The sequence below is a fragment of the Opisthorchis viverrini genome, assembly GCF_000715545.1.
Source record: "Opisthorchis viverrini unplaced genomic scaffold opera_v5_33, whole genome shotgun sequence".
NCBI classification, from domain to species: Eukaryota; Metazoa; Platyhelminthes; class Trematoda; order Opisthorchiida; family Opisthorchiidae; genus Opisthorchis; species Opisthorchis viverrini.
Genome location: NW_008751689.1, coordinates 1,916,205 through 1,988,293, shown reverse-complemented (window position 1 = coordinate 1,988,293; position 72,089 = coordinate 1,916,205). Strand labels below are relative to the sequence as shown.

The 72,089-nt window shown below is 43.9% G+C and overlaps 2 protein-coding genes across 2 annotated transcripts in view; one reads left to right on the top strand and one right to left on the bottom strand.

Moving 5' to 3' along the window:
- Nucleotides 1–15,206: 15,206 nt before the first annotated feature.
- On the top strand, nt 15,207–50,606 carry T265_13058 (hypothetical protein; the record flags this gene model as incomplete). Its single annotated transcript, XM_009166953.1, has 10 exons — nt 15,207–15,462; nt 27,508–27,529; nt 30,967–31,015; nt 36,386–36,983; nt 40,169–41,177; nt 44,697–45,458; nt 47,394–47,635; nt 48,152–48,749; nt 49,387–50,036; nt 50,438–50,606. Coding segments are annotated over 10 exons (4,353 nt in total), but the record flags the coding sequence as incomplete, so codon positions are not given.
- Nucleotides 50,607–54,731: 4,125 nt separating this feature from the next.
- The window catches only part of T265_02639 (hypothetical protein), a gene marked incomplete at both ends in the record, with an annotated part of 114,660 nt that continues 97,302 nt past the window's right edge, over nt 54,732–72,089 (bottom strand). Inside the window, 5 exons of the mRNA XM_009166937.1 lie at nt 54,732–57,337; nt 59,997–61,673; nt 66,565–66,969; nt 68,231–68,729; nt 71,955–72,089. The exon at nt 71,955–72,089 is cut by the window's right edge and continues 310 nt beyond it. Coding sequence (XP_009165201.1) covers nt 56,104–57,337; nt 59,997–61,673; nt 66,565–66,969; nt 68,231–68,729; nt 71,955–72,089 — 3,950 coding nt within the window. The remainder of the gene's footprint in view (nt 57,338–59,996; nt 61,674–66,564; nt 66,970–68,230; nt 68,730–71,954) is intronic.

Sequence of the window (72,089 nt, the reverse complement as noted above, 5' to 3'; positions counted from 1 at the left end):
TCTTTAAGAGCTTCGGATTACTCGATGCGTTCGATTAACTCAAGGGTGTACACATGAGTTCACAGAATAAATGAGGCCAGTAATCAACCGTTCACTTTTTTCTCTATGGCAGTCTAAGGTGCAAGTGGCGTCATTTTTAATACCTCTGACCAGTTAATTTAAGGCCTGCAAACTCGACAAACAGTTACTGAAAGATAGGTTGAATGCGCGAGCAACTGGAAGTATGCAAAAATCTCTTTTTGTGAAAACAACACAAAGTGGCAATAACAGCTTTACATGAGGTGAACGATTTTTACAAATAAGTTAGTCCCAAATTTTAACGTCATAGATCGTTTTATGGATCATTTTTGATGACTACTAGCTGGAACGGTCTCGGAGATGATCCGATTGACAACTGATCTACATCCAGTTAAGGAGCAGCTCATCGTTCGACCCCACCGAGACCTGAAAAAGTTGGAATAGTGGCTTACAGACACCGCAGTAAGCAGTAGACCAGTAGTGAGCAAATGGAATTGGTAGAAAACGTCACAATTATTGCCAATCGACATGGAAGTTTCCTGAAAGGACGTAGATGAGCCATGATGAAATTGTACTGTAAAGAGGCCAGTCTATCCTGCTGACAAGTGCATTGAATATGAAAAGCCAAATAAGGATGTTCGGTGATCTTAAAAGTCGTTCCTCCCTTAAAGTACATGAGAATGAAGAAGATTCCGTCAGTGAATTTAAATTGATCACTTAGAGGTACGGATGAAACAGGGATAGTCATTGACGTGATTTATTTACTTTGGGTGGCTTAAATTGCTGGCCTGACTCCAGGATTAAAGAAGCGTTTTAGTGGTCAGAGAAAACATAATGGTTCTGTAGTGGTTTGAGGAGAAACCTCCGCATGAAACCCGTCATACGGTAACAGGGGATGTAAGTTATGTAGAAGATTTGCACGTTAAGATAAGGAATAACCATATGTTCCAGTTTATTTTTGACGGTTTAGATGAGAATGTGACCCTTCAAAACAACAGTGTATCGGTACACATTGCCTGCTTTACACATTTGTGGATAATATACCATAGTATTCGTTCATCAGGCTGATAGCTGTATGGGCTTTCCCTGAATTCTACCGAGAAAGCCTCGATAAATTATGTCATGCGCAAATTTAACCAGACAGTCGCGGATAGGAAAACAAAACCATTTAGAAATGACTAGTTTTACGTAAAGCCTTCCTCGAAGATCCTACAAAATTGAGCAAAATCGATATATTTCGGCAATCAAGTGCAGTAAACGTTTTATTTCCCCTTTACAGGACTTGTTTTCGGCCATAAGTTGCGCTCCACGCCGCCGTCCATGCACTTTCCCATCAATTTTAATCGTTCGCATGCATGCATAGAAATGTTGACTTAGGACCATTTTAAGTTTAGAAATCCTACCTTTTTATGGGAAATACACAGAAATTACTTTTAGCCTGAGTGGCTAAGCTATTTTATTCTTGTGGAGAAGGTTTTCTTCTGTAACGAAAAAGTCTTAGAAATACTGAGCCTCTAGTGCTTCCCAGAAAGGCGCTCCTCGAGGCAGAATTTCATGAAGAATCGTTGAAACGTATGTCAAATAACCAGTGGTCTTCAATACTGGCGCAATAATGAACAGTATTCAGAGAGGGAACGATCTATTCACTTCCAGTGGAGTGTCCAGGACTGATGAACAACGATTATACCAGGGAAATATGTTGCAGCCAGAGTTACTTTCTTCTGGGAATGGCAACTCTAGTTTTATCATCATTGGTTGGCGGTTGAGGCACCACTTATTTTGTTGTACAGCTATTCATCTGAGAGAAACAAGCTTGGACTTGGCGATTTTATGAACCATAGTTAGCTGGGGTTCGCTTCTTGGTTGTTGGTCTGTTCGCCCAATACTGACAGTTGGATTTCAGGAATAAGGGGGAAGATTTCTTGAAGTCGGCGACTCAAAGAATGTACAGGTTTTCTATATGCTTCGTTTTATGTTCAGTTTTTTGACACAGTCACTGAATCTGAATTGTATCGGTAGTTCAGATTGCCTGTTCTTAGTCTTTAGGGACCTGCCACATCCATGGGTATAAAATCCGACCAAGGTTATCTTAAGTAGACACAGACCCAAAATTTTATCCACGTGAGTACCCCAATAATTCAACAAGAAAGTCGAATAACTAACTACCGAGGAATGGTAGGCAGCTGCCTATTTCTCAGATCAGCAGACTCAAAGTACCACGTGACAAGTCCTACCTAGGAGGATCAGGGAAGGTTTTCCGTAAATCGGCTTAAGATGGTAAGACACCGTTCCTTCCTCTTCTTTGTTCTCATTCCCAGGTCGCCCAATCCACTCACCTCATCATGCCTCTTTTGAAAGTACATAACATGCCGCGAGTTGAATAGCACCGTACCATAAACAAGGCTCCCAACCCCTTCCAATCTGTTGGCTCTGGGTCCAAAACCTGATAGGCTGCTCCCAGCTTATGACAAGTCTTTGGCATTTTCTCAGTGACTGCTTACTTTTTTTCTGCCAATGCTACAACTCCGGGCTGGAGTAATACCATTTCCTAGTCAGAAGAGCCATTAGTAGAATTCCGTCCGCTTTAGTTTCCCGCACTTTATTCAGTCCCTAAGTCCAGGTTGCCCGTCAACAAGCCTTTCACAAGGCTCAGGATAGAATCGATGGCCAATTCCTAAACGAATAGTCAAAAGAAGTAGTGTTACTCGAGGTGAGTCCACATCGACAGCGATCAGGGATGGACTGCTTTGGGAATGGGTTACCCTAAAGCCTAATGTGACCCGTAGAAGATTGATCGTATTCGCACATTCGTTTTTCAGTTTAACCTCAGATAATTTAACGAAAAATTTTCCAGGGTCGGACGGTTATTTGGTAACTATAAGTTGGCGTTGTGTTGACTGTTTTTCACTATTTAACTGAGTCAAATGCTGGTAGGTGAATTCATGTGAAAAACCACGTGGATATTTCAACCACAGTTCATGATGATACCAAAAATATATAAGATTGATAACCCAGTTTTCGGATTTGAAATTAAACTTTCAAGTCCGAGTCGAATGCAATAACGGGTTTTTCACAACTGTAATGCCTCAGTCTACCGGTAGCCGAGTAGCATGCACGAACTTGAAAATAACTAATGTTCGAATCACGTGGGCCTTGGATCTCGAAACCACAATCTCTCAAGAAGGAACCCGTCTTCACTGATGAACAAGTGTGCACAACCGTGCCGTCTGTCCATCTGACGACGTGTGCTACTGTAGCTCGAGGCAGCCTAGTTAATGACAAAAGCGTGAAATTGCTTACAAATGACGCTTGACTGTGCGTACATTGTCTCCACTGCCTGAACGCGGTGTGCGTGTGCGTATTAGCGCACATCTATAAAGCGCGTCCAGACCTTTCTGTTTGTCCGTCTGGCTGTCCACGGGGCGGAAACGGTAAATCAAGCCCGATTAAAATTTCGCGTTGCCTGTGTTTAGTCTAAACAATGTTGTGGTATCCATCCACTCTACGTTAAACCGCATCGGACACGATGAAGCCAGACAATGAGTGACAAAATAACTCTAAACTGTCCATGAAGCAGGCGGATGGATTTTGTATGCACGAAGCAGTATGCTCTAAACTATCACGTTCCACATATTTCTAACTTCCACTGTGACAGTTGATTGGAGTTTATGGTTAACCGCTCGTTTGGTAACCAACTAACTTGTGCCTAACACGAATTACAGGAGGGCTATCAAGGTAATTCCACCTACAATGTCTGAACATCCAGCTTGTTTACTTGCATCGGATACGAATGTTGGTTGTACACATGCAAAATCAGAAAGGTATTTTCCACTTCGGTCGCTTGGCGCGGAATACATACACTGATTTCGCGAAGCCCATTTTCTACAGTACTGTATGAGCAAACCATGAGTTATACTTAAAGAAAGCCATGAGGTCCTTGACTAAAGTGAGGATGCCTGATACACGACAAGAATCCACGCTCGTGACTGGCCGAAATCACACTTATTGTGGAACGTCCCTCCTAATCACAGTGGCTTACACTTCCTGCACATCTCAGCTAGGCAATAAACATCCTCTGGAAAGAAGCGTTTTCTAGCTAACAACCACCAGAAGTGAGGCGGCACTTTCGTTGCGGACGATGGGCAACAGAAAAGAGGCACTTCAGGATGTTGCGAGGAAAGAGCGGGTCTTAATTTTCAGAGCTGATCGGTCTTCTTTTCTCATTTCCGTGGAAGGATATTTTTCTTCAGTTACTTCTACGCAGCGTGATTTGTCGTCTAGGACAGGGGTTTACATGGAAAGTCTGCATTCTCTGGAAGAATTCGGATAAGCTTGTCACCAGTGTGTCGTCTAGAAAGATTTTGGGGCACATTCAAAGGACAGTATGCTCATAATGATGAGGTCAACCATTTGTCCAATGCGCTTTACTTGAGTTCAGCTTTTATACTATGGGACATGCAGATGAATTACTGAGTCATTAACCAAGCGTCTTAATAATATGCGTGTATGTCAAGCGCACGCGGAAGTGTCTATTGGCTCGACAGAAAGTGCACTCTGATGCACTGAGCCTACCTAAAGAACGCTGCGCTGCCACTCAACCAAAAGTTGATCATGTCGGTTCACCTGGTGACGAAACGTCTGCAATAAAATTGCCATGCACAAAGAACAACTCAGGTATTACCTCAACTGTGTTAATTCAATCATATTGACTGACGCCCATATGACAAGCTTTCGGGATAGTAACTGTTACTAAAAGCCTTACCCGACGGACTCTGCGGATCTTACACAAGCTGCAGTCAAGGTTTTTTCAGCATGAGTGACCCGACCGTCCTCTCCTCACCTAATTGGCGGGTAGTCTGTCTTTAATAGCTCGAAAAGAAGAGTTTGTAATGCCTATGTTTTGCCTCTCCAAGAAAGTCTCAATTTGATGCTGCTGTGAGGGCGATACGATGCTTTTTCTCTATTTTGTCCGCAACTTTACAAGTTATCATTATTAATTTCAAGTTTGACACGTTACTACTGATAAACTACAGTGGACGCTCCTGTTTGTCTCCAAGAGAAATGTCTTCACTGCTAGCCAAACAAGACTCCTGGTCTTACTGATGTCAAAAATTTGGGAATAGACATTAAGCGGATTCAAGTATAGCACTCCGAAAAAATTGTCGTATCCACTTTCCAAAACACAATTAAACGACAAAACTAGCGGTGTTTGGAACCATCACTACTTTAGGGCAACAGACAACTCCGTAAGCGAAGGAGTGGTACACAGATGAACTTTCGTCCCCATCGGTTAAACCTCTAAAGAGGAAACACCGGTAGCATAGAAACAATGGTGCAGGAATGGAATTTAGCCTGTTGCACAACTTTCTTCAGGTTGTACCCCCAAATTGATAGTTCACGATGAAGAGATCACTGACGTAGTTTTATCAGTCGAAGGTCACTTCAGTTGAAACGCCTTTTGGCTCGACTCAGTCTTAGGAGCACACAGAGGATCATTCTCTGAATCTTAATCTTTTCTGTCCAGAGTTTGAAATTTTCTACGAATGGCGGCTCGATATAAACAAACAGAGCCCTCAAAAATCAATAAGTCCAGCACCGGAACAAACACTTTTGATTGTATATTGAGTACGCGTGTGTTTTCATTATGCGCTACTCAACTCCCTTATCTGCCGCATTCCCATATGTCCAGTGCGGGTTGTATATCCTAGAAACCTGGAAGACAGAAGTGTATAAGTTGAGAAACGGACTAAATTTGTGCTCCGGAAGCGAGAAAAAGAAGGGTGTCTGGCAGATGGAGGTTAACGTTCGAGTAGATATTTTCCATTCGCCGAATTAATCATAAAACTCATGGTGGGATAGTTTGAGACGTCCGGAAGTTGTAAATTCAGGAAAGAACTTTCAGTACAAAGAAGTCTCTAATGTTCTTTTGGCCGACTCTCAGGCCTACTTCCACCCTAATCATCATCATCATCATCATCATCATCATCATCATCATCGACAGCATGACATCAGTGTTCAACACCGATGCTTTATTGCCGTAGAAGCTTCCACCGTGGGAGAACGGATTCCTTCGAATAAATTTAGCACATAATTCTCGAAGACTGAGGTGAATTTGCTCTTATGTCTATCGAAATTGTGTTGACAAGGTCCTTGGAAGATTCCAGAGTGAAATTGACAAACGAACCACTGAAACATGCCCGCCGATATAATTCAAACCTGATTGTCAGAACAGGTCTGCTTGTATATTGCGTGCACTCTTACCGCCGTATTCATAGGATTACAAAGCCAAAACAGCTGTGCGGACCGTCAAGAGGAAAGATCCTTATACCTACATGAGGTACTCGCCCACCTTTCCAAAATGAAGACAAAATATTGAAGAATTTCCCTCTTGATGGACTTGTGCTGCCATCTTCTGTGAGGCTTGAATTCAAACTTTTTGAATCAGTCATTGAGCGAGACGCGGAATCTGGGTATGGGGCCATTGGAAGAACTTTGACATAGTGCTCCGGTTAGGAAAGCACACGAATTTTCAATCGCTAGTCTGTTCGTCAAGCAACCGAGCTATCTAAATCCCGTAAAATCACCAAAAAAGAATTTTGCTCAAGGGAAACAATGTCCCCGGAAGAAAAACTTCCAGGTTTTTCTAGCTTTTTCTCCGATACCCATTTGTGATAATTCCTCATCTACAGAAATATACACTCTCAAATGTGTGACGCTGGAAATCCCATCAAGTGTAATGATACGGAAAACCTGAAATTATTGTTGACCAGCGTTAGAGTTCCAAAACCAGAGTTCGAAGACGTTTATACCCAGCATTGGAAGCGGAACATTATCCTGAATAAAGGACATTCAAATTTTCATCCTCTGGAATGCCCTAATTTTCGAACACTCATGGCAATCATGCCTCTGTTTTGTTCACCAGAACCTAACAACCAAACCTCATATCAAAGTCTATTCATATTGCTGCACATATTGGGGTCAAAATGTACCGGTGTGCATGTGCTTACGCGCAGCACCCGTTGTCTTGTAGAACTATCATCTACTTGTACATCCGGCACTGCAATTTTGTGCACACACTACCCACAGGAAACTGACTCGTGAGTATTCATTTAACCAACCTGTAGACGCACGAAGGAATCACAAGCGGATGTAAAAGAGTAAACAGTGGGACGTATCCAAGACAAGAACATGACAGCAAAGATGCCGTGGTGCTAATTGTGGGTAGATTCCATTGTAGTCAAGTTAAACGTGCATGTGTGCGTACGAACACAAAGAATTTCCGTGATAAATGACCAGTAGCTGATCGTAATTGTTGGCGAATGGAAACGGGGGTTCCCACGCGCCCAGCGCTAAATCCGGAAGTTCATCCATGTTTGTTTTTCACCTGCTGACCAGAAACTCTACATCCGGTTGACTGTCATCATAGAAGCATCGGATTTGGCAGAGAATAGAATTTATTGGGTGTGAGCGAGTTGGAAGGATTCCCGTGCTTTTGTTTGACAGAAACTAAGTCATTTTCTAGGTGCACTAGGTCAGACACCTCAAAAGAGGCGAAAACAAGAGACATTTTGTGTGTCATGATGACTGAGGGATTCGTAACCTGAGCTCAGGCTGTCCACTGAAAACTTCACGAGCCTTGGCGCCCTTCGGAGAGATCACTAATGCGATCTCTGCGTAGAACAGTCACCTCAATAGGAGACCGATATCCCTCTATTTCAGACTCGTGATATTTCGTCCTTGGCTTATCAAAAGCATCTTTGTTCGCTACCGACACTGACCAAATTGATACACCCGACATCACTGGACTTTAGCTGCATCATTTATGTACGGTCCTAAGTCTTAAACAATGCAGTGAAACAAAAAATGGGGTTATTGTATCATTTGCCTATGAGTTATTACAACTATGCGATACGTACCCGTAAGACCATGACCAACCGGGTGATGTATTCGTGGCTTCAATAGTGTGAATGGTGGTGGGCTTCTTTTCTATCATCTTTTTGTCCACGCAATTGATGCCTTAGTCATTGAGATTCATCACAGAGCTCTGTATATTCAAGTATTGCTTTCGCTGGCCAACTATGCAGGCTGCCAACACTGCTCTAGTCTCATCGATTTACGCAAACGTTTTTCGGGACGGCAACTTGCGCGTACGCGTCCCATGAGGTCACACGACTAGCCTTAATAGTCCCTCGCAGGTCTAGCTGCATCGGCAGGTTGTCAGGCGACATGTTCGAGTGATTTAGTGCAGGTACCATGCAACTGGTAAAGTAGTAAGAACGATCCCTCAGAGCTTACTTAGAATAGTTGGCAGAAGTTACGGCAACAATGGTATGGTCACACAGCTGTGACAGAGCAGCACAAAAGTCCACCGGTGTGACTTCAATGGTCCGGCTGTCGTCAAAATAATCGGCATTAATCTTTAGGTCTTTGGGGTGAAGTAAGTCCGATTCGAAAGATGAACTGTTAGTATTGGGAGGCCGACCGCAGAATGACAAAATAGATTAGCCGAGTAGATTGGATGAGACAGACAGGCTGTGCAGGCGTGTATAGTGACTGACGTTACAACAAGGCTATACTGTTGGAGAACTACACTCAGTTGAGAATTGCCTTGGTGCCAGATAGAAACTTTCGCTTATGGTAGTCTTGAAGACTAGGCCTACTTAATGCATCCTAGAAGGGACGAAACTGATAGTGGACAATCGAGCAGCTTTCAACAAAATTATGAGTAGTATATTATGTTATCAGGAATTTGATGTTACGAATTTGCGTTTTTTTGTAGGATACGTTACTCCATTACTCACACATGCTAGCGTATCTTTCACGAACATGTTGCGTCACCTCCTATACCTCTACCTGTTGGTTGGATGCAAATGTGTAAGTTCAAAGCAGAGTCCCAATTTCTTGAAATTATATACTAAAACGTGGACATTATTAACTGTGTAAACATTTCCTTGACGGTTGGATTCCGAAATCCCAATTCGTGAACTCAGCCATTAGAACCATCTTTCCTCATCTTTTACGTATAGGCTAACCAGAAAGATCGCGTCAGAATAAAATGAGTACCTTTTAGATGAGAATGATGTGGATACTGGCACTTTAGTTACAAAGCTCTTTTGGGTGGCATACAGCGCACCATACTTATGGGGCCAGTCCAGAGTGTTTTTGCTTCATAGCATCTACAAGATCACGCAGTGAACCCTAACAGAAAAGGGCTTACTTCGAAATGTAACTGCGTTTTTGCCAGTGAGTTCACTAACTCTTGCTACGGTCCCTTGAGCTGACGCAATCAACATATTATGGCAGCGTAAACATTCATCATTGAAGAAGCAAGTATCCTTCGCTCCTTTCTTTGTTCTTAACTGAGGACTACCAACGTCCGATAAGACCTCTCATGATGAAGGCACCCTAAATTGTGAAGCTCATCATCGTCATCTTCCTCATCATCATCGCCACCAGTAACAGCAAACCGAGATGCTTCAGTGACGTAGAAACACACTAGTGACTACCAGTGAACAATATTTCAAGCAAGATTCATTCTGTCCGGCGGCTTAAAACAATATCGGCACTGGCAGAACGTACCACAGTAGCTTCTGATTCACCAGATGTGCGCAATCGAGATCGAGAAGAAACCGATGAGTAGGGCAGCTCAATGATCGTACGTGGGTCTTACACTCTCCTCTCAAAGAGGTGAGCAGAAAGCGAGAACAAGAGTAGCCTGTTGTCTGGCCTGTTCCAGAGTGCCAGATTTGAAGTTTAATGAGTGAAATAAGCGTCGGGGATCGGTCCACTCGCGAAGGCCGAGAAAACCATAAATATTGCAGCTAGTGCCCACAGGTACCAAAAGAACCTCTCAGTCTTTGAGATTTGGCCAACAGAGATGTCACTGACGACAGAGTAAGGAGAGAAAGAAGAACGAACATAAGAAAAAGCAGTAGTCCATTGTCGCTTCTCCGCTCTGACGTTAGCGACAAGTAAGACGACCCGGTCGACGGGACCACAAAACGATTTACGTGGCATAAGATAGTTTGTAAATGTGCAGTTCATGGTTGTGTAAGAGGCTCTGACAGTGCCACACCTACACTCCCCAATATGGCTCACTGGAATATGGAGGCACACAAAGCCATCATATCACGTTAACTTTGAGTCTATCCGTGACGGGCTTCTTCCTTTTAGATAGGCGAACCGACAGTGCCTCACATTAATGACGTTGAGCTGATGCGGAAAATTCTTTTTTCGAATGAAAGTTTACAGGAAAGCTTGACCCAAGCATTCAGCTTTTGAACTAGACGAAAAAAATGGCAGGACTGTCTCAAAATAATCGAGTTATGAATGGTACAGTACACGTTACATATACATACCCTTTAATGATCAATCGCCAACCAGTTAATAAAATTCCGCCAGACAGTGATTCAAAGCTAATTCCATAGTTTCTCCAAATCCGTTGAGACGTTCGATATTTCTTTAATCCCGGTTGGTTAAAGGCGAGAACCATTGAATGTAAAAATCTTATGTGAGATACACTGAGCAAAGTCTACACAAAGTATGGGTAATGCAACTTAGAACCCAACACTCCATACTTTGAATGTAAAATTGGACTCAAAATAGGTGTTCATCGCGTTCTAGACCTATCAGACCAAACAGCGTTTCTGTGTATTCGACTTCATTTGAAATGTCGCCCATACAACCAAGAAATACAGCTGTCATTTTCACAAATACACTGCTGTTTAATCTGTACCGAACAGATCTGAAGTTCTTCTATCAATGGTGACATGGTTTGGGAATATCAATGAAACGCCACGTTGGATTTCCCTTGGACGTAGCAAATTACATGGGATGATGTTAAGGTCAAATAAGGTTCTTAGCGGAGCGGTCATCTCAAAGGTATTGATAGGCAGTGGCCCGGATTCGTACGCGAACTTGCAAAGCAATCCTGGAACAAACCAGAGGTTGATAACTCATACCCACTCAGTCTGGCGCTGCAGACCCCGAAAAAGCCAAATTGAACCACAAACGTTGTTGTTGTTTTTCGGGGGGAGGGGGGAGTAGATTTTTCATGGAACATTGTTTTACCGAAACGGTGACGTATATGCACACAGTATTCCGTCACCAAAATAGGGTCAAACAATCACAGGATTTATGAAATCCTGTATATTTATGGAGTGGCTTTGGAAATGCTTCCATCCCAAAATGAGTCTCTGTAGGGTAAAGTATCATTCCATAATTGCTACATTACAACTTGCCCACTGTTCCGGGATCCTAATAGTTTTCAAGTTATTCCTGATAGAGACTCACTGTCCTCCCCACCTGGCACTATGTAAATATGGTAGCTAATGGATCCAAACTGTGCACTTAGGTGTTTCGCAGTTGAAGTGAGACGGCACTAAATGCAACTAACTGCCTTATGGGAGGTTCCTATAGAATTCTTAAGAAGGTATAACAGACAACTCAAAGTCAGTAGCTTTTTTCAGGGTCTGGCTTTCGGGTCGGTGGGTGTATAGACGCCTAGGGATCACACACAACGTGTACACCCGCGGGAAGTGTGTAGAGGGAACAAAGTGCAACGAGTCGTTTTCACAACATGCTGCATTTTTACTATGTACAATCATACTGATACTTCGTAATATAAGTGGACAATAAATAAGACCCTTTATTTTTGCCAAAGACAAAAGGTCACAAACAATGTGGTTAAATGTTAGACAGTTAAGTTCCAGACGAATTGGAATGACATTCATTTACCCTTTGACTGATGGCTTCAAGTATGGGGGCTCCACTTTCTCAGCAGTCCCCATCACTGGAATTTCGAAATTCTGGCCTCGTTTTGGATGGGTAGAACTCGATTCGTCTTACTATTCTGAAGATGTTTTCGACATGGATGGAAATGACAGCTGGCAGTATTGTGCCGTAATTCATGCCTGCGTGTCATAGCTTAGAATTTTTCCTACCCAGTTACTGGAGGATTTCGTTAACGTGGAGGACCCACATAACAAAAAGTAGAAACCAAATTTGATACTCTTCATGTTGTTTCTTTGACGAGTGTTTTGGATCAATGTAGAATACTTTATTCGCAGTCTAAAAATATAAGAACTTGTCAAAACTCATTCTTTCTTTAGCATTTTATATAATCATAGACAACCGAATTGATTGCTCCCGCCAAACTGTGAACATGGTTTTTGATTTTCAGAATACAGTAGCATTTGCATGTCACTCAGCTTAACAACTGTAGTGCGCACGCTTGTATCTCATTGAACAAGATCAGTGCCTTATGGTGAAGTGGACTCACAAGCAATAGTGAACAAGAGAGAGGAGGAGAGTTTGTAAACATGAGACAACAATCCTCTTCCAATTACCCTCCTCATAGTTGAGAATACCCGCCGGGTGATTGAGAAATACTTGCGTAGTTGAGTCCACTATCAACACCACAGTCTACTTCGTAAGAACTAAGAACTGACCAGGAGAAATCACTTGAAATACAAGAAGACACGACTTATTACCGTTAAGAATACGGATAGATTACTATGTGAAGTGAAGCATCGGTGTTGAACACTGATGTCATGCTATCGATGATGATGATGATGATGATGACGATGATGGAAAAGTCCAAATCTAGATCATACGGGGCGGCAACCCAGTATCATAAAGGTTATGGAAATACCCTCCCCTCTTCTGGGTCCTCTTTGTGAAGATACTGTGCAATTGTTGGCTCAAATGACAGTATATCTCTCTACTAAGGGCCTCTCTCCCAAGTCGACCATATACAGAGATCCTCCAATAAGCACCACCCTTAGGCGCCGGTCAAAGTAGTCCCTCTCGTGGGAAAAGTTTTTGGAGGAGTAACCAAGCCACAAGGTCAACTCCCTTGAGTGTTTTTTCCATGCTATTCTTTACTCATCAGGTTTGATACAGAATTCTCAGGCAAAACGAGGTAAACATGAGATTTTACCAGGGACTAGGTTATCTAGTTTTCGAGATACTTTAATAACTGTCCCACTCTCACCGTAGTATTGCAGCCCGCTTGTGGTTGCCTGTCACCTCCTTTTGCAGCTTTCTTTGAGCTTCCTGAATGAGTGCTCTCAGGTTTATCGTCCCACAAAATTAATTATTTGTGCCAAAGTCACAAACTCAAGTTTGAGTAAGCATCAATGTGGTCAAAATGGTAATTCATTACAAAACAACATGAGAAATTTTTTTTACCTTTTGGCTACAGATACCGATGAAATGCAAGGTCCAAGTTCCACACTTGAAGAAGTTAGCTCGAAATAAAGAATTTTTGTTATTTTTATGCTTGAATTGTTAGGATATTCTGACTGTATTCGTCTCAGATACCTGTCCAGTTAGATTGCCGGTGTGAAGTAGTACAAACCAGTTCATGATCATACATAATTTGTCACAATAAGATTCTGGGAAACAGATTAAACATCCGTGGTGTCATGAAGCTAGGAAGAGCGCATGGAGCCAGAATAGTTTGAGATTCGGCAGTGTGATACCAAGGGCTCGCGAAATCGGACGCAAGCAACCTACCAGTGTACCATGAGGACACAACAAATGAAAGGTCCTATGACCGCTTTATTTTCCGACAATACCGAGACTTTATACTGACTACCGTCCAAAGCTTTGTGCTAGTGAAGAAGCGTCCCATGACCTTTGTTTTAGTTGAACTAAACCATTTACGTTCCACCTTTATTTCGCATTGTGTAATCGATCGAAAACCTGGGTCATTCGAGAGGATTATAAGCCGAACCACATCTGCCCACTTCATGTAGCCAAATAATCACCATGAGCATTAGCAATACCTTTAAGCGCTCTTTACTTTGACTATGAAACGGCGACAAAACAACAATTTAGCTCACACTCCATCTTATGGTTTCCTGTACTCCACACAAGTCATAGGACCATCCCCTATAGGGAAACTTCGGCTGATACTCTCAAAACACGGTGTCGGAAATGCAAAACCAGTGAGCCTCAGACTGCGTTTCGAGAAACCCGAGTAAAACCTAACCTGAGAACAGCTGCCATGTCAAACAACCTTCTCATATCCTGATTTCTGGGACAAGTAAAGCGTGTTGGCGAGGAGTAGAGCTGAAATCGTTAACATTTTATAATTCTTTTTCAGAGGCTGGCATTTAGTTCATCAGTCCAATCACAAAATTTACGGAACAGGACTACAGTGGACTCTTTAGGAAAAGAACTTCATCCGTAGATAACGGGCGAGGGGGACAATCTCCTTGCATTTTCCAACAGGATTGTAGAATTTTTCAATTTGGGCAACAGAGTATCTGCGATCAGATGAACAATTTAATTTAAGCGATTCATCGAGCTTTGGCAAAAGTTCTGAACGGATTTTGAGGGGATCACCGGCCCGTAACATTTGATTTCTATTACTTTTGTAGTCCCTACTATGGTTCGTAAACTGACTATAGCGTTTTCACTTTTGGGGCATTAAACGTCCTCACAAATTGATGACAGGGGAATTAAATATGCTCCACGACCCTCAAATTACGGATGTGGATATGTGAATAATCAGTCACCTCTCTGCACAGAACTTAATTGAGGGGATCCCCAATTTTTTTCCGAGTGGTAAGTCCGATCCACTGGTCTGTGTCCAGCGCGTTCTCCAGTTTGAATCTGTTACCACCTAGGTCAAGTTGAAACAGTTGAAGGGGCACTTTTTCGAGGAGTGGCGATATCCTGCCTCTGGGGACGGAAACGCCTAATTTCCATGTGCTGTCAATTTCCCAGGCCAGAGATGACACATGTACGTTGTTGCACGGTTGATCAGAGCTGATCGCTTTTGCCTGAATCTACGACATATGAATGGTGCCCACAAATCAACGTAGTCATTTGTTCATTGGTTATTTGTTGATTTGGCATTTGCCTACCATGACTGTCTGGACTCCATTATCCGGCCTGCATTGGTCAGAAAATCGTAATAGCGGCATAATGGGGGACATTGAAATTGTCCGTTTCTGATCTAATGTGTGTTCAGCCCCCCTTCTCAAAGTGCAGCTTCTGTCGTCACCCTACAATCAGAAAGCATCAAGTCGCTTTAGCTGTGTGTGTTCGTGCGTTCTTGTGTGTCGTACACAAGACAGGCTGGTAGGCGCGCTTCACAAATGGCCTTAAGCACAACGTGCGCACCAGACCAGCAAACCAACCAGCTTCCAAGTAGCACCCACCCACTCAGCAGTGGAGCAGAAACCAGCCTCTGTACTGCCCCTGTCAAGTGCCCGAATGTACCATTTGCTCCTTCCGCCAGTCATCTCAGCTTCTGACCGCTTCTTTATATTCATCTACGAAACCGTTCACACCAGTTTCTGCTTTCCCGGCACCAACAGCGACGAAGGCAATGGCCATGGTCAGTACGGCCGTGGATAGTTCACAGACCTATGAACCGACGTATCGCCAAATTTCTGCCTTAAACGTGGGATCAAGTCAGTCGTTGCACGAGTAAGTCTCCCATTTCAAACAACGAACGCCTGTTTAGTTGTTGCGTCTTTGTGTTCCTAAGTATCAAATTATGAACAGTGTATTTGATTGCTATATCTTGCTATATCTTGTAATTGTAAAGTTGAGGAAGATTCGCTAACCCTAACCTGTGGAACTCGCTTTTGTGGGACAACTACTGACGAAATAACCTTTACATGGACTTCCTTTTACTTCTTCACTTTCTCATATCAACTGTTTCAGTGTGTGAGGAGGATAGGAGGAAGTTTGCCACCACAGTGGTCTTTCCCATATGTTATTATTCTATTAGCAGTGCTCCATATGTAGCAATCGTTCAGCTGTGGCTTCCTTTGGTTACCCAACTGCCATGCCACCAGAGGGGAGCGCCAGGGCCGGGATACTTCCAGGTTGCCCAAGCCTAGACAGGGGACGTCGAGAGCCAGAAGTCGGGTTCAAACCACGGACCTTCCGGTCAGTAAATTCGCGCTCTAACGACTGAGCTTTCTCGCCTCCTAAAAGGGGTGAAATGTTTCCACAATCCAAATCAGTATCCTTGATCCCAAGACGGAGTCACTACACCCCTAAGGAAACTAATAATACTTGCCGTGGTGTTTTGGGCTGTTAGTTTGTTTTCAACCTTTAATTGCAGCCCATTCGAAACCCAGATACTCACAAACAACTGATTCACTTTAGTTCGTATTTCACACACAGACACCGTCCTTTGATCTATCACGTAATTTAATCATTTACGTGCTTGCCAGCAGTGGCCAGACATGAGTCTTAGTCTCACCAACGGTATTGGCAACAAAATTATGTTGGACGCGGATGTTTTACAAAACTTTAACCTATTTAGCAGGACCTACCATTAGTATTTCTAGGAGTTCCACCTTCAGCGTCCACGGAAGACTTGATTGCTACTCCACTGAATCACTGGTTTATAATTGTAATCAATCAGACTTCCTGTACAACGGACACCTCATGTTTTAGCTGGGTGAAAATGAGAGATCCTATTGAACTTTCTATTTGAACTTTCTGTTATCAACGTCATCTTAACGAGCGTTTAACCCTATGTAGATCGGAGTTGGTTTTCACAAGCGGACTACTTTAAGGAAAATTAGGTGACCACACATGGTTAATGGGCATCCGAACAGACGAAGCTAATGCACTGCATGAAGGTTTTCATCGGCGCTGTACTTACTAGGTAGTGAGCAGTTAAAAAATCTCCTAGTTATGCATTCGATGTTCTTCCAGACAAGAAGTCTACCAACAAAGTAATTCGCAATATCGATAATGAATACAGCTGCTATTAGAAGACCCAAGCAGATTTCTTTTACCGAATTTGTTTTCAGTGACTTTAAATGGACGCGCTTCTATGCGCACAGTTGCTGTGCCTTCCACTTTGGTTATGAAGGCATCGCATTACATCCTGCATTTCGGAGAAACCAAAGTTTCCCATGCGAGATTTCAAGCTTCCGTTACTCAAGTACACAATAAATTAGCTTCTTTTGCACCACTTAAATATAAGAATGAACCTCATCCAAACGATTGTCAAATAATCTCACGTGCACTGAACTCTACACATTTTTGGCGTCGACAGTAGAAAAAGGTCTGCATCAATTAAAAAACAATTAACTGCAGACCACGTGGCTAATGATGGTACTTGTATTCTCGATGTATCTGATTCCAGTAATCCTTAAATTTTTGCAATCTGGGCACATCTCCCAATGTGGATGTGTGCTCTGGGGGATTAGTGTGCCCCCACTGGACTATTGTGAAGCGGTCGATGATGATTAGGCACAATATTTATTGACGGAAGCTGATCAGCATGTACCCACTGGAGAAGCAAACGAAAGAAACATGATATTTCTTACCCGGGGCACTGGTGTGTTTTGTACAGTAACTTGTGATCTGTCGACCGTGTGGGGGTGGGGGTGCAACGTCTGTTTGAGCTAGCAACCGCTTGTTAAAGTCCTGTATAAAGGCCAGTATGTGCAGTGTACCTGCACCTGCATGAAACAATCAATTTTGTGGAGGCGGAGGACAAGTGCCCCCTATAAAATTTGGGATGAGTGTTGAAACTTTGGCATATATTTTGGGCGTAAACGTCTCTGGTAGTATATCACCTCGTGTAGAATATAATGATATCATACAAGGGTTGAAGGAGGAACCGAACATGGGGCCGTTTCGTACTAATACGTCTTTATCCACAATGGCTAGTTTGGTTGTAGCACTGAACAGATTGTGCATGCAGTTTCAGTGTTACTATATATCCCAGCCTTAGCTCAATCTGGGTGCCCTAAATTTGAAACTAGCCTACTTTATCCCAACTACTTGCTGTTCACATTCACGTCACCGCATAGGAGGAACACCAACTTGTGAATAGGCGTGGTGTTTGCGGCCATTGTTGCTATCAGTTGCGAATGACGCTCACCAACGAGAAATGCACTGGTGACTAACTAGCTAGTATTTTAGCCAATCACTTAAGGAATGGCACGTGTTTCATGCCTGTGGAGGTCTAAACAAGACAAGAGATTAGCGTAGACGACAACGGGATTAGCAGCAGACAGCTGACAACCACAACGAAAGATCGAAATACATATTTAATGCCTTTCTTACAAAACCGTCGGGATTCTGTTTGAAAGTGTTAGGTAGAATCAGAAGGTAGTGGGAAAGAGGAAAGAAGGCTAATGAGAGCAGCATCCGGTCAGATGAAGGGTGAATGGAAGTTAAAAATCGTTCTCAGTATAGACAAAAGTGTTTGGGTGAGTGCGGAAACTGCCTCAAACTAACCGTCCTTTAAGCTACCCAAGGATGAAAGTTCCGCATATGACTAAAGTGGTCGAGTAGACGAAGCTCGGTTTTAACTATTTCAACCCCTCCTTGTGGTCGACAGGGCGTCGGTGATCCGTCGCGCTTCCAGATGACTCGTCGTATTGTCAGTTCCTCACTCCATTAATTTGCCATTTGATAAAGTTTGAAGATACTGCAGCCATTGCTTTACTTAGTGACATAAAGCTTTCCAGCTTACTCACTCCGCGCATTTTGAGTCCCTTGTGTTCGTTCTATCCATCCATAGTGTTTAAAACACGCGGGTTACTTTCTGAGTTACATCGTTCAATGTCACATGCCGGCTTTAAGACTTGTGAGCTATTTGACACTACTTCATTTGATGCAAGTGGGCATTTTACTCGCTTTGTGAACCCCACAGTAAGGTATTGTTTCTCAACTCTGAACAGTGCGTGGACAGTCACTGACCACTATGGTCGAGCACAACCATATGACTGTGTGCCGAATTTAGTCACTGACTTTACCTGTATCGTATGCTGCCGCGCTGAGCTCACACAATTCTGAAACATCAGGGAGTTTACTGGGTCCTTGACAAACTTCTGACCATAGGGTACAAAAGATTCACTTGGTGTTCCAGTCAGCTGAAACCGTCATAGATGAAAACACTGGAGGGAAATGTCAGACGCAGCACATGCACCGAAGACTTTTCAGCTGGATAAACGAAAACTATATTTTCTTCCTGTTTTAGTAACCGCGATGTCCGTATTTGAAGGGAAGTAAATGTTCATCTTAGTTTTACATAATCGAATTACCGCCTGCGCCCCCAGCTCCATGAGATACTGTCAAACAAAAGCAGTATGGTAGTTCTAAGTGGGACATCCGCTCTGCTACTATTGACGTCATTTAGTTGTTAGCGTTAGCACAGTTAGTTGCCTATGCTTAAGCCCTTACATGTGCTAAAGAATAAAGTTCAACAATACATAAATGAAAATTGTCCGAAAGTTTCCAATTGTATTGAAGCCGGGTAGCACAAAAGATTAGTTGGTAGATCCAGGATATTAGCTGATGGGGCGGAAAATGAGACAGCTCAGGAATGGTGGTCGCGACCTCAAGTCGGAAACCATTTGGATGGATGAATCCAGTTCCGCTGCCCCTTCCGTTTATCTATGGGAACTTCGCCAGTGAAATTTAGACTCCCTCAGTTAACTGACTTTGACCACCACTACCTTATCCTATGATACTGGAGTCGTACCCCAGCTGAGGATCGCCATCGTTTTCTTGCCCAAGTTGGGCACCTTGGCCATCATGCTAACACAAGTCCACCAGTAAACTTCATACTACATCACTTGTTGACATCAGCCTGGGTTCTCTGTTTTCTGCAATATCATCGTGGATAAGCACATCTCTGCTACCACTGAGGCTTGTCTGGACGACATCAAGGTATTGGTCTATTGCCGATGTAATGCTGTTCAAAATGAAGTTGAGGATATGAATGGTGTACGAAGTAGGGAAGTGGGTAGACCCCAGCAGGGATACTGTCAGTGGTCCGCAGTACGAGGAATGCTGTGCCAAGTCAAGTTTATTAGCTGCTGTTTCCTATTCAACTTTTGTTCGGTTGGTCTTTTTGTCCGATAAAAATTCCTAATGGAAGAAACTTGAACACATAGGTTACACCTCCTCCCGCGTCTCCCCCGGGTGGCACGTCCTCCTTGGTTAGTTCAGAGAAAACGCGTTTTGTGGGCCTCTTTTTTCGTCTTTTTTTTCTGTAGACTAACTCCACGAACCTCGCCAACGTTCAGTGTCCTCTAACCAAATCAACAAATTGTTATACCCAGGTCCGACTCTGCGCGTTGAAGTGTGATAACTCACAATGTGTGTTCGTTCGGTTTTGTTGACTTGTTTAGGCTGCGATCCTTAAGTGCATGAGTTCCATTTTATACCGTTGTTGTTTGAGGAATTATACGCAACTTTTTGTTTATTGAGAGGCACTGTCCAACCCGACTCGTTAGTCTAAGCGCGTGTGTGGTCTTCAAGCGCACCGCTTGTCTTTTTCGAAAAAGCTTGCATCATCCGTCATGACTACAATACTTCGTAAAGTTTCGAACGGGCTGCGCATGCGCGTGCTGGCGTGAACGTTTCGATCTTCTGCGCAGCACACTTACAACATCTGGTACAACACATGTGTACATGAGTGCTCTTAATACGAGCCGCATGTGTGTTGCGCTCTGACCACGTTGCTTGGTCTGCGCTGTACGAAAACCCTGGTCCTGTTTTGTGTAGTATCTTTTCTCTTCTTTTCGAATAACGGATGCACGTGTCCTCCGACTGGCATGCATTGATACGCGTGCATGCTGGTTTCTTTGCTGGAACCCAAAAATTACGAAAGCAGTCTGTACAATCGTTACTTCATTGACCATTGAGCATGTGCATGAAGTCCATCGCACTGCGCTGTACATGCGCTGGCTGTAATTCGAGCAGGTGTCATTTAGATGAATTTGTGTCAAATAACACCCGATGCCTTTTGCTTGGATGTTACCAACAGCTTTGAACTGTTTATAGTGGAGTAACCGAACTAGCCTTTCTAGACCTACCCGGGTACTCAGTGCTGTCATGCTAATTTACACTAAACATATTCGTTCAAAACGGAAATCAGGTATCTGCGGGACGCGCTGATCTACGTGTCACGCATCAAGCTTCACACCCCAGGTCCGTGAGTATTCAATTTTAACATATCTTAGTGAGTAACCAACCCTAGTTCAGCCAAAGTGTCAGGGCGCGCCCAGACAGAAGAAAAAGTACACGTGCAGAGAGTGACGCATCCCCAAGGTCATTATGGGTTCGACACGTCCGGAAAGTCGGCGAGTCGGCAGCTCCCACCAAACACGGCCTAGCAACACGACCAGCGTAGTGGGCCTGAGAGTGTTCACGACCGGAACACCACCGTTGGCTGTACGGAGCGAACAAGTGGACGAGCCTATTTGGCCGTTTAGTCATCCTATATATTTACGCAGAGGCTCTGTACGTTTTGTCCTGGCAATACAGCCGTGGCCCCAGTTCTCTGTCTTCTCCCTATCGCGTAGTCTGGCCGGCGCAGTGCAGGCGTAACCAATAGCTCGACCACCACCGCACAATACAACAAAAAGGTTACCCTTATACTGCTTACTTTCACCTAGGCCTCGAGATAATTTAGCTTGACTAGCATTGGGGTATTAGCGACGATGTCGTAGATATTTCAACAACCATCCCCGTATCACAGAATTGCTATCATAATCTGTGCCTCGTATCCTTTAGGTTGGTAGATCACTGAATTTTAGTGATGTCATTTATGGTGGGTAGAAAATGCTATTGCGCACGGCAGCCACAGTGCAAATAGCCTATTGCGGGTCAACGACGTGCTATGCTTCATGTATGGGTTCGTGCTGAGTCTGTCCTACAGTATGGGGCGGACCGTTCTTCACAAAACATCTACTCTGGTCTTGTCACCCTGATTCAGCGTCGTTTCAAAAGGCAAATCTAGAATGGCGTAAGTGAAGGATTTGTATGTTGACTTTATTGTGGGGTAAACGCTGACAAGCAGCAGAGATAATCTCGGTACCTTGTGGAACTTTAGTGTACCAAAACCGTCATTCCACAAGGAATGAACACGATGACCATTCCCGCAAATCCAGGTGTATATTTTAATCTGATTAAAATCTTTTGCTCACCTACTGACTGTCGCACGCCGCCACTAGAACAATACCAGATTAAGGGTTGTCAACTAACGTCATTGGACTCAGTATTGTGTCAGCATGTTTCGTTCAACCCCAGAGAAACTCTAGAACACTCTTCGTGGGTCTTCGGTCGATTGCTTTGATTCGATTTTTCTAATCGGCCTCAATACAGACCTGCATTATATTCTACAGTTCGTCACCGGTCGGTGGCACTTCAACACTCTCTCGAACAGCTGCAATCTGAGACTCATGACGTTCCCACACTGATGACGTATCTACTGGCACCTCACAATAGATTTTGCACACGTAAAAATGCCCGCAGGTCAGGCACGCCAGGTCGTCGCACCTGGTCTCTTAAATTCATGCTTGTCTCAGAGGCGACGGCAAGGAAGCGGAGCATAGTCGGCCGAATTGCCTGTGCTTGAAGTTGGTCAAACGGGAAGGGCAGATGTAGGGCGATTCTAGTTGTGCAGGGGTGGTTGTGGGTGAACAGAGAACAGTCGAGATCTGGTTTGGTGCTTCCATAGCCAGTCCCCCAGTGTCCAGTTAACACTTACAGGTTCATGCGATGCCAAAACTGTGCAACCGATTGAGTTGAGATATTTGAGGTAAATGTTTAAAAATAGACTGCACAAAGCCACAAAAATTCAAGTGCTCTTTCTGGGCAATGAAACTAGAAAACGGTTAACCAAAGCGTCATGATCTCTGAAATAACTTGCGCGATTTAGTGTCAGGTATCGAAAACTTCGGGCGGTAATGCAACACGTGCTTCTATTTTTTGCACTGGTTGTTTTTACCGGAAACCAGTGTATCTATTTTCATTGCTCCACATTTGCTCACAGTGAAGAAAATCATGTTTGTGGTAGCTAGCCCTAAATCTGTTACCACATGTTTTGGCTTTCGGAGGGCTGAGCAGTACTCTGTCTGTGAGGCTGACCACTACTATGCTTATTTGTGTACAAAGAATTCGGGGTATTTTGCTAATTTCACAAGTTTCCAAATTCTTATCTAAGCAGTGAAATTAGTTCACACACAAAGTTCGATCTTTAATGCTGAGCTTCCTTAGAACCTGCAAGCCACGATCGAAATCTGTCGTGTTTCAATTTTCTTTCATAGGAGTGGTGTGGATTTATTCTTTTTCTATGAAGCTAGTTCAGATGGATATTTCAAGTAGCTTCTCCAGCTATATTTGTTGATCGCAGATGAACTGATGTTTAGCATCTGTTACTGGGTTCGTTCCCCACTGTTTGGAATAAGCTAATGGTCCGCGGTACTTTTGTGGATAATTACAAAATCGATCACCCTCCATTACTTGAACTATTCTTACAATCAGATCATACTGCTGTCTGATTCTAAACCCCCAAAGTAGTTAGTTGGATTCTACTACCTAAATCGCCACCACTCTTCTCCCTCAACGTTATCGAGGTGTTGTTGCTAATGATCAATACCAAGAAAACGCACACACACACACACACAATGGATATACGCATGAGACTGATAAGTTAGGTGAACAAGGAACTTTGGTCGGAGGAACACAAGGCTTGTGTATTTTTTCTGTTCAACTGCCTCCATAAAGAAATAGCATCACCCAATTAAGACTCGTTTGTCTGTGTGTATCGGCGATAACCGCAAAGTACACCTTTCCATGCTCGTCAGTTCTGTCTCTGTATGATGATCACAGTCCAACTGACAGCTGTGCATACTGGAGGGAAGTGCCGTCGTCTAACGGATTCTGGTGTCTGACCAAAGTTTCTTCTCCGTCCGTGTGGTTGTGTGTGTATGTGCTCATTCGATACTATTTGCTCAACTGACGCACGGTAGCTTCGCATGCTCGTACATACGTTGTTTCAGAGTAATGGTGCCAGGCCCTTGTATCCTACAAACAGGTCTCTTATCACATCGAAGACGAGAAGTAGTGAGTTAGACACCTTCAACTTTATCTGCATCTACGTAATTTTTTGCCCAGTTAACTCACTTGGTTGGTACTTTGTGTACGCTTGTGTGTGTGCCTACTGTGAAATCGGAGCAACCACTAATTGGTGTTTGCTCTTTGACGATACCACTCTTTTGGTTTGTGGCAGGCACCTAAAGACATTCAATTTGACCAAAGTTTTTTCGACAATCGGTTGGCATGCAAGGCGTAAATTTCTTACCAAACAGACTGAAGTTACTAGTTAGTGAGATGTATAACCACGCTGAAGGTCGTTTTCGGGTTACGTCGCTGTCGCTACACGTTTGCGGATCAGTTGAATATTGGTCTTCCCAGGTAGTTTGGTTTAATGTCAGAGAAGACCCGCTCGACAAGAGGATAGATTTGGCAATTTTTTCGCTATCTATCCACGTAGACAAGAAGGATGAGATGAAACAGCAAAATGACCCCTTATGTTCGAGTTCTCATAGCATCACGAAACACCGGTTGAACAGACGTCAAAACACGACCTCGCGCCGCAAAATGGTTTCATTGACCTGAGGATTTACTGATTATGATAGCTGGTTTTTATTGAAACAAGAAACCGAGATGTGCTTACTCTCTTTGTCCGACTGGTGGACTGCATGTACATGGTGATTAGGATTTAACGATTTCAGAAGAAGTAAGCAAAGTTTTGAAGCATTCTGCTATGTGGTGGAGTTCGTCAGAGCTAATACAACTGCCAAGGTATGTGCAATTCTCCACAGCCTCCAGTGATCTTCCTTGGATTGTAAGGGATACATTCGGAGACTGTGCATGTCACGGTGTCGAACCCGGAACTGGTAATTCCACCTGGTGAAACGTTTTCCGGAAAATCGCCACTTTTAGTAAGTATTTCAGCCATTCCAAATGTCACGTTCACTAATACACTCAATGTACAAATCACAATTGCAATAATAGCAACGCATGTCATGTTGCATATATCCAGCTGATATAAAGATGATGAACAATGTGTTCGAGTTGAGTTTGTTGAATCGAATAAACAGCGAAATTCTTCCGTAGCTTGGAGGGGAATGGATTAGCTACGAGTTGGTTTGGTCTATGCCCAAAATGAGATAACAATGCAGAACTTATCTTTATTACTTGGGTGAGCATAATTCCTTAAATGTAACCATCAGCACCCTCCTGGATAGATAGACGATGTTCGACCTCCCCGAAGTAACGGTTTCGATGGCAGATGATGATTTCAGTTTGGACGAATTGAATTTCGTTTTTCCTTTTCCGCCACGGGAAAGCTTACTATAACGGGAGTCTCTTCAACCACAGACTTTGGTTGCTTGTTCTAGCAATTCCCTACTGCACTGAGTTTTGCTGATTTTCCACAGGACTGACAATCATCGTTGTTACTCTGGTTGGAATATCCCCAGATGTTGAAAAAATAGCGAACAGGGCAAAATCAAGTGGTCTTCTTCTGACATCGTTCATAAAGCTACCGACTTGGCTTCAAACGAACTTTACTTGTGAAATTCGTGACTGCGTCGTTTGATTGCTGGGTCCAAAATGTTTGCTTCGTCGGGGGTCGTCTTATTCTTGCTATACATCGTCTCTTGCGTCCGCACACAGTCCTTCCCGGTAATTGACTTTGTCTGAACAGTATTTTACCAACGCTGCACTCATCGATTCGAATATTCTTTGCATCTGTTACACGTAACCTCTGTTGTATCTAAAGTGACCTGCGATGAAAACTATTTGTTTCCTGCAACCGGTGACCCTGTGGCAGAAGTCTTGTGTGAACGACAAAGCAGAAGAGCGTGCACACACATACAAACCTACCAGCGTCCATCTTTGACAGATTCGTGGAAAAATTCTGCAATGGTCCGGTCGAGCAATGATAAACAATCATCCAGCAGACCTCATCATGAATTCGCTCTCACGGACGAAAGCTTTTCACAGTCTCTCCGTTACAAAAACAGTGTTTGTACACGAGGAAAGTACATACTATCTCGCTCTTGCAGCAAAGCATCTTACGTGCTGCAACTATCGCCAACGTTACCATTACTGTCGTCGGTCTGTTGACGTCAACCCATAGCTTAGCTTCCGTAGGGTTGTTTATGTTTCACATATACCTGTTGTACGCACGTATGTGTATAGACAACGCGCTTTGGAACTCGGCTTTAATCGGCCCAACTTATTCTGCCAGCTGATAAACACAGTGTCTGCTTCGTAGAGAGCGAGAGAAAGTTGTGCGGAGACAGCCACTGGCGAAGATATGGTTGATTACTTGTTTGAAATAAGAGCACTGATATATTGCCGGACACTTGTACGTGCGCGCATGCGCTGTTTTTTCTATGGGGTTCCACTTGTCAATGATCAATTGTAAATTCACTATTGTGAATGACAGTGGACGGAACGAACGACAATGTCACCAGCTCTTCCTTCAAACAACTGTGGGATCACCACTCATTTGCAGATAGCAGTCCATGTGAACTGGGGTTTGGGCGGAAAACGACTTGGCGCAAGGTGTATACGAACACGAGTAGAGAAACCCTCAGGTGTGTAAATTAATCAGTTTGTGAACTTTGAAACAACTATGAAGAACAGACAACATTCTGACTGGATTAAATTATCTCATGTACTTCCATGACATCTTATTCTAGGGTCTACGCTCGGTGCAATAGACATGAATAGAGATTCTAGCTAGTATAATCAAGAGACATGGAACGGATACATGGAAAGTGTGAAGATAGGCGTTGTCCATGTTCTGGAGATCGAAGTGTGAACGTAAAACAAAGGGCCAGGTCAGAAAACTGGATGATGTGTAAGGTTATATGTGGTGTTCCATGTATAAGGTGAAACGAGGGGAGACACGCAGAGAGGCAAAGCCACCACTACGTTTACCGATCCATACAAACGAAGCATTACGCTTGTAGAATGTTTCTGATTATAAGACCGCAGTGGTTTTCCAGTTTTCATCTCCCATATTCCAAGTCATTTCTGTGAACACAGCTGTGATCCATCCAACTTAAGTCGTGTCTGGTCGCCTTACTTTTCTGAATATCAGATGACACTGTCTTCACATACTACGTCTTCACAACTACTAAAGTTTGTGATGCTGTACTTCCTTCTAACCACCTCTTATTAGGTGGCCGGGAATGCACGGGTCCGGGGAATTTAGTGTTGCATTCACACAGGGTAAACCGCTTTACACTTCCTGTCACCACACTTTTTTATAGAAGCAGGAATTTTTGTTTCTCTTTAGTGCACATCAAAACCCTTCCATACCAGGTAATGGAGAGAGCAATAAGTAGGTTGTAATTTCAGAGAGACTGTCGTTTGAGAAGCTGCTTTAGGAATCCTAACGCTTGTTCGTGAATTATTTGCATTCTCATATGCTAACCGTCTTTCCTGCAGACTTCAAAAAGAGGCAATGTGGATTATGATGTGGGGACAACTTTACCCAAGCAGTTCCTACTAGCGAAAATTTCAACTGCATTGGTGCTCAATATATAAGGCGATGATACTGGAGGGGTTTTGCTGTAGGTCACTATTGCCATAGAGATAAAAACACGTCCCGAATGGTTTTGACAACACGCGTTTATTGAGGAAACTAACCAGTTTTATTTTCGTTTGTTTTTGCAACAGCTCTAACGACTTGACACATAAAGTAAGTATGATCGTTTTTATTCTCATTTGTCTAACTTCATTCGTAACATTTCCTTATTGAAAAATTAGACTGAAGATACTTTATTGGTAACATTGAATGAACGCGATGATTTTAAGTAGTTATGTTGAAGTGCATGGCGGGTAGGAAACGTTTAAAGTTGGTGAGAAGCAAAGTGACCATTAACGTTTACAACTACGCCAGTCCTATTGAGAAAGAGTTACCATCGATCTACGTACGACTTGCCTCGTCGTACCACACACACTTTTGGTCTCCAAACTATGTTGGTTGAGTAGCCAGTAATCAAGAATACCAATGTAACTTTCCTCCGAGAAATTGCTCTTAATTAATTCACTACATCGATTTGCGAGACATTATTGTCTTTGGATCAGTCGCTCGCACCGAAGGCACACAAGGAAGATGATCAATGACCGGGATGTTCAATCTGTGCTGCCCTTATTGCATGGTCTTTTGGCTAGCGATTGGGGATAATCAACCAGACTGGCTCATCTGCATAGATGAAGCAAGTAACACAGTTGCTTTCAACCGACAGATCCGCACCTGTTCTATTCAGGCCTCATTGAAAGATGAGCTATCTACATGCGCGTATGTGTTTGTGACCAGGAATCAGTTCGAATTCCACATAATGCTCAATTGACCTAATCAGGTGATTTTTGTGGTGCTGCTCACAAACCGTTCGAATTCGCTTATCATTCTAATCGGGCTAGTGATTTGTATCTCACCGTTTACGATTTTGACATTTTATTGTCCACTGCCGATTTTCACACGTGTTTGCTTATCACGTGTTTCGGTGTTGCTAGGTTCTTTCTAGCTAAGATTTCAAGGTTCCGGCATGGGAAGCCCAGAATATAGCCCTTCTACTGACAATGATTCTGAATGAATATGCCGTATGCAATAAAATGAGTAAGAAGGATTTTATGACTAAACTAACTGCAAGCTTAAGAACAATATTTCTTCACCTATTCGGTTGATAAAAGAACATGCGTACAACTTCACAAGACCGATTAGGAAACGCGATTGCAAGTCACTCAAGCGAGGTTCAAGCCCGAACCCTCGGGTCAATAGGGGTATTGACTGAATCGGTCAGGTTCCAAATGTTCCCACAGTCGAAGTGCTCACGGAAAAAGAGGTATTTATCTGAGTGAAATACACTCATTTGCAAACAAATTTGCTTTTGCGGGAAACTCACCGGGAACCCAACTGAATCTCTGGTTTATGATGCAGAACATAAGGTTGACGGAAATTCGGGGTCTGCGCATACGTGATGAGCCCCAAGAAGGGCAAAACTGGTCGTGGGCTGCCGAAAAGTTTTCAGCAAGCTCATGAGTAGTATATCACGAGTATTTTATTCTAGGAACGGCTTCTACTGAACGACCTTCCGTCTTCGTGAGGACGCACATCCGGTGGGAACTAACTAGGAACATTGGCTTGTACTTTTCAGAGAATCTTATTAGGAGTTCTTAAGAAATCACGAGAATACAGATTAGCGACACATTAGCGACCACGTTTAATCCTGGTTTCCTGGGTGCTGACCTCGAAAAACTACCAGAACTGTACATGTCTTGCACAAAATGTAATACAAGCGCAGCCATCCGAGCGGAATACGGGGACGTTTCAAGATCGCATGCATTCTTTCGTGATCTCCTGGTATGCTCGTTAAAATCGATCTCCTGATATTGAGAGGAGGGCATCCTACCTCAGCGTGATGCCGTGTCGCATGAGGTTCACACGTTAACTCGACCAACCCTCCATAGCTTGCAGTTTGCTGAGTTTGTAGAAAGCAAATCGCATTTTGACTGCGTGAGGCAGAATGATAAAAGTTGATATAGACGTGATACACTATATCGTATACGAGAGATTCAGCTGGGTTCCACGTGAGTCTCTCGCGGAAACAAATTTGTTTGCAAATGAGTGTAATTCGCTGATAAAAATTGATGTACAATTGACTGGACAGTGTTCTCTGTTCCCTTCCACGGCGCCACACTTAATATCTGGAATAACAAAGACTGGTTAGCTTGAATAAAGAAGTCGTCTCATCTGGGTTAAACAACTCGTTCTACTATATCTATGGCTTATTTAGGTAGACACATACATTCCTATAGGACCAAGGTCTTCTTCTACAATGCGTTACTTAGTGGAGGAAATTCTTCGTTTTCAGATATGGTTGCAGTATTGTGCAAAAGTTCTTTCGGATGGCAAACTATACTCCTTTTTCATATTTTGACCGCATGACATATGGCTGACTGCCTCCGACCTGTACGTGAACTTCAAAATCTGTAGCTTATGCGATGAACAAAGTGTTGTCACAGCACATTATAATTCGTTGTCTATTATTTCGGTTTTATTGGAGGTGAATAGTGACAGCCACTATTTATACCACGTGGTGTTCGACCAATCCGAGAAGTCGAGGAGTTTGTATGATGTTATGAGGAGACCATGCCCCCAGTCTTCTGCTCCCCTTCTGTTAAACTAGGCCATCGGCTGATCAGTATACTGTTCGGCTAATATGCTGTAAACCAAGCCGGCTAAACTGACCAGGTCTTACGACGAACTTTATATGAATGATTTTGGTCATCTTGCACGTCATCAACTAAAAAATTCTACAAAACGAATACATTACTAATCAACTCTACTGTGTGTGTGGATTGTTTTCCATGGTTCTAACACAGAGCATTCATTTGAGGCTGGTTTTGGAAAACACTATTTCAAGTCGAGCCTTCAATATGACTGTGCCCTCTTTCCGTTGTGTTCCACTCTATGTGAATCTGGTGAAAAAGTTCCGGAGGATTTAAACGTGGTGACCTTCGTCTCTGTATGTTAATGTTAGCCACCCTAATTATCAGGGCTACCCGGGATCTGACTACGCTTCCAATCTGTTCAAAGTCTCCCCCCATATCTGTTGGTCTCTCGCGTTAAATCGTGCTAATGTTAACGTGCTTTGACGATTACCCAATTGGAGTTTTAAATAGTTCAGGTAGAAATCTGATGCTGGCCCAATTATAAGTTATCTCAAGGGGTATGGAACCTGAAACATGAAGACCAGAGTTCTACACAAACACATCATGGCACTTCCATCGAGTCACCTTTCGATTCATATCAGGAAGATAACATTCCTCATTGGCTTTCTTAAGAATTTTATCGTGATTTTTTTCCGGGACTTCCTAATCAAACCGGTCCGACTACTTGCACCAACAACGGTGGTACATAAACCAGCAAGAAATTATTGAGACAAACCTTCTCTCATATGCATAGCTTCCGAGTGAAATCGAATCCTACTGGACAGGCAACTGTATCCTTCGGGATGCACCTATTCACGTGGGTTCTAGTCCCAGTAGTGCCTAAGAAGTTCCTTCTAAATTTACCGACAAATTTTTCCCAGGTTCCTAAAACTGGAAGTTCATTGTCATCCCTTTTTTCAGGCCCTTCCACTGGACTTGACGGAATCATTATCTAGCCTTGAAACTGAAGGTAGAACGAACTGTGAGTCAGTCCCCATTGCCTTGCTCAAATTTTCAGTGGTTTGGTACTGTTTTCAATGTAAGCATTACATGTTGAAGGAACTGTTTGATCCTTGCGGCAGAAATGTGTTTTCCGAAAGATAACTGACAATCTTGATAAGACATACTACTCGTAGAGTTGGTGAAGACTCTTCTACACTGGACAACAGGTTTCGTCCTTCTCGGGGCTAATCATGTAGGCGCACTTTATCCGATTTCTCTACGGTTGATTACTGAGTAGGATATTTCCCCTCCTTTGATGTTGCATTTGATTATCCCATACATTTCACCAACCAGTGTGCTGGACAAAATCCAGTACCCGACTGCGTCGGGTTCTACTAGCCACAAGTCTTGCATTGTCTGAGGCTATAAAGTATAGGTGATGTTGATGTTCTTAGACCTTTTTCTTACAAAAGGCCTAATGGGGAACTTATCGGCAGCGTTCTGAAAGGAGGAATGTAGCTAAAGCTAAACCTTCCAGTTGCGTCGCCTTTTGGGTATCTTAGTGTTAGCTCCAATATTAGAACGCAGTGGTATGTACCAGCCTTTCTTTCCTTTACTGATACACCCCAGACAACTGTTCTGGTTAGCATCTCACATGGGAAGCTGCAAAACCCATCTCGATCTCTGTTTCTTTGATACGTCCGTTTTTGTTGCCTCCGGCTGTCAATTCATCTTCTTGTGCGCGGTCAAAAGAACCAGACCAGACAGAAGCTCGTTTCTCATTCAGCGCTGCCTATCATTGTACCCACCAACACACAGCTGTGCAGCTATTTCTCCCTTCCTCCGTGAACTTGTGCCGCCAACGATCATTCCATCGTCGTTCCTGTTGAATCGCTCGGCAAACGCACACGCCATTTTCATGGGTGAATTGTTTGAAGTGCTATGGTTATATGCTGCATAAAAACGAAATGTTCAGAATGTGGACGTGTAACGCTGCCTGCTGACTTCGATTCCCTTCCCTGGATCTCTGTTCAAACGATTTTAGACGTGTGTGTGTGCTACCCATCTGCCCAAGCGTAAGAAACGCTTTAAAACGAGAGATAAAACCCTAGGCTTGTAAAATTGGTTTACACTGAGGAGACTCTGAGACCTATGACGGTGTCACTTTGACAAGCGCTACATAATTCGAAAAAACTGGGTCGAGGATACGAAGATAATAGTTCATATACATTGACTCAGGGGTAAAATACGAGGGCGATTTTGCACTTATTTTTCTGCACCTGGTAGTGTCTTCCTCAGAATTCGGTAACACTTCACTTGAATTTGTCACCTACCGTGGTCAGTTTAAAGCTCACACATCACAATTCGAAATGAGCGTTAGTTTAGAAGGATATGACTGGCCTCATAAATATTGACTCAACAGACAATGATGTGATGCAAACTCCCGATAATTAAAAATTGTGCTCACCAACGACGGATTTGATCGATATTTATTTTATGGAACACCGATCACAGGGTTGCTGAGACCTCTCCCAAGTTTCGAATACCACACCGGCTGGAACACGAGGCAGCCTTTTTTTGGCACATTCGGTTGAAGAATATCATAAACGGGATTTTCAGCTGCCTTTGGTTGACACCAAATTATTGCACAGATAAGTATACTTCCCGAGTGCCCATCGACATATTTTTGATAAAACGGAATGTGCACTTGTACACGAGCTTAGCAAGTGATCAGAAGTCAGCAAATGGACCCAAACGGTAACCATCTCCGGTGACTCCACCGTTAACTCACTAAAGATGACGGGCCACATATCACTGACAAATGGGTGGCAATTTGACGCAGATTGTTTACTGTTTTCGAGGGGCTGTACCGACTCGAAGTCCCGTTTTGGTATTCCAAAAGCGCATGGGTGTACACATGCCAGCATTGCTGAAATCGCTGACTTTACCCCTACTATCCCGAAAAAAAATACACAGTGAATCATCTCTGAATAGGCCGAAACTGACTTCAAGAATAGAGTTTCGTGATACATGTCACATTTGTACAGCATACTAGTAGGGAAACAGGAGGCAGTGGATACATTGATACATGCATGAAATAGGTTGATCGTATTGTAGGGAGATTTTGCTATTCCCAGTCGAGGTTCCGCTTGCGTCAGTGGGGCTAATCTACGCTGAAAAGCTGAGATACACAGTGGTGGTGTTTCCGAATAGGAATCAAGTAGGTATACAGTGCTTCTCGGCCGTTCAACATAAATTGGCCTCACTGAGTGGACGCAATCTCAGTTGATCAGATGGAGATTAATTTCTCATTATGAGAGGAGTTGCCATCCAAGAAGTCGTCACTCAAGGAACCAGTCAATACATAACCCTGTGATTTGTTTTTTGTGATTAGAGGATGAGCGGCGCCATGTCCTATGTGAGAGATAATCACGTGACTGATGAGCCGCTCGTGGCCAAACGGTTACGCGTTCAAGTACTGACCAGAAGGTTGCGGGTTCGGAGCTTTCTGAGTTTCGTGAGACGCGTACTGGTGGCTAGTTCTAACAAATACGAAAGTGCTGTACAGCGTTTCTCGTGTTTTTAGTATGAACTGGCCTCATCGGCAGGCCGAATTCTCAATTGAAAATAAGTTAGCTACCAAATTGCGAATTTACTTGGCTGATTAAGTCACACTTAATTAAAATATAGTTTACTTTTGTCTGTGTGGCTGCGATCTTCCAACTGCTTTCCGGTTACTTCGCTGACGGAATCACAGGAACAGTTCCTTCACATCGAGACAGTGTATAGGTGTACTTATGGCACTATTCACAACACCTAAAGTCAGTCTAATCAGTGTTAACGGCATGTCTTGGGGTGAGAAGTCCACATACCTGAAGAATGGTCCAAAAGACTAGAAGTTGACCCGAATCATTAATTTCCCGATTATCAGATGCATGTCAAACCGACTGAGTGGGAGGCCGATGGTTCGAATCCCGTCCTCAGAAGTGTATCTTTGCTAGTTGTATTCGGTCTTCCTTCTTCAAAAGCTACTCAATTCCTTTCCATCCACTTTCTGATTTTCCTGCTTTCTGTTTGACCGTATTCACCGAGATTGTGGATATGGTTTTGCTTTCGGTCTCCGCAGCTCTTGTGGGGTTGACAGCGGGAAGCTGAAGGCGTTCACTTGTCCTTCTTTCGTGTTGCAAATACACACCTAGCTCACCTGTTAAATTCAAGACCCAAAAAGCAGAAAAACTATTCTGGCTGTGTACGTGCTCTTGTACAAAATCTAGCACGTCTTAATGTTCTTCCCGCTGAACCTTTTTGTTTTGCACTCGATTAAAACGGGTTAGATCTTGTCTACGCTGGATCGTGTTTCCCTACTTCCAGCATGTTTCTTGCACATCATTCACTCCAGTGATCAACCCTCTCTCTCTATGTCGCCTTGTCTTCACTCATGGACATTCATCTGACCATCTTAACGATTTGTGTGCCGTCGGAAATTTCACACAAAGACACTTTGTTATCAGTACAGAGGCAACGTTTACTTCCACGCTTTGCTTGAGGCTCTTCAACAATAGGATATATGCATGTATCTTTGTGTGTATGCACGAAAGCTTTTTGACACACTCCAGTTTTGGCTCGGTTCTTGACAGTACATTTCGACTGAGTGACCCACGCCTCTCTCTGCGGAAATAATCAACGGTCAGAAGTAAATTTTGTTGTCTGGTTGTGTACGGCGGTTGCGCTGTTCATTTAGGAAAGATGGCTCCGTCGAAGGTTCGTAGCTTCACATTTACACTTTGCGAGGCGACTGTGGCAGAGCAAAGTGCTAACGTAAGAAAAGCCGCTACTGAAAGCCGCGCTCTCCACTAACTTGCTCTAAGAAAATAGGATGTTCCTCACGTTCTTTCGTTGGCAGCTATCTCTGTGCATTTCACGAATCTCCACGATTGTAATGAACGCATCCCCCAGAAAAAGTCAACGAGTTTAGGTTTTTCGAAGAGCTTATGAGGTGATGTCATGATATTTGAATGCTTATTTGTCTCTACTGAGCTTGCTGCTCGACCGAAAAGTATTCTATATGGTAGAGATTACATACTTCCAGAAATGCGACGCAATGAGAATCGATTCAGATCAAACCGGACTGGTCACGTGTGAAAACGTTTAGCTGAATAGCTGTTAAGAAATACAGAAAACCCCGTGTTCATACAGGGGAAATTAGAAAGCCAAGTTGAAGTTCGAACCAGATACTTTTCAGTCAGTGGCTAATATCGTGACATTTGCACCTCAAACAAGTCTACGACGCTTAGTTTTGTTTTTAAGTTAAAAGTAGTCATTCTGTATGTGCACTTCTGTCTAAAGCACGAGGTTTTTTAACTGATGGTAAGAGATTCCAATACTTTTTTCCCCAATTACAGAGTGATGTGTGTTACCTTAAAAATATTATGACGACCTAGGTTCGGTCCCTAACGAGCACGTACAAACTATTCCGGGTTTCGTTCTAATAGTCTGTACACCCGTTGCTTCTGGTGTTGAAATGTAGACAGTATGCACATTTTTTAGAACATATCCTCGTCCCTTAAAGCATGAAATTAAACTTCCGGATCCTGTCTACTGATGTCTGTCGCTGTCTGATGGAAAGAAATCAGTTTGGGCTGCACGAAATCAGTTTTTTCTAAATCACAATCTTTTTGGTTGCCTGGCACCATTCGCTAACTTCTCAGTTAGATACACACACATGTTTCCTTTTGGCTCAAGTGCTTACTGGACACTTGCCCGATGTGCTCAGTTTGATTACGCACGCATTTGCTTGTGTGTACGTGTTCACACACTTTAGATGTTTGTATCTAATCTTTTGGTTGCTTGTTTAACTCGAATTAACGAACACGGTAAGCTGTTGTTTCGTGTGCATGTTCATTCATAAGTGTGTACTTGATGTCGCATAATTCTTCCGTGCTGCTTGAATCATCAGGGCCGGTGTGTTTGTGTGTCAGCTCGACATTGTTGAGTGCATCGGTCGAAGCCTGATGGATGTCATCTTAAGCGGGTTCATGAGGTACAGATGAGTTTGTCCATCTATCTGGGACGAGGGCGAGCTTCGAAACTGTCGTACGTCCACTGCGAATCGAATGAAACGTACCACGCACAGAAATCAAGAAACCGGGGTTTGTTTGTCTGCCTGAGCAAGCAGACGTGCACGCGCGCTAGCTCGCCTGCTCGTTGGTTTATGTTCGGCGAAAGAAAATCGATTTTTCGGAGTACTTTTTCATACACATCAGTTGGAGCTGCTGTCCGTTAGTCTTTTGCGGCGTTTTTACCGTCTGATTTAAGTGATTCACGCATATCCGTTCATAAGATTCAGTGTTTTAATGAGACACCATTGAAGTCCTTTTAATACCCCGCACTACTTCAGGTCCTGACAGCAAGATCCCTCAATCACAAGATGATTCCTTACTCCACGACAGTCAAACTGATACAGACGTCACTATGTGCATCTGTCCGGTATGCGGTTATTCAGCCTCGTCACCACGTGGACAGGATGAGCACATGGAAACTGCTCACGGAGAATGTTACTCAAATGTCCCAAGCGTAAGTATCACAACGGGCGAACAAGGCGGGGCGGTTCACTCAAAACAGAAGCAGTCCTTAGTTGCGGTGGATTCTTTTGTAGCAAGCACACTGCGTTCACCTGAACCATCTCAGAGCAATCTCTTCTCTTCCGAGACGCACACGGCTTCAACTCCGCAAGGCTGTGTTCAACCGTTTACACTGCTGAATCTACCAAGTATTGATGTAGTGGACTTACCGTTGACAGGACGCAGTCGGGTTGATTCGGACAGCAAATTTGTTGCATCCGAAAGTTCCAGTTCGGCATCTACGAAGGTTGTGCATCGAGAAATGAACAGCCGAAGTCCGGTGGTAAAGGCCATGTTAACAAATTCTGCCACCGAAACAGCTGGGGGGACGGGTGTTGTGCTACCACACAAGGTGGACTCAAGAAGGCGCTACAGGTGAGTACTTGTGTGAGAACAGGGTCATATTTCTTTAGACATCATTCGACTGAAACAGCTGTAGACTTACCACTAGGTTAGTGTTGCAAAAACTGATTACCAAATATGGCTGTTTCCATATCACAGCATTACCCCTCCTCCCAAGGGATCTTCCAAAAAGACACGGAGGTGATGAACTTCCCGTTACGACATACTCATTTCTAAGTATGAGAGTCTAAACGGTGTCAAGGAATATTCTCGAATTTCCATACAACTAAACTTCGTTTCAACCACCACTTTACTAATGCCATTGGCGATATTAATCCTGTGAGAACTCCATAACATATGGGTATTGTCAATTGTTACATGCAATGTTCCGACGAACTAGTTAGTTCCTGGTCTTTTGTAAGTGTGAAGAGTCCAATATATGGGATGTAGAGAGCAGAAGAACTGCGTATTAGTACAACCGAGTGGTAAAAAATCAGACTAGCTGTGTAGTGCTGTAAGGATTTGAAGCGTCAGTTGCGGTCGTGCGAAGTGTTTGATGATGAACTTTTTAGTCCCTCTATGGAGTCGGTAAGGAACAAACACCTCTCTACAACTCGAGTAGAGGTAGGTTTTCGAACCCCTACCCTTGCACATTTGTTCCATTATTGCTGTTCCAAACGGCTTTCGATCTGTCACTCATAGGGATTTTAATGTTACCCAAACACGTGAACTACAGGGTACGGGCAAAATAGTACAACAGCAGAATACCTTAGAAAACACCACTGTCTACGAGTAAAACGGTTTACTGATATGTCAGCTGATATAAAACTGAAGAAAATTTCGGCGAGTTTTTCTAAACCAGAGAGTCAAAGTAAACACATTGTGAACAAAACGCAAATCTAAAGAAGTTACTACCTTTTGAATTAGATACTGAACCTCAGTGTCAATAAGGGCATTTCTTTATATGAAACCCTAATGACTCACATCCTTGGAGATGTTTGCTGGTCACCTCTAGTACCCACTGACGAAGACTTTGATTGAAGACATCTGGAGCATGGGTTGATCAGGTGCATTTCAATGATAGTGAATTTATTTTGTTCACTTTAAAGCGCTTATTTATATGGTTTCGTTATCTATTCTGAATACGTCAACTTTGGTTGAAATGGCCCTTTTGTCCTGTTTTCCCTACGGTCTAAATATTTTTGATTAGGAAGGCCGTAGGTGGAACAGACGGCGGTATTCGCATCGTAACATTTGAATGGGAGATGCTTAAGCAAGGGTTAGGTAGAATTTGCGCGTGTTGTACTGAAGTTTTGTGGGCCATTTCTCAAATCGGAATTATAGTTACATCGGTGACTCAGGAAAGACGTTTAGTACAGACCTAAGGGACTCCGTATTCTCAAGACCGGGTAATTTGTACCTTCTACTTCATCTACGGCATAGGCCGTGAACCCATGTGCATCAATTCAGACCGATATTTTCATGGAGTCGTACAATGTAAATATTTTGATTAGGAAGGCCGTAGGTGGAACAGACGGCGGTATTCGCATCGTAACATTTGAATGGGAGATGCTTAAGCAAGGGTTAGGTAGAATTTGCGCGTGTTGTACTGAAGTTTTGTGGGCCATTTCTCAAATCGGAATTATAGTTACATCGGTGACTCAGGAAAGACGTTTAGTACAGACCTAAGGGACTCCGTATTCTCAAGACCGGGTAATTTGTACCTTCTACTTCATCTACGGCATAGGCCGTGAACCCATCTGCATCAATTCAGACCGATATTTTCATGGAGTCGTACAATGAATTGTTCTCTTGAATAAACATCGACCGCACTGCAATACGCTGGGATTCCATGCTTGTTCATAAAGCAGAACTAACTGATGGGATCCATTTGAGTAATTTTACTTCCGGCTTTGCTTTAATGATTACTTCATGAGGGCGGACACAGCTGATCCAAGCAGCTGTAAGTGGACTGTTTGAACCAAATTTAAATGGAGTGGACTACGTGAAAGCACAGTTGAACACGCATAAGGAATCTAAACTACCTTCGTTAAAAGTGCCCAAATAAGGAGGACTTCGTTTGATCACAAGTGATTCGTTGACTCGGACGCCCTCGGTAGAGGGGCTTACTGAGATATGCTTGTCGTTTCTATGTATGGTTCTCTTTTGTGGAACTGCTGGAATTACTTCGTGACTGTAAGGTGACGATTCAGTCATGCGTGGCGATTAAACCGTATTTCTCTTGAGACTCCCGAAACCCGTGTTGTCATAAAACATATGTCGATACAAACTTGCTTTGAAGTGTAAAGTAATGACATAAAATAGAGATCCTCATGAATCAACAAACATCCTCATCATACTGCCTTCTTTATTAAACGTATTAAACTTGCTATTCATGGATTTTTATGCATAGCACCGTGTAGGATCCCCACGTCCCCTCAGTTAAAGACATCTAAGTTCCCTCCGTCGAATTTATCTCATACATGGGGCTTCGCTCTATTGATTTGAGACGCACAGGGTAATCGGAACACTGGTTTCTGCTTCCAAAAATTATGAGCGTTTGTAAAATCGTTACTTGGAATTCTTTTGAAATACTGACCTGCATATATTACAGCTTTCTGGGCCATTCAGACATCCCACCTTAGGAGCACCGTTTTTGAGCACTGTTGTTTACAAGTCATCCCAACACCAAGTCTTTTTCAAAATAAAAAGTAGGTTTATGAGATCCTTATCTATACAACACTGCCATTACAGCTGCTGAAAACCATTCGACAGCCCACCACCGGTTTCATCCTCCTTGGGGCTCATCAGGTACGCGCGAACCCCTAGTTTCCACCATTCATCTGTTGTACACAGTTGCTGAAATACGTTCTTTTGGTGTCGATTAGAGACTCAGCTGAATCACGGAAAGTGCTACACCTGGGATCCGTTTTTTTCCCATTGGTCTGAAATTGATTGGCAAATGTGTGCGGTTCGTCGCTGGTTCGCCGAATTGACAGATTGGATTTACGAACAAACAGAAATCTTCTTATCTCGAGTTTCGATCGATTTTGACGTGTACCAGCTCTCAGCCGATTAGGGATGTTTACACGGATTCTGTGAATCACGCACGTAGGCTGAGAGAGACTGGATAAGTGCTTTTGTTGCAAAAAACACTATGGTTTACAGAGGAATTTTTATAGCTAACTAATAATGTGCTTAAACTTACTTCTTCTCAGGTGTAATATGTGCCCAGCAACATTCCCTTGGCATGGGGATTTGACGGAGCACCTTCGTTTGTCACACGGAATGCAAAAAATGCGCGAAAGTAGCAGGAGTGGCAAGGCCGGCAGTTTCTGCTGTGTACACTGTAAATATGTTGCCAAATATCAGAGTGAACTGAGACGACATATGCGCCTGCATTGGGGTGTGAAACCGTTTGTCTGTGTCTTCTGTCCATATCGAAGCGCGTGGAAAGGGGATTTGAAAAGACATATGGAGTCACATCATCGAGAAAGATTTAGTTCCGAGGCAGAATTGACCAAGATCATGTCTCAGTTCAAAAACAATGCAGGTACCACGGTGAATGGCATTCCTTTATCAACCAGTTGCATTCAAGATGCTCCTCGTCCCGGTAACAAACTCAGTGCAGATTCCCTGGATCGTTTGGCATTTTCCGTGAACAGTGTTTTTGATGATGACAATGCGAATGAAAGAAGTGATTATTTTGAACCGTCGGCAGTGGACTGTTCTCTTGAGCACTTACGCAACGATGATCATCATAAAACGAAAAGTAATTCAACAGCCTACTGTGCTTCCAGGACACTCGTTTGTCGTGCCTGTCACCACAAATGCACAAACAAGTTGGATTTGAGAAAACACTTGGGAGCGCATCATCCCGAACTGACTGAACTTGCAGAGCTTGATAACTCCGCCTCACCAGGCAATGACGATCAACCGCCGTTCCTATCGAGCTCACCGGACTCACTGGGAAGCCTTGGCGTCGAATCCTCAGCTATATGTTCCAGCTCCGAGATCCCCCCTAAAATAAACCTAACGGAGCCGATGACCAAATGTGATCCTAATCCTACGCTATCAACTTTTCAAACACTCTCCAACGCCTGGCCGGCTGTTCCAGATCATGCCAACCTTCCATCCTTCTCTGTGAAAGTGGATTCCGGGGCGGACTCGGTTCCGATAGATTTGTCTGTTGGAAACAAAGCCGCTGACGTCTTACCAAATTTGAAGGTGAGTGGATTTTTGTTTACGACTGTTTTTCCGGGTGGTAAGCTAAAAGCTGTCCTTGTTTTACAATGTCGAACCACCACCTGATAGGAAACCTAGAATCAGTCTGACAATATGGCGTTTGCACCCCACCCTTTTCTGTTTTTACCGCTTTGGAAAAGAAAGCTTTTATAGCTACCGTAGTCGAATTGTACAACAACCAGTGGCTGGGAGGAAAAACCACTATGGGCTTCTAGAAGCATTTTTTTCTCATTGTATTGTGATGCATGAGTTAAGTAGACCCTGATGGTGTTACAAGCAGAATATTAAACGAAACCGTTCTCCCAAGAAATGATTCAAATCTGTGGCAAACCTAATTAGGTTGTTTTGTTCAATCAAAGGACTCGTGCTTGAATAGACACCCTTGCAGGCGTTCATTATCATTATCTATGAAAATTAGTGAGGAACACGAATCCTTCTGGTCATCGATTTGTAATGCGTGTGACTCGGATGATAGCTCACTGGATGTGGCTTCAGTTTTTTCACAGTAGATCATCTGTTGCTGAAAAATCAAGAGAATCTATGCGTCATCAGCCGAACATGGGCAACAAGCAACGCAAGCACTCCGCCAGTATATTGAATGCAGTACTTTTCAATCTTGACTATATATCGATGCACGTACGCTTAGTTATTCGAAGACACATTGGTGAACAAGTTGTCGATACTGTTATTAGAGGGTCCTACTCACTGAGTTGTTAATCACTGCGTCCTACCAAACGTTGACCATATATCCTCCAAATCTGTAATACTGTGGAGTATTGGTAGACGTGTACATTAATTGAGCTGGGTGATTGATTTACATGCGCTTTGGTAGCATCGAAGACAACCTCTCAGTTGATTGCCTCTGTACAGGAGATATGAAAAGTACAGCAAAACCCTTCATAGGGAACACTTTGTGAGGTGACCGAAGTGTTTGCAAGTGTCGATTGTCCGTTTTATGAAGATTGTTGACAGTTCACTGCTCCTAGCTACCTACGGGAAGCATTGTCTGTTCTCACAACCTCGAACAAACTGGGAACCGGAGGTATGCTAAATGGAGTCACGTTGGCACTGAAGTACCCACATGGCCTGTGTTTCTTCTCCCTGTTGATTTGATCTCTGTTTGGGGTGGTTTGATGCCCCGTCATCTTGGAGATCATGCATATTGCTGCATGATGCATGCATATTGCATGCATATTGTATAGTTGCTGCTAACCTGATCATCAAACAATCTGTGGACCACGGCGCTAAGGTCCTTAATTGACAGACTGAACATCGATGAGTAATTCTTAAACTTATTATTGTTAGTTCGTATGAGATGTTGAATCGCCGCCTGCTTAATGCCTTTGATTCAACTTACTTTCTACTAGCAATGAATTGTTTTCCTTTCTCTCACTCTCCGACGTATCACCGATTGAGGACTTTTTACCTTCTATTTAATAACTGCAATTTCACGAGATGCGAAGGCATTTCGCTTCAGCCTCCGCTTTTTACTTCCCTTCCAAAACCGTACCGCACAACTAAGTGGTCCATTTCGTTAAATACAGGTAATGTGTGGTTCAATATGCACATGCTTGAATCCTCGTGCTTGTTGAACCTGTTTTTCGTTCGAACCACAAGAATGTGACGCGTTGACGCAAAAATGTTTCTGAGCGACACCGCTGCAGTACAGAAGCTATTTGGCGCACTTTTGGTTTTCGCGAACACATGCCACTATTGTAAGGAAAGTGCTTTGTATCTTAAGTAATTAAGAATTCAAACAGTTTGATTTCAGTGATTTAATTGAATGATGGAGCAAACAAGAAGCTTATGACAGAATTTCATACATTTGCCCTTTTACAACCTGGTTTCTCACAAACCTGATAGCTTTTAACCGAGCATAATGATAGTTTTTGCTCACCTGGTACGACTGTTGATTATGCAGTTTTTTGGGAACTAAGCGTGAAGCTGTGCAGGCTTCGACAGAAAGCTAGTGAATGATCTCTGAGCTGAACGTGTCTTCCGCCTGTGGACTGATCACCCAAAAGTTAGGTCCATAAAGCAGTTGTTGCATGAGTCATTCAGGTATCAGGAATGGTGGCTTCCGCAAACAGGCACATGCCGCGTCAAGACAAGTCAAGTCAGGTTAGTTAGGTCAGACATTCTATACCTTTAGGTACACTTTCTACGTCGTAAAGCAAAATCTGTCTCCGCCATGGATGAGTTTGTCCCGCTAGAGGGATTCGGGTTTCCTTGTTTTTGAGCCACAGCGTACACTTAGGAGTCATGAGAGTTTAGGTGACAGTCGTCAGACGGGTGTGATGTAGACTGACGTAGATTTGGACTGATGTAGACTGAACGGATTAGCCGACACATATCCTTTCAGTACCAGCATTCTTCAGGCCGTTACTAACACGAATGGAACCAGGAGCCCCAAGTAATGGATATCTCCTGCAGAGTACAATTCAACTGCTGAATTTTCCACATGAACGGCGGGAAAATGCTTAGCTGATACTTTGTTTTACAAGAGATCTAAAAACCGATTTAACTGCGTTAACTGGTATCCAAGCATTTCAAACGTGATGATGGTCACTGCATTTCCCGGCTTTTGATGTGTATGTCCGAGTTTATCATAGGCCCCAAATCTTTGGATTCATCGATCTTATACTCATCATTGTTCTGTGCGTGATATGAACCAAGCCAACTAACACCAAGGGAACCACTTATTCAGTTCTTCCAACCGCCTAACCTTGCAGCTTGTTTCCTCCACCTTATTTATGCCTTTTTTGTTTAGTGCTTCAAGTTTTTGACCTGGCGTGCAAGCATTGACACTTTCAACGCACGAGAGCCGGTCATCGCTACTGGCGCTCATATCTCATCAGATAGTCCGGTGAGGAGCATGTTTCGGCTTTCGGAAATAGAATCCAGCATACTGAGTTTCACTCTCTTACCTACTTTGCTTTTCCTAGCCCAGTGAATTCAGGTCAGTTGCTTGAGCATGACTTACCTATGAGGAGCTACTGCTCCTCATGTTCTATATTTGTGAAACTGTATATAATCGTTCTGTTGGGGTTTTGTGTAAATTTTACTGAGCGACGCGAAGGAGAAGAGGATGCGCACAGGGAACGCATAAGAACAACACGCAACTGTGTACAGATGAAGAATTCAGCTTCAGCGTGATATAGAAGTAGTACTATTCTGTTTATCAGATTAATTGCATGCTGCCACACAACTGCGTCATGTGCGCAACTCCAGATGGGCTTCTCAGCTCGTCGATTGCCAAGTGAACTGCATCATCGTAACCAACTCTTCATATAAACACAGCCTACTAACAATTCATCAGTAGTGTAATAGCGTCAGTTTTTTCCAGACGGGAAAGTTCCCGTACATTCGCACCCCTGCATGCTCGTTATGGACACTCACATCAGCTTGCATGATTAGATGTTGTCTGACATTTCGTGCGTAATGGTAACAACATAACTTATGGCCATAATAATTATGTTTACTTTTTATTTTACTCTACAGACATGCACACCCGTTTCCGTACCAGAGGCGACCATACAACCGAATAAAATCAATGACAGCGAACGTTTGTTGTCGAGCAATATTTCGTCATTTACTGCTCCAGTGTGTCTTACTCCTGTTGATCTAATGCCCACGTGGTTAAGCTCAAAAGGGCCACTACAGCACCCGCTCACAGGAGTGCTATCCGGTTGTCCTACCAATGAAGTAGCTAACGTTTGGCCGGCGATTTCCTCAGGGAGTTCATTTTCAAACTCGGGAGGAAATTCTGGTCCTATACAAAGTCCTTCGCCATTTTTTCTCAATCAGTGGGTGATAAGCGGTTTAATGCAGACCTGGCAACAACACCAACATCCTGCGATACAAGCACCACCTGCCTCTCTCAATTTGACCAACTTGCCCAATTTTTCCACAAAGGAAACCGATAAAATGGATCGCAACATCGATATATATTCCGATTCAGCAGTTCACTCATTGGAAGCATTTGCCAAGCGAGAATCCGTCGCGAAGAGTGAATGGGTTGCTCCCAAATGTGCAGATGAGGGAAATACAGATAATCGCCTTCGTAGTGTGGAAATCGCCCCTTCAGAGAAGCATACCAGTGTTATCCACCAGCAGTCTCGTGGGAGAAGAATGAGTTCGGTATACTACAGTGGAAGACTTTCCAGCTCTATCGGAGTAAAGAATGAACAGTGGAAGCGTCATCAGTGTTCGGGCTGTGGACATCGATCCAACTGGAAATGGGACATCAATAAACATATAAAGGTAGGCGCTTGACAATGTCAAGTTAGTCATGACGCTTTACATGGCGTTTGGGCGTGGCCCGCTACTTTAAAGAATTTTCCTGCCCCTACGGGCGTATGTACCGTTCTCATAAATGGCAGCTGTGCATGAAATTCAAGGTGCAAGTCTTTGATATCAGTTTCAACTTCAGTAAATGAAGTAGAGATCAATTTTCCCCAACTTATTATAGCTTTAGGGTCTCAGATTCTTAGTTGTCATTTAGGGCACCGTTTCACCATGGTGTCATGGTTGTTATTGAATCGTAAACCTCTGTAAATGTGTTTCCTGGCCGGGTCCTTATCAAAGAGACCATTTAGGATGCGGTGACTCTGCGACAAGGTCACAACACAGTTTGTCGATTAGTTTTTTTTATGCAAAATTAAAGGATGCGCCCTTACACTTGACAATCGAAACGTGCTTTTGAATGTTCATGTTTCTAAACAGGCTATTAGAATGTGTACATTGCGCCTGGGCGGTTTGACCTCTGTATTTTCCTCCCCTTTGGTTGCTGGATTACTTCTGCCTTCTAGAATGCCAGGTGCTCGATGGGCACACCCGATATATAAGGTTATATATTATGTAGAAAAAAACTCCCGAATTCAGCTCGCAAATCTGAAAGTAATGAGTTATTTTGCAGAACATTCTTGCTACAATGACGCCTTTTTTGGAGAAAATCTCTATTTCCGATTTCTGTGCACCCACTGGTTCGTCATATCGGCACTCTTGGTAACAGACGTTTCCAAAAAAGGCGTCCTCTTCATGTAGAAGAACTTCATATGTTCCGCTGTTTGACTAGATTTTTGTTGTTTATTTTTTCTAACGGATCATATTGGAGTGAGTCAGGGAGCCAGTGGGCGCTGTATGGTTAGTGGGGGCATGTAGGATACCGTTTGTGTCTTCCTAATATCAGTCAGTCAGTAAAAAGACGTCTTTACCGTATTTCAGGTCCTAGTCGATCAGAAATATTCCCATCACCCGCGCTCTGTATCAGCTGATTACAAGTCGCACAATACTAGAGGCAGAAGGATATCTCACCATATAGATGCAATCGACAACCTGATAGCGTCCGCTGTTCAGGATGACACCAAATGGCTCTTGTTAAAGTCGGTCCCTTTTCGCACTACGTAGTAGTAATACATCCATCGGTTATCCGTTGCTATGGATTTTACTATTTTGTGAGCAAGAATAGCATTGTTATTTGCAGGACAAACGTTGTGAAGAACTTGAAACCCATAGCAAGCGCTGTCATATGCAACAATTTTTTCGGAAAATAACACTCCGAACAAACTGCTGCGGGAGGAAAACGAGTTTCAAGCCCTGAGTAGGGGGCACATCAGAATTTTGTTTAAGCTATATTAGGATACTTATCTAAATATCCTATACAGAGCACCGGAACATCCCCACGTGAAAACAGGGAGTACATGTGTTCTCACACCCAATTCCTGTAATGGTCCATCAGCATGCCAGAGTGTTGAAGTATTCACAGTCTGACGCCTCTGATTTGGAGGTTCACTGTCTTTATCAAGCAAACGTCTTCATGTTGTTGTATTTTCACCTCCGGTGTAGATTTTTCAAATATCCTCGTCCCAGTGTAGACGAGAAATATTTACGCTAGAACTGGTGAGTGTTGGTGAACAGGATTGACACTCTATAGCATAGGATCTATCCAATTTGTGGGGTTTTCAACCTGCTGGGCGATAGGGTGACAGAATATTCCGTACCTGGATCCTGCAAGTTAAGTGTGATAATCAAACCTGGCCGTCGAGAGCCCACATTGCTTCATGTCCATCCAGATGGATAACACAGAACTCTGCACAAACCTCACGAACGATTGTACACAAAATTTGTTCCGCTTTTGTGCTATGGCCATCACCACAACTGCAAACTAACTGAAACCGTTTGTTGTTTATTGTTTAGGTTGCGCATCCAGAAAGGACGAATATTACAACCGTAACTTTAGATCTAGAAGAGGCTAAAAGAACGTTTGCGGACTACATGAATAGGCTAAAACTGTCACGTACTCGATGCTTAAACGAGCCAAGTGGCAGAACCGGTGACTCCAGTCCGTCCTGGCCCCTGAATTTTGTGCCACCCGCACCTACCGAAACGATCGGCGAAGGTTATTATCGACCATACAAATGCTCCATATGTGGACATCGGTAAGTGTTCATGAGCCGATAAAAATTAAATTTGACGTTAAAAATTCTTCTTGAATTCATGAAACCTTTCATCGAATCATATTTATTGTCTTACTAGTTGCTCGATGACAGTGAGCTCCTATTCGCTGAAATGTAACTTTGATGCGAAATTGTGTAAGTTTTCTTCGTGAGGAGGGTTGCCCTTTTGAGGCAGAATAACTCGTAGATATGTTTTCGGATGCTGATACGGAAGAACGATGAGTGTTAGTGCAAGTTATAAGAAACCAGTCGCATTTTTGGTGACTTGACCGGGAGGTTATACCGGTTCAATGCCTATGGAGACAGAATCTGGCTCACTAGTTCACCATAGTGGGTTGATCCCTATTTTCCAAGAAAAAAGGACTCTAAATTGACTCTACAGTTTTGTGGGTTTTCTGTTTGCGTTCATAGCCAGTGACTTTGGTTTAATCACACAATGAACCTAAGATTGACTTTATCCACGGAGATCATCAAATCGTTATTTTATTGGATTGATAGGAGCAACTGGAAGTGGGATGTGCGAAAACACATCAAACACCTACACAACAGCAATGCCGAAGTGATTACCCTGAGCTTGGAGGAAGCACGCCGAACGATCCATCAGTATAAGAGTTGCAGACGACAGCAAGTTCGTAACTCCACTGACACACCTTCATTTGGAAGGCAGCTGGAATGCATCTCTCCAGACACATCGCTTGGTAGTAGTGAGAAGGAAGGTACAGCTGTTCCACGAATACCATCATCCTTTAGTTCCGTCAGCCCCGTTACTGGGCACGAACCAACTACCCGACAGACGTCAACGTCCACGGAAGATGTCAAATCGCCTCTTTCAGCATGCTCTGTGTTCAGCGCCTTTGTAAGAGCACGCAGAGCTCGTCCAACCACTACCGGGAGTTCGGCAAGAATATTAGGAAAGCAAAATATTCATCTGCGCTTCGTTTGCCGTACATGCTTTCGACGTTTCAATTCTCGAAGAGCCTTTGTATTTCATTCATTTTACTGGCATCGTCGACAAACCAGTGGCTTTTCTGTCCCACCAAGACCTGCTATGTTATATGAGTGTAACTCCCGTGCACAGATTCGCACTACAGCAAGGGTAAGTCCCCAGAAGTAACTGTCTAATTTATGTAGTTAAGCTATGTAATATTTGTTCGATCTTGTTAGTTATTATCAGCCTTTGTGACACTCATAATTACGAAGAGTGTTAAGCACTTTCATAAAGGTTGCTGAAAACTCTTCGACGGCTCACAACCGGCTTCGCCCTTCTTGGGGCTCATCAGGTAGGCGCAGTCCCCGAGGTTCCGTCAACCTTATGTTCTACTTGAGCCCAAATCGGACTGTTTTCGAGAAATACACTCATTTTCAAATCAATTTCGTTTTCACGAGAGACTCAAGTGAATCTCTCGTTTACGATATTCTACAACTGAATGTGCTGCACACAGGCCGCCTCATGATTCAATTGACAGGATATCCGAGATATCGCAGTATATTTTCATAAAGGGAATTACTCACAAGGTTGCTGAAAACTCTTCGACAGCCCGCAACCGGTTTCGCCTTTATTGGGGCTCATCAGTAGGCGCATTCAGTTGTATAATATCATAAACGAGTGTTAGGCACTCTTCAGTCGTTAGTTTATTCCGTTTTAGTTCTTGTATTCACCATTTGAGCACTCCAAACTGCCCTCATATTTCATTTGAATAGGATTATCAATTTTTACGTCAACTCTGTTTCAGAAACTCATACGAAGTACCGACCAACCCACTTTTCCCGAAAACCTCACTGGGAAGTCATCGCCTCAAGCTAACATCTCATTCACTCGAGTGGGAGCCCAACAACTGCAACAACAGCAAGAGCATCGGAGAGATGAGCCCACCTACAATACTTCCACAGAAGGGAAGAATTGTCGAAGCCCCTCCACCTCTTCTTTTCCGGCTCGTAATTCTTTACAATGTCGACGCATTCTGCATGCTTCTCGCAAATCATGTGTGGAATTCAGTGCCAACAGGAAAAGTGATCCTGGATGGAAGCCACTCCGAACTCGAAGGGATGGTAACATCCACACTGTTCGTACTGGAAAAATTGAGTCGACATCAGTAGTTGACACAGTTGGACAATTATCCACTCTTCTAGACGAATTACTCGGCCTGTTAGATGAAGTGGGTGACAAATCCAGGTACGAGCCGATCCCCTCACTTCCTGGGAAAGACCAGATTCCCAATGGGCCCAGCTCCGATTCCGCCATGACAAATCGTAATGTGATAAAACACTTGGCCGAAGTGATTGAAGAAACGGTTTCCAAGAATGAGAATATAAGCTATTCGAATCAGCTAAATGTCAGCACTAGTTCAAATGAAGAGAATCAGGGCCCGATCCACTGTAAAAGGTGAGTGCCGTTGTGCTGGTTTTCACCACCGGCTTGTACATTTATGTGTTTTCTCTCCTGATGACCACCAAAAACCGCTTTTGGTTGTATATAATTTTCGCATTGCAAACACAGTGCTTGACATATTTAAAGCAGTAAGCGTTCAGCTTGCTGCCTCAGTGTGAACACCTTTTTTAAAAGTGGGGTCTTCCCAACAACACATTTATTCCTTTACTTATTGCTCAGCCTTAATTCCGGGACCTGTTGCTAAAAGAAAGCTTAGGCTCTGTGGCAGAAAGATTTTCGCGCCTAAAATCTGGCTTATAACCTACCTCCTTTTATTCCACTAGGAACCTTTTTTGGAACCACCTAGTGAAAAAAACAATGATTTATTTATTCCTCACTCTCGCCCTGCTTTTTAGCACCGTTCACGACGTGGTGCACCACCCGGCTGTTGAGAATCGTCTGATGAAACTGGCGACCATATTCCATAGACTCTCCGACACTTCCACCGCTGTACTCAAATCGAGAGGAACGCAGATCAGTTCAGAGCATCCTACAATAATCACCAATATACAACGTACTGCATAAAGACAAAGCATGTTTAGTTTCTTTCAAAAAGCTTATTTTTCATACACATTTCATAACATTCTCGGTCATCCCTACTTCCATTCCATGAAAAAAGAATGTACATAAATTTCGCCCATTATCCTCGTGATTAATATTTATTCCAACCGCCAACGATACAGATGGGTGGTAGCTTTGTTTTCCAGCGAAGCAGACAGAGTCAATCAATCAGTAATAGTGAACTCAGTTCATACGTCACTTTTAATCCATTCGTTTCTTACCGTTTCTTGACGATTTTCGCTACATTTTGTTTGTGCAATTTTGAGGCTTGTTTGCTTTTTCAAAACCAATTGCTGCGGGGCAATCTTCAGATCGCCGTATTTCTTGTCTTTCACTTCCATGGGCTGTCGGAGGTGGGGGCAGCCCCTTTGCCGCGATTAGGTGACATTTAGGTCGATTTGAGCAACAGAGGATGGCAGATACTGGAATCTTTGAGACAGGATGCATCGAATCGATCTAGCCAATATAGACTGGATCTCTCTGGTGCAGCCTCGACCAGGCCCATCCTGTAGAAAATAGGCGCATATATGTCTCAGCAGGATCGGTCTTATGGGTCACCAGTGTACACACCGATTCATATAGTAAATACAAACCACTAGAAGAGAAATAGGTTGGTTACGTCTCCCGACCAGTACTTGCGTGGTGTGCCGTCTTAAGATCAACAACACCAGTAATCATATAGTTACTACAAGAGGGGCCCTTGACCCATTATCACCTCGACAGTACACTCACGGACGCACGGGAACATTTGCACGATATTGCAATTAAGGTGAGGTGGTACTGCATTATAACTTAGGGAAAATGACGGAAGATTCCAGTGCCTCAATGATGAACAAGTAACTAGTGCCGGTGCATACCTCTGCGTGTTTGTCGACCCGTTGGGTTTGCACCAACATCAAGGGCATGAACGCAGTACCACATTCAGCACCGCTCAAAGCGACTGAGATTTACGAGCTATTCGCAAGTATTCAATAGCTAGGTTTTCGGATAATTCCCTCACCGACCAAGGCTGATACTCAATCCCATGAACTTTCGTGCAAAACTGCGTCATATATAAGAGAAGAGAAGATAACGAACACACCTGGTTTCAGTGATACCCAGCGTCTGTTTAGAAAACGGTCTGACGGTATAATATTACGAACGAATGTCAGGAGGGAAACTTAAAACAGCTAGTACATGCGGTCTTATGGTTATGTTCTATTGAAATGGAAAACTTATCTAATGATGTGCTTAAGAGACCGCGCCCAGAGAATGCACCTGAAGAACCATTCGCTGAGTTGTTATCTTTGTGAAAAGTGTATATAAACAGTGGTTATCCTGCGGGGCTTTTAAACAGAGGTGTACGGAATTTAATCAAGGCTAGACGTATACTAACATATCCAAACAGACCAGCTTGTGTGACATTGCCAGCTAGGACGGACAAGTTAGGTCACCCCAATACGAGAAAAATGACTATCGCAAGATACTAGCTATAAAATGCTTCCAAATTTCAGTTAACCACACCAGGTTCGCATTTCCAACCACATTGCTTCAGCAGGTGGTTACTTTTTCCCGGTTTCATTAGCCATGTATAAATGATTCTACACTTTACTCACTCTGATTTCGCTAAACGAGATGATAGTATAGCTACTGTATTAGGCCTGATGAATACTACCGGAACCAAACTTGCTCTATGAGTGCTGTTTGTCATACCAAGTCCTAAGGGATTATGGAACTATTCTATTCGCCCCAAAATGTGCTGTTGTCATGCGAGTGGGACGAAGCTTCCTACAATGAGTTGAACATACATATGGTTATCTGCTCTTATTTGATAACTCCACCAAAGATCTGTCACCCATCGCATCCTTCAATCGGCTCTTGTAAGTGGAGTTGCTGTGTTCTTGCTCGTCTTGTCGCCTAGCTGCACTGTTCTGTTTGGGACCACATTTCAGTCAGACAGCGCAGCTAGTGCGGGTGTTTGAAACACTACGGCAATTTCCCTAGCAGACGCTAAGACTACGGTCTCAACATTTCGTGCGGGATTACTTAAAGCTCCACTGCACATCAAGTTTATCGGTGACTGGTTAATGCATCGACTACGTGAAGGTTCAATAGATGTAACCTATGTTTAGATTGTGCGGCACAGATGTCATTGTGTAGAAAAAACAGACGCGAAAAAGCACTGAATTTCACCCAAAAATTGTGACAAAAAGAGGTTCCTGGAGATCAAGCACGAAAACGTGTAGTGATTTCATTCTGGTAGTTCTAATTTTGAGTGAAGGTGTGGGCACTTTGCTGCCTGAAAACTCTTGTCCGGAGGTCGCACTCGACACTGGATATTGTCATGCACTGCATACACAAAGTACCCGGTAGACAAAAAATAGCAGTTTTCCCCTGATACTGCTAATCGTCCACGACATGTTGGTGGGGCCCCAATGCCATTTAAATTCTCATATTCCCTTGCATGTTGTTATGCACATCTCCGATTTTTCACCTGGTGGAAGCATATTAATAACCCAGTGCTCGGTTGTAGATTTGTCCTATCCTACGTTTTACGTGCTAACCCAATAAATCAGTACTTTGAAATGTCAAGACATGGAAATCCACTCCATTTAGGGGAGGGGGTGATTCCAACCCTGTTTCAATAACCTCTCATTTATGACTGAAATTTAGGTTAGCATTACCGTGTGAAATAAGAAGGACAACCACCTGAACCAACCCAGAATAGCCCCCCAGACTTTACCAGAGCAAGATGAGCTAAATTTCATGCTGCCAAGCTGATTGTACGAGACTGACCTCGCAGCGTCGTACTGGGGATTGCAATCACTTCAGATCCCTCAAGCGGATCTGTTGTTCCCCAGCTGCGTTACCAAAGCTACTTCAGAAAGATCGATATCTTTCAAACAGTTGCTCAGAACAGTTTCAGATTTGGTGGACTAATTGGGATTATCCTTGACAAACTTTTGATCGAAATCGGCATTAAAACCTGGTATAATCTTCAGCCAAAGATCGTGTTACTCCAAAATTTCCCTTCGAAACAGTTACGAATTCAAGCGCTTGGACGTAATCATGCGCATTTCCGCCTGCTTGCACACATGGTTCGCTCTTATCCTACGAGTCGGTGACCCCTAACTGAACCAATGCAGCATATGCCATGATGTACTGATATGCAACGAACCATATAGGCATCTATTTTACCTGCAATTGTTTGCGATAGCAGGACAACTTTCCTTCATGTTTCTCCTCAGAGCTACTTGGCTGAGAATATGCTTTATTAGGCCTTATTGATGCCCTAACAGCATGCAGACAAACTAACTAGCTTCTGTGCGGTAAAGTCAAGTGGCCCGCATGAAATATAAGAAATGAACTGTTCTTAATAGGCACGTGTTCAGGCTGGTGTGCAGAATTACACAGAAGGATATATAGGAAATATATTCTTTGAAATCACTAATAATCGATGCCCATCTCTTGAGCTCTGATCGAAGGAATGTGACCTCACACGGAAAGTAGTATTGTTGTTCAATCAACAGACAGCCAGGTTGAAAAGAGGACGTATTACTTTGTCCTTGGATGGGATTATGGATCTGGAGTAAGTGGTATCCCTCAAGGGACCCTGGATTCATTTTTGCGAGGTCAGCTGAACTGACTGCTATGGGTTACTGAGTACAGTAGATGAAGCTCTCTGATTGGTGATGGTGGTGGTGCTTAACCAAGTGAACCGTTTTTTTCTTCAATTTTTGTGTGGTGCTCAATGTCTGGAAAGTTTATCAGTTGGAAGTATTCCTTATACACATTATATGAGAAAGATACCAAGGCGTTCACAAAAAATTCGGCTAGAGTAATCCTACATATACAGAACCTGGTCACTTGACGACCAGGTTCTTACGGACAGTCCTCAATAGCTTCCCGTCACTCAGTGAAAGATACAAGCTGGAGGTTGCAAGGACGAAGGTTGAAACAATGCGTCATCTGCTTTGTTGGATAGGTGGAGCGGGTTGCTATCTAAAAACCTGAAAGCACATGGATAATTACCGATGACAAATGCCATGCACATAATTCGGCGGTACTTCGTGTTAAGCCTGTGGTTAGACACATCACTCACAACAGTAGATTTATTACTGATATTATTATCAATATTATCAATATCAATTCATTATGAATACTATTATTGTACAGTCAGAGTGGAGTCGGGGAAAACAAGTAGCAAGGCAGGAGAGAAACGGGGTAGAGGACTCAGTGAAGTTGCATCCTGGGAAACCCTGTTTGTCCGATAGTGGATCGAAGTTGGGCAACAGAGGGAGTGTGTGTGACAGAGAACTCGGGAGGGAGGTGTTAATTTTAAGCCTGTCATAGGCATAGTCTCGGGTTCAGTCCCTGTATACGTGCCACCAGACAGAAATTACCAGGTTTTCGTTCCACCCAGGTGAAACAGAGGCGGGTCAACCGGTTTGGGTCAAAATGCTGACTGAAACATGTGTTTGTGTGTGCAGATGAAAAGTACAACATCCAAGTAGTAAGTACAACCGTCACATAAGCAGAGGCGCCCAAAGAAGGAAAGCGATATCACACGGCAGTGGTCAATACATGACCGATCAACTCATCAGCAACGCAGAGTGGATACGACAAGAAGACAGAGTATACTAGTCAGGTGGGTAGCAACTCAGTGACTATCAAGTATTTTACGGTCTCTATGTGCACAATAATTCGAGTTTACAGCTGCAGATGTAGACGAACCGGTAATGTTGACGATGTCAGCCAGGTCTCCACAAACAGTGTCAAAGTAGTCAGTCACACTAATCGACGGGTTCGAATAATATCCGACCTGAAACGGTGGTTTGGAAAGATTGATAACTGGAAACAATGCCCGAAGCGGAAAAGCACATTGCTTGCTCCATCTGATCCCTAGTTATCAAGTAAAAGACGGCCCTCAGTTCAAGATGCTGCTGGCTGCGCATTTGTGAGGATAGGGAAGATTAGGGGAAGGAGAGCGATTGAAAAGGTGAGTTTCACTAGGCCGGATAGCAAGGAAACACGGGAAAAGACAAGCAACTGAAAGAACACAGAATGAAAAAGGGAAGAAGAGATGGAGAAGAGCACGGCCAGCGCCACAGTAACTGTACACTGTATGATACAAAAAATTTATTCTGGTGATTACCTAGGTTTGCGTTTTTGTACATAAGTCTCACCAACTCCCAATGATGACGGAAACAATCGTCGGAAATCTGTGGATTGAGGAGAGGGAATGCACATGTTGGGAAGTTTTATCCAAGTAAGCTTCGTAAGTATCCGGAACATTACACTTACAAATTGGAGTCGAAACAGAATGCATGGTGGGATTACTTCAAAAAAAGGGCAAAGAGTAAGTTACCGTGACTGTCGAGCAATAACTACAAGATCGAATCGCAGGAACCTAGTAAACCCGGGGTGCGGGGAGATTATGAAACATGAATATGCATGAACTTAAGATACTCTCGCACTTCAATCACGTTGATGTGCTAGGGGGGATTTCTTTGACAAAATATTCTTTGTTTGTCGAGTTATTCTGATCCAATAGGTTAGGCTCGCTTGTCGGTGTCGTAGGCGTATCTGAGAGACTGCCTGCCCCGCTACCTTCACTTTCGTTCAGATGCTTGTCAATATGGTTTACTGACGTGTCGGGTATTCCAGATGGATGGGAATTTTCGAGTAATTTCAGATTCAGAGCAGTGGTTGGAGAAAGGCATCTTTCCGATCCATTAGGATCTGTAGTCACATGGTTTTCAGCTGTGGGTAAGCTGACAAATGGACTTGAGGAAACAGATGTTAGCAGAGGATCGGTATGATCGTCTGGACCACGTGATCTTTTGCACTCGGGAGGTTGGAAGTTACTGGGGTGTGAAACGGCAGCATCTTGTTCGTGACGAGATGGAACAGTAGCATACGAATTAATTGTGTCGCAAGAAATACTGTTGTCTAACAGTTCGTGAACCGAAGGTTTGGTCAGTTTAACTGCTGCACTGGCCGGCGATAGATCCGTTGCCATGTCTGACTCGTCTGGACGAAAAACGCGTCGACTTATATCTCGACAAAAAGGATTCACGTGATCTCGGTTGGTTCGTAGTGGTGCCGGAGTGGAGTACGATGGTTCGGTTGAATTATCTGGATGATGAGCATTTCTTGCTGCGCACACACTCGACGGCGCACAGGGCCAGTTGAAGGCGTGTGGATCTTTGCTGGAACGCCAAGGGCGAGGAATTTCATTATGTGCATCTCGTTGCAGTGAACGTAAACTGAGAGACTCAGGTTCAGCAGCATGCTGGTGAAAACCGTGTGATGTGCGTGAGGGAATTTTGGAGTATGATAAAGCAGCGGGAGGTCGACATATTGGATTATTTGGATTATTCATCGGTAGAGTGAATTCAGTCGGAACGGAAAATGCAGGTTTGGAGCGCATCGCTATGCTTGCTCTCGTGTTCGGATTTTGGTAAGAAGCAGGATAAAATGGGCTGGGTAGTCCAGGAGGAAAACGTGAAGAATAGGCACCCAAACCTGAGGAACGAATTCCTCCCGTTGAAGAGAACGGATCAATGAAATTAGGCAAACTTTGATGAGTCATCTGAGCCATCCTCATTCCTGGGTGATCCAGAATGAGCTGAGAAGATCCAAGATGTGTTGGACCAATAGGAAATTCTTCAGCTTCCGAGTCCGAGATGAACCGAATGCATTTCTTCTTCCGCCTGTAGAATACAGACAAGCACGAACATTGAGAAACAAGAGAATGACGACAAACGATGGTAACCGATTACCACGACATGTATCGGTAAACGGGCCTCAAGTATCTTAAAGAAATCAAGCTGTGTTTTTAGGTAACCTGATCCTGAGATGCAAGTATCCATCACTTAGTAGGACGAGCAATGAGAAACGGATAAGTGCTGTATGAAGTTACATGATGTGCGACTAATTTCGTATAATTCGAACCTGGATCTGTTACGACATGATTACTTCAATATTTATAGTCAATACTTAACTGTCCTATTGAGTTACTCGGCAGAATTTACTTCCTCGATCACAGTATGCTCATAAATTCATTGATCACTTTGGTTCTGAGTACAGTCAACTCCGGTTGAACTGACGAAGGCGATGGTGCTGGGTCCGGTTGGCCTAGTGGACCGAATATGTAACACTTGTCTCAGGCAAGGATTTCACAAGAATTGAGCGTAATTTGATTCAACTGCACCAAGAATGGGCCTATCAGTCAACTGGAATAGCTTGATGATGAATAGTAGTTTCTCAGAAAATGTGAACTACGAATGAACCGAAATATCAGTGGCGATTATCGCCAGACAACTTTTATCAGTGTCCTCAACCTTCAGATTCCAAAATCCTTTAAGTAATTTTTAAGAAGCACAGATTTCTCCTGGTGTCACATAAAAATATGACGGAATATCAATCGCCAAAGATCCTGACAAACTCACGTGCTTCCTCAAGTTTGTAAGTTAGTGTTTTAGTTGTTTTTAACAATTTAGCACGGTTATGTCATTTTCATCGAATATAGATTATTCCAGACATTTTTTCGGAATAACCAGACCAGGACACGAAAACCATGAAAAATCTCAACTTTCATTGCACATTATTAGCTACCATCAGGTGCTTCTGGTTTGTTTTCCGACTGTGGTCTGTGTACGGACTTGATGGCTCCATATTCGTCAGTTGCACACTTGCTTTACTTAGGAATGACGGGAAGGTGCATATCCGCAAGCGAATGGACCTTTCAGAAGGTCGAGGTCAAATTAACACCCAGCAGCTTCGGAAATAAGCACATTTTCTTGTGCTTCTGAAGTGTCACCGAGATGCTGGTCCTGACAAACTCGTTAGTTCTCGTAGGACGCGTGTATCAGGCTACAGGGCAGCTTGCATTGCTGTACTGTTGCAAAAGTTGACCACTTCGGATACAGAACCATCATTTTCTATAGGTGTGTTCAAAGATTCCATCAGCCACGGGGACACCTCGAATAGTTGAACATGGTAGAATTCCCGTTACAGGGCTTTACACCTCGGTAGTTGACAACGTCTAACGACGCACCCAGCATGCATACGCACTTATTCTATGAATAAATGAGAGAACGGCGACTGACGAAACTAGCTACTGACTTACTATCGATCTACTGCTTTCTGCGAGTGGTCATTAAAAGGATCAGGAAGCATAAAGCTCATGTAAGCACTGGTTGGAAGATAATACTTTTGGTTGACCTGAAGCTTGCAAGAAGATTTAATTTTCTGTGTGGTGACAAGTTTTATAACACCCAAAGGCACATGTTGCTCCCCAAGTGCCCGTGATGCTTGCAGGTAAAAAGCCGTATAATGACGCGTGGGTGGGTACAATTTACTCCAGATAGCGTGATCCTGAAGCGTGCGAACTCCAACAGAGAACAAGAATTAACCTGGGAAAACAAGCCAAGTGAGCATACCACAAAGTGGAACACATGCGGCGGTACATTTCAAATTTTGGAATGTGTCCAAACGCATAATCCGATCATTACAGTGCACATTGGCAATGATAAGCGTCTCTCAAGCTAGGTAAAGAGTCGATGGACCGACCTTCACTGGCCATTAAGCTGTCTTCATGTGAAAGTGAGCGTCTGCACGATTGGACCGGAACCCCTAAAGTTGCCTTCCCGATTTCTACAACAGCAGCGGTTTCTTCTCAAATTGCATTTTAACACACTTCAGGTGATCGTTCCATAATATCATAGAATTGGGTCATCCAAGGTACACGGCGGACACACGTTACACATCCCGCAATCGTTGCTTCGTAACACAGTTTATACAGTCTACTGGAAAAAGCAACATGGACACGTAATAAGAGGGGTTGGAGCCCGACTATGTTAGATTGTCCCTGTACAACCTCATCCCGGTGTTTCATTTAAGTAGGATGTTCCAGGATAAACCACTTCAGACGGACTGAACCATTCGCTTTGACCCATGAGGAATCGCCATTTCGCTTCCTTCATAAACTATCGGATACTTTCAACTACTCAAAAAGTGAAGTAGTTAAACTGAAACGCGCCAAAAATGACGATTCGAGATCTGCAGCCAGTAACTTTGCCTTTCTTGCGCAGCCCTATTCACTCCAAGCGGGCGAAAGTCAACGTGCAGAACAAGTTGAATTACGGAACCAAATTCCTTGCTCATATCTCATTACAACATCAATTTACTACTGAGTAACAATGAACAATCACCCTGGCGTGAATGGATGCTCTCGAATACTCCAGGGTAATAAATGGACGGTGATGGTAAGAAATGAGCTTGGATGAAACTGGCTACGGAATACTGAACGATATGGGCCATCGTGTATAGAAATTGGGTTAAAAATCAATGCGTGGTAGATGGACTCACCGACATGGTTTGCACCACATATTTTGATGCTCCAAACCAAAACGTGCACGACACTTTTTCAGACTGCCTCCAGTCAGTTCACTCGCTGCCATGGCAGCAGCAGCTGCTACGGCTGCCACGGTAGTTGGCGATGATGGACCGATACCGCCAGGACCAATCCGACCGGGGCTATAGTCTGATATACGATTGGAAGCCAGCAGTTCATTGATTGCTGCTGATCCAATGGGTCTTGGCCCAAAAAGGGAGGACGGTGATCGAGTGTTTGACATAAACGGAGCTGAACTCAGTTGCGGAGGTTTAGGAGAAGATGGATGGAAGTAGGAATGTCTGTAGCTATTTGGGACCATTGGCGAGAGAGGTGAACGTGGATGGTGATTGTTAAAATTAGGTGCCGTAAAATTCATAGAAGCGGCCATCGCAGCCGCAGCTGCTGCAGCAATTCGTGGTGGAAACATATCCGGAGACCGCGGGTAGCCGCCACACACGGATTCCGGAGGAGGACGTCTTTGAGATCCATTAAACGAACTCTCATCAACCGGCTTCGCAAAACTATTAGATGAGGATACTGGCGATTTGTCAGAGTTATGAAGCAGCCTTGTCGTTGTCGGTGGACCAAAATCTGGATTTCCAAAAGGAGTTGGTGTTCTACCAGGTTGTTGCGCGTGCGGTATAGGACGCCATAGATCAAGTGCATTCGCCTTGCAAGACTCACCAGCCGAGGTGCCATTGTGCAACCGTTTAGTCGAAATGTCCAATTGCCCAACAATCCTTGGAGGTGAACAGGAATCGGCGCGGGAGATATTTCGTTCTGCTTTTGCAGCGTCTTGTCGTAGATTAGTATAGGAGTTATCCGTAGGAGATGAGGTATGTCGGTCGAGCGAGCGGGATAACTGCCTGAACGTACAGCTTGGTTGTGACCGAGCTAGATCATCTGATGGCCGACCGACTGGCGGTGAGGCATACACACCAGGAATGGGTTCTATTTGCGAATGTGATAAAAACGTATGTCGACTTTTACAACGCTGCGAACTGATCACACTAGCCGATGGGTTGGATATAGGCGAAGGAGATCGTGCAAAATCAATGAGGCTTCGTGGAGAAGATCGATTCGAAGCATTTTCACAATCCATAAGTTGTTGTTGCTGCAAGTGGGATGAAGGTGAGTTTGATGGTTTCGTATCTGGTGCAGATAATCGATCCTGTGTGGGTCGTACAGGTGCACTAACACGGGAATATCGCGAAACGCGTGTATGCAGCGAATGTCGTCGAAGTAGATGTCTCCGTCGTTTGCGTCTCCGAGCATGATAGGCATAGTTATCTCTAGCTGACCAGTTCGGATACAGCTGTTGGTGTAGTTCCTTCTCGCGTCGAGCCATTTCGTAGTACTTAGTTTGTTCCTCTCGTGAGAGTTCATGCCACTTCTTACCCAGAACTTGGTTTATGGCTGCTGATTCTTTTAGAGTGCACTCCTCTTGCACACGAGAACGCATTTCTTTCATGAAAAGCATGAAGGCGTTGAGTGGCTTCTTTATATGCATCGGCCCTTTCGTGTAGGCATTGTGTGACCCGCGTTTCCCAGTCTCCGGTATTGTCCCATCGTCTAAGCGCGATCGTGCCGAGATTAGACGATCCTGGTCTAATTCTTTCGTGAGAAGTTTGTTCCGAGGACCCCGACCTCTGTAAATTGTGAGCAAAAAACAGAGTTAAACTCTATGGTATTGAGTACCTTATAAGGAGCTCAAGAAATCACCCTTAAAGAAATATGTCGTTAAACTACGCGGATCTCTGGTGTTCCGCCGTCATGGGGTCCTAAACCCTATGGGCAATAACAACGACAGAATAACATAACATCACCATACGAATTAGGAGCCATATCTTACAGTATATCCAGCCAAACACCATGTGGGCGTTATCTTGAATGGCGAACCATACCGAATATACCCAGATTTTTGTGCCGTCTTCATGCTGGTCTTGTGGTAGATGATGATAGATGAACGTATATAAACAAGGACCAGTGGTGTGAGCCTTCAATGACGAGACAACTTTCCCCGGCCTCACAAGCGAATACCATTTAAACAAACCACTGTTTTTAATGACGGCCCCAGGAAACATTGACACTGATGAAACAATACTGTGATCATCCGATTTAAGATCTAATCCACTCACCAAAACCAATTTCATAATCCGAAAAAATAAATACAGCAAAGAGTTACAACACAGTAGTTGAGAAGTTACCGCTCCATTTAGCCAGCCTAGTGAGAACCATTGCATTTGAAATCAAAAGCACCGATAACATAATTGGAACAGTTACTGCACTTAGACTGAGATAGAGTGGGAGAGTGAGAGAGATAGAAGTAAAACTCTGTCATATTAGGGGTCCCGAAGTGGAGGTCTCCCAAGTAATTTCCCTTCCCCATTGTTCGCACAGTCTCATAAACCCCAACAACATGGGTTGAGGTGAGGCTGTAGCAATTACACGCTCTTGTTGCCAATTTCACAAGACATATCATGGCTACACTTCATTAGATAAGCGGTAAGAGGCAAGATGGGGGAAAGTGATAATGACAATAACAACTTGTTGTCGGAGTTGACCTTCAAGGGGATGTAAGCCTACTTTCCACGTATAGTTTAGCATTCGTACTTTTTAACTGCGAAACTGTTAGCTATAGTTCTGCTAAGTGGACATTCCTGATATCAAGAATGTTTGGGAATGTACTGCGTTTAGTTGTTTACGGTACCAACGCAGAAATTCACGATGGCACATAGTGAATTTAACTGTGAGGTCTAATGAAATTAGTTAATTTAATTAATTTAATCCTGGAGAGAATGCTTACTAGAACAGGGTTTCCCTTCTAAGAAGGCCACCCGAAGCGATGAACCGGAAAAAGATGGTCTCTTTGAGATCTGACTATTCCTGAGAGGCACTCAACCAGTGAAAGAACCTTAAAGGGATGAAGTAAGACAGGTCTGTCTAGAGGAGAATAACTCAATACGTGATTTTCTGAAGAATCCCGGGTAAAATCTTTTCAAAACGATGAAATTAGGTGGACTAAAAAGGTAGTCTTTTAACGGTGGGATGTGTTAGTATGCTCTTTTGAGCATAAACTGGTGCGTTTGGCCAAGTAAAGTTCAGTGATTCGCCTACATTTTAGTAAGTTCAATTAGATCCTATCTGTATAGCACGTTACTTCAATGGTGGGGAGCCCATAGTGACGCCACCATTGTAGTTAGGTAGCTATTTGCTTTTCCGCCCTGGGGACGGAAGATCTTCTCCATGTTACTTGCCTTCCAGAGCCCGAGTAACCGGGTAGCTACGACAAGGATGAATAGCCCTCGTTTGGGAAAATTTCCTAATATTTAGAGTAGCCAGAGCGTGGCCACCAAAAGAAACCGATCGATCGATGGTGAACATAATTCACAATTAGCTCAACCCGTCTAACAGAGTCAGCAGGCAATCTTTGAAGAGGGTGTTTGGTAATGTAACCAAAAGTCACACAGAACGGACCCACCCGAGACGAATGTGACGGATGGTTTCAATGAGATGCACATACATACATGCAAGCATACACGGACACTCCGTAGGTGAAGGGCGAAGGACGACCACCACCACCACAAACACAACCAGATGACGGCGACGCTTAACGCCATCCATCAAAAGCATGCCACCTGTCCTTATGCCACCGGACGAGACGGGAAGCGCAGCGGTAGTAGGTGGTCGGTCATGGCCGAACCACCGTTGTACGTAGTATATCACGCAAGCGGCTGAGTGCGCGAGCAGACACACATTAATGGGTGAATTTCTCACTCACGAAACAGTATTATCCATCATCTTGATTGTGAAAATAAGTCCTGATCGTGCGTGCGCAATACAATAAAAATGTAGCAACAGTAGCAGCAATGAGAGAGTGGTCCACACAAACACGCATACAGCAGAGCTAGCACGCGCCCTGTTGACTTGACAACCTGTCCAGATTTGATCCATTCATCCATCACGTTTGTCGACGACCTCCCGTCAAAAAAAGAAGGGACAGGCGCAAGCGCGCAAGGGAGCTGTATGCATCCACCCATCCGTACACACACCTACAAGACCAGGGGTTTCACTTCAATGCGTGGTATGAGGCAAGTCAACCGCTCCCAGAGAAGATAGCGCGCAATCGCTTACAGTGACTTGTATACGAACTGCGGTAACTATGGTGTCAATACATTCGTCCATTGTGATTAGGTTTTAGGGTGGATTGATAAGGAATGAATAGAATATTGCTTGGATCTCGGTTGGCTGTGGTGTGTTCACAGTCATAGTAGTGAAGAGATGTGGAGTAGGAGTCGTGATTTATAGGACAATCCAGACAGCAAAAAACATGGAATGTTGCGCTCTCCTACAGGTGGTGGGGATGGTGGTGAGTTCTTATAATGTAAGCGAACGTGCCACCACACCATTTTGCGGATGATAATGATAAGAAGGAAGAAATACAAAATGTCAAGGAGCAGAAAAATATGTAAACTGCGGCAACAGACCCTTCCGCTAAGTTGGCCGAAAAAAGCACACGGCGGAGCTCACTTAGTGGGTTTTTCGCAGGAAGTGATGCAAATTGAATGAATCTGATTGAAAAGCATTAAGCATCATATCAACTTCGGGCGTTTGTAAGTCACTTGAACTAGCATGTCAATGCAAACCACTGGGCACGTGCGTCTGAGAGAGAGAGCTTTATCCTATCGCCTCTGTTCTTCTTGTTTCGGCATAGTTTTTAAGATAGACCTATTGGAATCTTAAGATGCCTTTGCGACCAGCTAAAGATGATACGACGTCATCATCATCATCAAAGACATCGACATCAGTGATAACACTGATGCTTTACTGCCGTACAACCATGACGTTCGTCTAATTATATTTGAAGCTCTAGAGTGAAAAGAATGGATAAAGTGTGGGCGAGGGAGGGGACTCAGTGCTCGCCTATGTCAAACATTCTGAGGTGTCTACATCTCCAGGCGTTCAATCAGACAATCTGGAAAGAAACTGACAACACGAACGCCATTGACATCGATTAGCCGCCATTTCCTGCAGCGTCTCCAGTCAAGCACCGGGACCCCATCCTGAAAGGCGTACAACACCAACAACACCCAAACTCTTCGTGATCTCTTTCACGCCCTTCTGCCAAGCCATGCGTCGTCATGATGAGGACGATGTCCTGAGAAGCGTTCAACGCTTCTGGCCTCACTCCATACCCTTGGAACATCACCAAGTCTTAACATCAAGCCCTTTCTAGATTGTGTAGGAAAATGCGTGCCATCATAACACGAAGGAGGCCCCATCCGCATACAGTGCGAAGATTAAAGCTATGATTAAGGGTAAGCATGAAGACTAACGTCTCAGGAAACCACTCGCTGTGAAGCATTGAACATTGAGGATGGACTAAACGTAACTCCGAAGCGCTGACTGGGTCCGGTGGGACAATCGCATCAGCATTGCTAAGTTAGGCCAGACGGTTTTGGGATAAAAAAACTCTCCAACAGTCGGGTTGACAACTGCTGCTTTTCTGGATGGGGACTCTGGGACTCATCTCATCAGTGGTTGAAGATACTGGAAGCAATGACTCAGTTATGCAGTTAGCGCCGCTCGTGCGTCAGAGCTATCAGGTTCATAGTATGGGTGCCTCATTTCCCGTTCCCTCGGGGCAAGATACAATGTGAAGTAAATGATCAATTCATCGCCTCTCATGCTTGGCTATAAGTCCCACGCTCTCTTATTTCCCGACGACCGAAAGTGTAGCAGCTGGAACAAGCGTACTCTTGGTACATGCTTTATTACTAACAACTGAAATGAACTTAAAATCGGCCACTGTCTAGCAACTCCAACGGGGATATTGTTGGTTACAAACCCGGCGAGCAGACACAAAGAGTTGATTGAAATCGATAGCTGTCTAACAAATGTCCAAACTAACCGTTATCTGAATTCGAGGCCGCCATTATGTTTTCCACTTACACTGGAGCCAGCGGAAACTACCGACCAAAAGAACTATATTAGATCACAAAGAAAGGAGAGCCTTCACACCGATGGTCATGCGATGGAAAAGGCTAAATCTGTCGGATGAAAATGATCCCAACATTTTGCCAGGACATTTAAAAATCAATTCTGTCTAGGGGGCGGACTCCATGGCACGGAGCAAATACCCTAAGAGCGAGGAACTGTTCGTTGGATCTTGAAGGATATGAAGATTCGAATGCATGATGCGGTAGACAAATCAGGATCGCGCTCCATATCAAATGGAAATCTGAGCATAGCTGTCAACTATCTTCCAATTTCGTTGTCTTCTTCGCATTGTTAAGACGGACTTGCGCATAATATACATTTATATAGCAATAAAAACACGCACACTGTACTGTTCCCCCAATAACATAGGCAGACGGTGAGTTTAATATTGTGACAAGGTTGCAGTTAACTTTTTCTTGTTATCATTGAAGAGTTTGCCCACTGTTCCGAACGATAAGCCGCTGGCATTTGTCCTACAGCGGATCTAGAGTGTATTAAGAATATAACTCAGAGTACCAGAATAGGACATATAAATGTTACCTTGCAACAAAACTTCCTCCTCGTCGGAACCATACGCCAGATGACATGATGGGTGATGACGACCGTCTAAGGGAATCCTCATGGGAACCAGAATTAGGACGATGCATCATTGCCACGGCGGCTGCGGCCATCGCGGCAGCCTGTTGGTGTTGTTTCTGTTGCTGCCATAAAGAATCACCTCGAACAGAGGATCCATTGATACGTGTGTCTCCTGGAGCACCACGGGCATCTGAAATGTCCGTTTCGCGAGAAGCGGATGACGGTGTTGGGAGGCGTGCGGGATTTGTCATGGTAGTACATTGAGATGATGCCGAAGAAGTAGTGGGTAGACCGGAGTTGAGTGAAGCGGCAGCTGCAGCGGCTGAGAGAAGATGCATATGGGCCGCTGCGGCGGCAGCGAACATGCTACGGAAAGTAATGAGGCAAGTGAAATGTTTTACCGTTACATGGCAAAGGACGAAAAGTGCTTTCAAAGAAAGGTAAAATGAAAACCTAGCCATTATCACTGCTAGCGGAAGACGTATGCTGTCGTGATTGCAACCTGGAAACACGTAAAATAAACCTAACAGAGGATGCGACCGTAAGAAGCCGGCGACGAATTGAATAGCAAGAATCCCAGCAATCATAAGAAAAAAAGCCACCGAATGGAAAGCGCCACTGACCATGCACGTGCAGATTCCAACATCGTGTGGCCCAGTGCCAAAATCAACCAAGTAACATTTGACTTGTCAGTTTGATCATATCGGCTGTACCAAGAATATGGGTCTAGCAAGAAGGTATCCCGAAACACGAGTCGGTGAGCACATCTCAAAGTGACAGGCCAGACCCGACTCTGAAAAGCACGGTAGTTGTACAGCCATTGGACGTTGAGAAACTCATTAAATCAACCGGCTTTGAATTTCCAGACGCAAACAAACGACTCAGTTTGCGGAAGGGTTTGCCACCAAATGAGATAACAGAGGCAAGCAGAAACGTGCTTCACTCTAATAAAAGAAATCAGTTGTGTTATTGATTCTGCTTTTACACTGCCTTCATTCATTTCCTCCGTGTTACATCATCAAATCCCTGTTTCATTCGAACGAAACTCAGTTCGCTCTCACTCTCACGCCCTTAGACTAAGTTCAATCCATACTACTACCTCATTTCTTCTGTAGGCCCATGCCCTGCTTTGGAACTGAATGCGTAGACGACTTACTTCTCCCCTCACCATTATATCTAGGGGTCTAGGGGTCTGTTAACCACTGGCTATACAAAACACCATAGAAACAATTGTTAAATGTCAAGGTGCAAGACGTCTAACACAAAATGTGGCTCTCTCCAACAGCATTTAGTTAATTTAACGAACCATTCGGGAAGCGCACAAGAATTAAGCTGGATAAACGCAAGGCACCTCGGACGATAATTCCCGAAGAACGTTTCGAAGAGTAAAGGATCTTGTAACGGGTGTGTTTCACCGTAAAAATTCCATTTAGGGAAAGGCGGTGCTAAGAACCATTCAAGGAAAAGTGTTACGCTGACTGTACGTTTTTCACCACTCGATTGACCTGGAGACTTGTAAAATTATTGATAACCCGGATTAAACATGATGTGAAGTGACTGGTAGATACGATTACACTTAATCTCTCAGTACGTGGGAAAACCTGGAGATGATGAAGGGGAAATTCACCTCGGGGAATAGGGACTGGCCACGTTTGAGGTGCTCGATGTCGACGTTCTGCTGGTGTCGCGTCGTTGGTATAGCGTTGCAGCTGCCGGAGAGAGGGCAGCTGCCGCGGCTACCGCCGCACTGGCCAAATTAGATGTAGGTGAGGATGAAGCTGCTACACCGGTTGTTAGGGGAGACCGAGCTGTTGTACCACCAGAAACGGTTCTGGAGCGACAACTACTTAGCGCCGCCGGACTGGGAGGGAGTCGGCAAGTAGTGGATGGGGATCGTGGCCTTGACCCAGGAGTATGTGGATTAACAGTCTTCGGTGACCCGGAGCCACTCCAGGAAGCAACTGCTGCTGCCATGGCAGCAGCGCACGCGGCAGCTGCATAGAAATTTGACTGTGACGTATGAAGCGAGGAATTGGCGGGGGAGGCGGAGGGGAGAGGCGAAGATCCAGGTCCATTGGGGAGGTTCACTGGCGGTTTTGATGACTGATTATTGTTAAAGGAGATACCTGTGGGATATACAAACGATACATGCGTAAATCGAGAACCCCAGTAAGCCAACAGTATGGTATATCCAAACAAGAGCGTGTACGTTTGAAAGCCAGACTATGGGATACATGACAATCCACCGTTTGCACCTGAAATCTGTAAGTGAACAGACAGTTGGCATTACTGCGACACCTGCATGGCTCGACGCTTTGTCCGGGAGTGTCTACGCCAAAATCAGCAAAAAAGTCGTGTAATATCATACAAGATGAGTGGGCTGATTGGATGATGGGCGTTACACATCGTGGACAGATTGAATCGCCCATCGCTTGCAGGACACGTGCAAAGGACACGCAAATCTGGGTAAGTGACGTTCGCATTACTGTTATTCAAAATTCACCGAGTCACATGGCCACGGGTGACAGCTGCAGGTGCTGGAGCGAGCGGACGCACATGGAACGGCTGATCGTGCACGCGAATGAAGTGTACATGAAGTTAGTTTAACCGATAGTCCGATAGAAGACGCATGCGATATCGCTATAGGGAAGGAAGTTAGAGGGGTGTGGTAACTTCAGGTGTGTGTGATCGGCTTTATTGACACTGTTTCGATAGACACACGAGATAACACGAACTGGTATGATCGACTCAATAAGGACAACGACGATCACGTGATTCTATGAACCGACACCCATTCTAAATCAAGCGGACAGTGTTGTTCACTGGGAAACAGATGGGAGGTATAAATCCCTCCCAGTATGATGCTACGCACAAACCGAAACTTCTTCCTGGGAGGAGAGCTGTACTGATCATGATAACAACCAGACCTGTGAGTCAAGACAAATTAAAATAGAAGAAGCTCCTCCCAAGGACGCACCCTTCCCATATGAAAACCAATCCGCTACGGTCTTGTGAGGTTTGGCTTGAAATGAATGCTCTTTGAGAGACAACCTTCCGAACTTCCCAGTGTCCCACTCACAACTAGGACAGGGGGTGGGAAATTCGCTAACTAGAATATCATGCATTTCTCCACTAGTCAGCTAGCTGAACAGTAGATAAAGAACGCCAATTTTAAATGACTGGCTCCGTATGACAAAAACAGCTTCCAATTTACTCTATTCGTAAAAATCACCCGTGAGATGGTACCACTCGCAACTGGGCTACCACGAGTTCTAATAACAAACCAAATATCGAAAGGGATCACTTTTGGTGGGTATCTGAAAACGGAAGACCACTTCGAAATATCAACTGTGAGTTGTCCAAAAACACCCAACTGCATGTCTCTTTTCCTCTGTGGGACCAATTCAAAGGACCGAGCAAAACGGTCTCTACTGTAAATCGGATTCCTCTGAGAGGTTGGCGATATGCCTAAATGTCGGTAGTTCGGGTGAGTCTATAGGCTGTTGATCAGGTGACAGTTGATATGTTCGCCGGGTTAGCCAATGTGCCCACAAAAGTTTCGTTGAGATGATATCGTCACCGCGCAATGACGATGATCCTTCGCATTGTGGCGGGACGTTAGCAAGCCCGTTACCAGGATCGGCGAGCAGAGCAACTGCCAAATTATCAAAAGCCAGTCTTCTGGGAGGTGGTTCATTATTAAAGCACAGCTCCAGTGTCCAGTTTAAAGGTTCATCTTACGAACGGCCTCTTACGGTGAGGGTTTTTTTTAAAGGGGATGCACTATACTCGCGAAATACACTCATTTACATACCGATTTGGCATTAATGGGAAACCCAGCTGAATCCCAACTATGTCTCTCGTTTGCCACATTCTCTAACTGGATGTGGTATACAAAGGCCGCCTCATTTTTGCGTTGGCACGATATTCGAAATATCGATGTATATTTTCTTGAGGGGAACTACTATAATTCCTTATCATTAAAGACAAACAGAATCATTAGACGTCAGTGAGCAGGCTGGGTCATCGTCTCCAACGCATGGATCTCATTCCCTTATTCTTTTCTTCCTCGGTCAACGACACTGTAGCAGCTGAAACCACAGGTAAACGGTTTGTGAGCTGGAAAAATGCCTTACTGGCTGGTTCAGCATTTAGAGGTCGCTCTAATAAAGAACCCAAAAGCTTGACCATACTATGCACCTTAATATCACCACCTGTCAAGAAATTGACACCATTTTTATAGACTTTAGCCACACCGATGTCGGGGCTGCTCGTCACTGGATGCACAGCCCACAATAGACACCACTTGTCATAATGGATGGCTTCTATCCGATATTTTGAAAGATCTTTAAAAGATCATTTAGAAAACACCAGTTGTACTTGTTAACTCCAAATGGTATCCCAGGAGTGTAACGAAAGGCAGATCGGGTCTGTTGGGGTAAAATCAACGCTACCTGGTTCAACACTTAAGTGACGCGTTTTACCCAAATGCAGTAGCCCTTTACCCCGTAAGAAATTCTTCTGATGGACAAAAAATGTGATTTTCAAAGTTGGTCTTCGAAGATGCCGATGATTACATTGGTCGGCTGGTGTGCTTGTGTTTTGGAGCACTAAACTTAGGTTTTAAAAGTGGAAAGCACGCCTAGGATCGTATGAAGGGCAATGATGGTCTGCGTTCAAAGCGTGTGGAACGATCTTGCAGCTCACCGTCCGCTATAAGCTAATAAGCTTTTCCTTCCATGCAAGAAATATAAAAGCATTTTCTGATCAATGCTTGGGAGAAAGAACAATTACAGCAGGACCATGCACAAGGTTAAGCCCAGCTGAGGATCCATTTCGCAAATCTAGTTGACGTTTGTAAGGTCGCGGCATTTTAACGGATATCCCCAACTTTCACTAAGAGTGACGATGTTCGTGGACAATATAGGTGGTGGTCTTCGTGCTGGGTCATTTGTTATGTTGCTGACGTCATAATGGAAAGTGGCGATATTACGGCGTCAGCTTCGGTGTTCCATTGCGTTATTATTATTATTATTATTATTATTATTATTATTATTATTTTCTTATACGGTCGATGGAGCCATCCTACCAACTGCCAATTGTTGCGCCGTCCAAGTAAGTAGTCTTTGCTCGAGGAACGACTAAACTTCAAGCAAACTTTAGCAAATTCGCAATGAAATTGCACTGGACATGGTTTCCCGAGATGCCTGATAGGTCGATATGACAACTGGGTTGGAGAACAATACTGGTAGCACAAGGGCGCTTCTTCACACACTAATGGGACTATTTTGTGGTGAGGGAACAGGCAGGACATTTGGAGAATGGCGGAGAAAAGAACGGAAAAAACATACCAGATGAAGTTATGTTGGAGAGTTTGTGGGGATCGAGGCTGATTTCTGCATCAGGACTGCGTCCGTACGTCTGAGCTGTATGGCCAGTTGACGAGCCCCACCGAATGCCTGCTGGGCCCGACGGACTATGGTCAC